We start from the raw sequence: 69,848 nt of genomic DNA, 5'->3' as shown, positions 1-69,848 counted from the left end.
TTTGTCCAATGCATTTAATAAGGGTAAATTTGGGAAACAAAAGATGCATTGTCAAATGTATTAAAGACATTGTTTTAAGTGTAGAGAAAGTGATACATGTAAGAGCAAGTGTAGTGCAAGGCTGTGGCCAGGGCAAAAGGACCCCTGCCAGCCCAAAAGCCCCTCCAGCGCGCATTCCAAAAGCTAAAAGAGAACGTTGCTAGCATTCCCCTTATTTGATAGAGAGTACATAAATGAGTATATTTATGGACTTATCAAAAACTCATTGAAAAGCTAAAAGCGTGACGCTGCATTCTTCTTCTCCTATTACAAAAGTATCAAACTTGCCACTCCATCAGTGTGAGACTTGTTTCCAATAAAGGAGAAAGAAATAGGGCTACTTATCGTCAAAGAAGTCATTAGGTTATTGGCTAAATGAATGTATCAGTATTATTATATGAAATCAAAAGCCAATGAAGTTGAAAGAAAATAATGAATAAGTTCATCCGAAAGGGAAAGGAGAAACAACAGTTGACTTCGGCAATATAATGGAAATTGCCAATCCACTCGTCCTTGGCCTGAGGGGTGACGAGCAGCACCACAGAATCGGGCAGGCGGTCCACCTCGGCTGGTTTTGTCTATTATTCAGTATACATGCCCACCCTAGTTAGGGCCGTGTTAACTTACTAACGGACTAGCATTTGAGTGCTATTGTGTGTGTGCACACGCACCTACAACCCCATATTTAACTTAGAGCGGTGCTATTTCCTCCAACCGTATTCCTATTTTCCTAATCACCTTATTTTCTACCCGGCCTAACTAGGGTGGGCAACGCCTTTACCTAAGAAAATAATTGTAAAAAGATTCATGAATGTTTTTAGACTATTTGAATTGTGAGCGTGTGAGTGGGAATTTCTGTCATCATTGAAATTTCTATTTGCAACCTCTTCTTCATCCTTGACCAATTCATGGTTTTAAAATTCTCTTTTTCAGACCAGGTGTGTTCATTTCATCCAGTTAGCATCATTGAAATTTCTATTTGCAACCTCTTCGTCATCCTTGACCAATTCATGGTTTAAAACACCGTCCAAATGAGTTTTGATAAGAAATTGGAAACTTCCCTCTAATTTCCTCGCAAGTTATCACGAAAACCTGCTGGTTCAAACAAAATTTTGCAAACTGCAGAAGAAAGAATATATATATATATATATATATATATATTTGTAAATCTGTTTGAAAAAGAAACAAAGAAATAAGCAAAGGTCTCACTTATTTCTTAGCTTTCTTTCTGTGTTCACTTCTATCGGCTTCATTTTCTGACATTTCATTCTACGCACCAGAGTTTAGCAGAAAAAAATGAAGTCTCGTAGTTTTTCCTTTGTAAGATCCTCAGCGCCACTGCCACCGGAGATCCTCAATTCCATCATGAACAACATGAACAATGACTTAGGATCCTCAACGCCACAAAAGCACATCTTCAATTCCTTCAATGACTTAGGATCCTCAAAGCCACCGGAGGACATCTTCAATTCCTTCATGAACAACATGAACAAGATGGTGGCTGCTTCTGTTGGTAATAAAGCTTCAATCCAGAGCAATACAACACATAATTGTTGCCTATGTAGCTAGCTAGCTTTTCTTTTCATTTTTACAGTTTCCATTTTCAGAAAACTTGCATGAGATGTTATACTTTATATTTATGCTACAACAATCATGTTTTTTTTTTTTGGGCTTTTATGTTACTGCAAGCAAACATGCTTTCATTAATATGATTTATGACATTGACTGCCAAGCAGACAAAGCATGTTGTTAATTCAGAGGATATAATGAGTTGAACTAGTGCTAGAAAAGCAAAGCACTTAAAATTATAATCAGGATATAATTCAGGGCATGTAATCAAGACTTGAGAGAAGCACTTGATGAGTTAACGAAGGTATGAGGTAGTAAAATACGGGACTGACTGGTATAATACATATAAAATACACACGTGTCATAATGTTTCTCAAAAACACGGTGAGAAATTCGGGCCATTATATTAAAAAAATTATTAATTTTTTGTCATTTCTAGTCTGTTTTCAATAGTAGGTGAAAAAAATACGAATGAAATACGTGAACAATATGTGTATTATTTATTAAAAAAATGTATGCAAAAAACACAATTTTCTATATACCTGAGAAGTGTAAGAAAAATTAAATATTTTTAAAAAATACGTACGTACACATATAATACGCGAATAAGTTTTATACAAATATGTTTATATGTTCTCAATTTTGTTTTTCCTTTTCAGTTTATGGCGTGGTGTATATCGTTGCTGTTGCAGCCATTATATACGCCATTATTAACTGCGTCAAGAAGGCAGGAAGTACAATTCCAATGTATACCCGGTTACTCGACAGTGTTGACAGCACTGGCAAGGACTCCAACCAAATAGCAATAGACGTAAGAGCTGATCAGTTTCCGGTAAAAGTTGATTTTCCAACAACAATCAAAGGGTTTCTTAGCAACATGGCAAGAGAGAAGCCTGTAGCTTTCTCACCTAAGCAAATTGAAGAGTTCACAAATAATTATAACCCCGCCAACTTGTTGGGTTCAGGTGCTTTCGGAGTAGTATATAAAGGGCTTCTCGTCGACGGAGTGGAAGTGGCTGTCAAGGTCCTTACCAACAATAATAGTGCTAAGGTAGTTGAAGAGCAGTTCATGGCAGAAGTTGGCACTTTGGGAACAATTTGTCACATGAATTTGGTTAGACTTTATGGTTTCTGCTTCGACCCCGAATTGAAAGCACTTGTCTATGAGTACATGGAGAATGAATCGCTTGACAAGTTATTGTTCGACGAGAACAAACAAGTAGATTTGGAGAAGCTCCATGATATTGCAGTACAAATAGCACAAGGATTAGCTTATTTGCATGAGGGGTGTGGAAAAAGAATCATTCATTACGATATTAAGCCCGAAAATGTACTTCTTGATGAGAATTTGAATCCAAAGGTTGCAGATTTTGGACTTGCAAAGCTTTGCAACAGGGGAAGTAGTCAAATGGTGTTAACCAACTTTAGAGGGACAGTAGGATATGCAGCTCCAGATTTATGGAAGCCTTATCCTGTGACTCATAAATGTGATGTGTACAGTTTTGGTATTGTTCTCTTTGAGATTGTTGGAAGGAGAAGACATTTTGATGCTAATGCAAACGAGTCAAGTGAATGGCTTCCAAAGTGGACATGGGACATGTATAACAAAAATGAATTGGCAGTGTTGGTGTCTCGTTGCGGGATTGAAGAGAAAGACAGGGAAAAAGCAGAGAGGATGTTTTTGGTAGCTCTGTTGTGCATTCAGTACTCACCAGAAGAAAGGCCTCTCATGAGCAATGTGGTGATGATGTTGGAGGGACATATGGTGATTCCTCCACCACCTTTTCCATTTGAACATGGGCAATCTCCTCCACGAAATTTATCCCAACGTAGTGGAACAGATGAAGACTCGAATACTTCTGCATCAAGCACGAGGACTTCTGAAATAAATGAGATTGAGCTAGCTGCAGTTCAATAGGTAAAGAGATGGTTGTGTATCTATCAGTCAAAACTCAAAAGTTCATATATTCATGTTGGTTTTTCGTACCTTGATGAAATGGTTTCATTTAACAGTGTTGCAGACTAATGTATTTTATATGAAAAATATGCATGCTCTTCGTTCTTTATTGTACAAGAAGATTCACCACAGAAACTACAGAATTCATGGCTGTTGTATCCTCAATTTTCCGTTGTACAAGAAAAGGTTGCCATAGAAGCTAAATAGCTTTGAAGAAATATTATAATCCACGACTACTTTTGAGAATCTTCTTAGCAAAACGAGTAATGTAGCCAATCGCAATCGGTTGGGAGACAAGATTAAGACTACCTAGCATTCAGAATTCTTACTATTTTGTTCGTACTTTTCACATAAACAAACATGAATAATCACCTCAAGAAAGCGAAGCTATCTTGGGTGAGGCAAACTAAAAAAAGTAATCAAAATAGGTAGTTTTGGGGCCTCAATATGCCTAAAGACTTGATATTAAATATCCTCACAAAACTTTTAGCAAGCATGAAATCAAATGGTAAATGACTACAAACAAATGAAGGGGGAACAAATCCTATGTACTCTGTTTTAAACATTAAATGATGAAATTCACTTCATTGCCTACACTTCATTACAATTCTTTTGATCACCGATCATTTCTTTAACCAAATACATTGTATACAATAAGACTAAAAAAAGAAAAGCCGACCCTTCAGATCACAACTAAAGCAACTATCGATTAAAAACAAACTAAATTATCTGTTGGCCCCTTCGATAATAGGCTCTAGCAAAACAGTTAGCAGGATCAACTGGAGGGCAGATGTATGTTAGCCTCCCACAAACGCAAGCCTCTCTGGTTGACAAAGGCAACCCTTACTTGCAAATAAACTTGAGATCACCACTGTAATTGTCGTAAATATCTTACTTTTCCCCGCCTCCGAACATCCCCATCATGTCTTTACCAGAACCCATTTGCTTCATCAAGCTTTGTAAGCCACCCATGCCACCAATCTGCTTCAGCATCTGGGGAGGAAGGACTTTGCTCATATGCTGTGCATTCATATTTCGGGATAGTGCACTCATTTCACCCTTCTTTGGAATCTTAAGTCCTTTCATTTTGCTCCATATCTTGGCAAGGCGCTTGTACTCTTCAAACATCTCCATTACTTCTTTAATTTGACGACCAGAACCTCGTGCTATTCGCATTATACGTGACTCATTGATGAGTTTTGGATTTGAGCTATCCAACTCTGCAAGACAAGTTAAGCTACTCAGTTCAACATGATGAATTCAGTAGAACATGTGAGTTTCTTGTATTTTTTTTCCACCAAAGGAACTAAACATCACAGTTATTGTTCAAACTACGTGGCTTAATACACAGAAACAAAAGGAGTGGGCTTTACTTGCCTTCATTTGTCATCGAGTCCATCATGGTCATGTACCGCTTGATCTTCGCCTGGCTTTCCTTTTCACGACCTTTTGGCATTAATTCAGCACTGAATCCTGGAAGCATTGAGAAGACCTACATAAACAAAATAAATTCTTAGTCTGCAAGGATCCTCTCAAGTCTCAACTATAACATCCATGATTACATACCCTAAAGCTTCTGCATGTGCGTGTGTGTGTGTGTACGAGAGAGAGAGAGAGAGAGAGAGAGAGAGAGAGAGAGAGAGAGAGAGTTCATACATATTCATGAGTATGATTCTTACCTCCCCAATCTTCATGACATCAATAATATGGTTTCTTAAAATCCATTTACGACATTCGGGGGAGGGGAATTCAAAGACCTCTTTTATAGAGGAGAGCTATAGCTACTGAGTCAGAGTAATAAGCAGCATTTGAAAAAATGAAACAGCAAGAGAAAAGTTTGGGCATTTCTCAATTTTGGGGAAGCTGTAGGGAAGGGTCGAAGTTGGGTTTTAAGTGGTTTTTGCTAAAATTTAAATTTGGGGAAGAATTAATGAAGCTACCATAAAAAGTGAACATTATCCCTAAACATGCGAACGTAATCTGTTCTTATCTACAATTAGCTTCAGTAAATCCAATCAAACAAAGGTGCCACCTATTTAGTATTCAAACCTTGCATACCCTGCAAAACAGAAGTACAGAAGAAAGGGCAAGAACATAAAAGAGGCACGTTCTAGATAAAGTTCAATAATAGAGAATGATAACCTGGCTAATTGGACCCATTTTAAGTATGTTCTGAAACTGCTCATACATAATCCTTAATGTAAAGTTCCCTTCTGAAAGCTTTTGCAAGAGTTCTGGCTGTTGGTCCATAGGAACAACTTCATGGATCTTGTCCATAAATCCAGACCAGTCGCCCATGCCTGGTGGTAAAAACCATTGTTATTTAAACAGTTTAAAATATTCATTGCTAAGTACATCAAGAAAATTCAAGACTGAAAAAGATAGTGACCTAAGAGACGGCTGACAAACGGTTTAACATCAAAAACTTCAAACTCGTCCATGTGCTCTCCTGTTCCAATAAATATAACAGGACTCCTTGTTGCTGCAACACTGCACGCATATAGTAAATGAAAATCTAGTTGTCAAACAGTCACTGAGATTAATGATCCAAGAGTTACAATTTTCAACTGCTTTGATTGCAATGAGCAAGAAGTTTCTGTTCTATAAGAGTAAAACCAAATTAGAACATAAATTAATCCATAATAAGTTAAGAATGAACTCTGGACCATGATTTTGCAAACAAGAAAACGGGAGAAGCGACCAATGCTTCTCTGTAAGTGCATACTCTAGAAACTCTAAAACACTATGTTCTGTTTTTCACACCACACCTTAGTAAGGACTAAAACTCTGTGTCTTGTCTTTAGACATTATTTTATAGGTACACTATCAAATTTAGTTTTCTATGTTATTTCCATAGCTGGAAATCCCAGAAACCAAAGAGGTACTTTCCTTCACTGTACCTATTCTTTGGTATTGAACACTAGACTAATGTTTGAAGTTAAAGTTCATGAAAATTTTGGAATAGCATTACAAGACTGAGAAGGCAGATTAGCAGAAAAAATACATATAATACATAAAAGGGAAGATTTCAGATATGTCACCTGAACTCATACACGAGTTTCAATTGTCACCTCAGGAAAACACAATTGTTTAAGAGAAACGCCACCTTGATTTTTCAATATTCCAAATGTGTCACCTAACACTAACTCTGTCCAAAATTCTGCTAAAAAAAATGTTTCCTACTGCCCCAGCATTTTAGCCATCAAAGGAGTGCTTCACTTATCTTCCTAGCTATGACTACTTACAGACCCAGGAGCGATTTCCTACCGTCGTCTAGCGTTTCTTTTCCTTCCCATTAAAATCCAAGTTCTGCAGAAAATTTCCGGCCACCTCAAGAGTACAAATTCAGCAGTCTCACATAGATCAAACCCCAACAAGATAAATATTTCTTATACAATAACATTCCTGAACCATTTTACTTCAAATCCCATCCTTAGAAAAACATTGAGCTGGTTATTAGGGGACTAACCACTGATGGGTACATATGGTAGGTGTTGTGCAACGTAAGTTTGGTACTACCAATAGTGTTTCACAGTGAGAACTTTGGGTTAGCAAAGAATGTACTGCAATTAGAGATTTAGGTATCAGGGTAAATATATAATTTGAATGTTCGGGGTTGGAACATAATATGGATGTCAATGTGGTTTGGCTTACCTACGTGAGGTGGATGTACAACGGGAGGTTTTGAAGATTTGAGCGAGACAAGAGGTTATAGTTTTAATTGTTTTTAATTATTTGTTATATTTCAATTTTGCAAACTATTTCAAAAATTTACAACTATAGCAAACTTTTCCCATGAATTGCACAGGTTGAAAACTAGTCTATGAACAAAAACCAAATACTAAGTTTCCAGAGTAATCTTAATGGACCATCTTCTTATGAGCTATATCAATGCTTAGATCAAACTAAAAATTATTAAATTACACATTGCAATATTTGCAGCAAAACTTACGCACTAAGAGCACCACCTCCCTTTGCATGGCCATCCATTTTTGTAACAATAACAGCTCCAACTGAAACACTTTGCCTAAAGGCTTGAGCTTGATCAAAAGCAGCCTGACCAATACTGCTATCCATAACAAATATAACAAGATCCGGTTTCTGGAATATGAGAGAAAGTATATTAAGAGAATGATATTATCAAACAAATGAAATCATCTGAAAGTTTACATAGTACGAAGTTCCAGAACAAATACCGTTGCTTCAGAAACTTGACGCATTTCTTCAAAAAGGGCAGCTTCTTGTTTGTGACGCCCACTAGTATCAACAATTATAAGATCACAATTCTCCTTTTTGAACGTTTCCACACCTTCAACTGCAATTTTCATAGGGTCCGACTCCATATAGCTGCAGGGGAAAATACCAATAATCACTTGAATGCTTAAGGCATCAAATTCTGAGAAGAAAAACATATTAATAGTATAGAAATAAAGATGGATATGCAGGAGGACACCACGGATGGCTGCCTGTAATGACCACCATCTTTTTCCTAACTCCAAAAACATCAAACCGTGATCCATACCAGTGGATTATGAGACCAAACTATAGCCACTGCGATACTAATCTAAATACTACCTTCCCCTTTCCTTCACTTCCCCTATTTAAAAAATAACTAATATCTAGAACTGAGATGTTTACATAAAGAAAAGAAAAATTCAACATTCTCAAACTTCACAACTCTTTTGGGCTTGTAATTGTCAAAAGAAAAAACCAGTAGAAAGAAAAAATAGTACCTTCCATAAAATGGAATCTTAGCCTTAGTGGCATTCTGCTTCAACTGATCAAATGCACCAGCTCGAAATGTATCTGCACACACTAGGGCAGGTTTCCATCCTTTTTTCTGATAATAATATGCATATTTTGTACATGTTGTGGTTTTTCCAGACCCTGCATGTTTTAAGAAAATTAGATGAATTGATTAAACATGTAATGTAAATGGAATAGATAAATCCAATTGAAGACCAACACAAAATAAGATATAAATACAGCATACTTCAGCTAAAAGTACATTTTAAAGTCCAAGCAACTTCTTTTTCACTAATCATTAAATCTCTTCCAGATAGCTAGTTCAATTGGAACTTAATAACTAAAATTGTTGCACATAAGAAATGTGAAATAATCCAATCAAGAATCAACTTTCTGACCCAAAAAAAAAAATCCAACCAGTGCGAAATTAGTGAGCATACCTTGTAAACCAACAAACATGACAACACTTGGTTTCCCTTTCTTGGGAGTGAAAGACGGTTTCCCTGGATCCAGCATTTTGCAAAGTTCGTTAAATATAGCCTATAAAATAGAAACACTTCATTAGAAAACACAGAAAACGAAGAGAAAAAAAAAGTTAAATAGATCATCGAGCATCAACATATGAAATTTGCTGCATAACTGAATACAAAAGAAAAAAAGGATGGGGGAGGGGGTGGGGGAAGCCAGGGTTCAATGAACAGCAAAGAAAGAATCCCCCGCAGTAAAATGAGTGCTTAACATAAAGGTTTCCATGAAAATATATCCAAAATCCAGCTGTTGGAAGTGTATGTATCTGCATATTCTAGTCTATTTAAAACCGTTTACCATTCTAACGAGTCTAAAATGAAATATTAGTTTTTTTTAAAAAAAATTTAAAATTTAAATTTTTTATAAAGCAAACCTTGATGCACACATTGTAGGCTACACATGATAAACAAGTGAACATCTACTTGATATTTGTCGCTATTTCCTTGAGAAAAGTTAAATTAAGCTAAACCTTAGGGTGAACTTGTTTATGTCTGTATGTCTAAAGTTCTCAATGCATCGAATTGGCAAGTTTTTATTCCATTTTACCAGACAAGCTTGCAAATGCTACTAACCCCAACTTTACTAAAATGCACGATTTTGATAAGCTCAATATAAGATTAAAAAACTAAGCCCCAAATTCAATACCAACTTAATAACATCCAAAAACACCAAATTTATTCTAAACGCTCGTCATCAATCAACCAACTACAACATAAAAAAGAACAAAAGCTTGAGAGCGTATGAAAACATTTACTTGCTGAATAATCTTGCGCTTGTTGTGACCAGCAGCGAGATCATCCAAATTGACAATCTTTTTTATATTGGTCTGCATGTCACGGACAAGCTTGAATTGAACATCGGATTGGAGCAAAGCCCGAGTGATCTCGTTGAGGCACTCGTTCAGGACCTTCTCGTCGATCACGGTCGCATTGCTCATCTGCTGGAGAGCACGTGAAATGCTCCCCCCCAATTGCGCCAACACCATCTTCGCTGATTAAAGGAGAAGAACTTGATGGGTTTGGTTGAGAATTTGGGAATTGATTGCGAATTCTGGGATTGGGTTTAAAGGAAATTTGGGCCTAGGGTTTGGGTGAAAATTAGGGGTAGGGTTTGGGAGAAATCAGAAATAAACTGATGTCTCCTCTTATCGATATGTGATTAACCTGACTTTGAAGAAACTGTAATCGATTCGAAACGGAAGAACTCTCCCGACCAAAATTGAATTGGGTTCTTTTTACACAAAATGGTACCTAATCTTTGTCCAAATTTTATTTTGGTCCCTAGATTTTTTTTTTGGTCTTGCTTCATAGGCCTTATTTGGGGTGTGCAAAAACAACCATCCAAACCAAATCAATCCTACCCCTGGAGGAGTTAGTTGGATTGGCCCAGGGCATTAATGTGTTTCCAAATGGTCTTGAATTAAAGTCCCATGATGCTTGTGAGTTTCCTTTCCCCCTCCTAACTTTTGCTTTAAAATAAATTAAAATTTAAAATTAAGAAAAGAAAAACCAAATCAATCTTAGCATTTGGATTCGGTTAAACTTTAGACCACCTTAGAGGGACAAACTAAAGTATTCTATTGTGGAATCAAGAAGAACGTAATGATGTTGTTTTTAAAAAAAAAAATTAAAAATATATATATAAGTATATAATATTATAATTTTATTAGAATTTATAATTATTTTAATTTTCATGTCGCTGTGTCCTTATTTTTTGAGATTTTCCGTGTCGTCGTGTCGTGTTTTCGTGTCCCCGTACCTGTGTTTGTGCAACATAGTTTATCACAATTGCTATGCGCGACTTACAAAGGTTTTTTATTTTTGTAATTATATTTTTCTAGATGGTCGTTTTCAAAGTTTTCCTCTATTAGGCGTATTTTTTTAGATGTCCGTCTGCCACTATTTATCCCCGTATTTTTCTAGATGTCTGTCTCTACAGTTTACACACAAAAGTGTGGGTATTACGCACAATTAATTGAATAAGAATCCCCTTAGCTCCTAAAGTTTATTAGACTAGTCTCTCTGCACGTGCGAGGGTTTTTTTTTTAATCATGCGTGCTACGCGCGACTTACAAAGTTTCATTTTAATTTTTTCGCAATTGTATTTTGCTAGTTGCCCATATCAACAATTTTAATTTTTTATCACCCTTATTTTTCTAGATGCCCATCTCAATAGTTTACACGCGATAAAAGAAAAAAAAAAGAAGAAACTATTGAGACGGGCATCTAGAAAAATAAGGGCGATAAAAAAAATTAAAATTGTTGATATAGGCATCTAGTAAAATACAATTGCGAAAAAATAAAAATGAAACTTTGTAAGTTGCGCGTAGCATGCATGATTAAAACAAAGCCTCTCGCACGCGTGGAAGCGAGTGCAGAGAGGTTAGTATTTTTTATGAGAAAAATATAGGCATTTTTTTTGGTTTGGAAAAAATTAAGGCCTTTTTAAACTTTGGTTATTTCTTTAAGTAAAATTTGATTAATTTTTAGCAATCGTGTCACCTTGCCATGTAGTATAAATATAATCATTCACTCATGTTATAACTTGGGTATAAGCTTGTTGGCACTAAAACTGAACAGATAGAGATGAGTGCAACTTACAAGTGAGATGGACGATCGAGAGATCGATTGAGTGTTAGATGCAGATTCTTCCTGTCCTCGGATGCTGATCCTGAATGGAAGGAAGCCGAGACTCGTAAGGTCTATGGAACCGGTGTGGAACCAGCCTAAGACCCTCCGATGCCAAAGTAAGTTTGTTTTCTAAGAGCTTTTGCTGTTGACAAGATATTAGTATAAAAGTCAAGCTGAAAAGTCTTACCCTTGTACTGTAGTGAAGGGGCCTATTTATAGAGGGCATTTTGTATGCTCTTAGTACTTAATTTCGATGTGGGACTCGTGGGAGGGCCCTATGAGGTTGACACGAGTCTTCAGATATTTCGAGTGGGTGCTTCGAGGTTGATTCTGCAGAATCGGTAAGGAATACTGATTGTAGACTGTGCTGGGCCTATAGCGACCTTTTTCTACTTTGAGACAATACCATCGGTAGCCGATGCTGATTGTTCGGAGCCTTGGGCACTTGGGGAGTTTAAGTGATCCACGTGTCAATTGATGAGTGGAGGATCAGATATGGTACAAACAGTAGTCCCCCAAGTTACCGATTGAGAAGCTTCTCGGTTGGGGACTTGAATCTGTCTTCGGCATTCTGATCCGGACTCGATGGTCTCATTGTTGCCGATGGTGGCATGTAGTCCCCCAAGTGCCCGAGCGAGTGAGCTTGGAAAAGAGACGGCATGATGTACCGATTGTTCCGAGAGGTGGAAGTCTTGTTTTAGTAACACCTGCCGTTCGGCACGAGAGGTGAGTGAAAACTCATAAATGTGCGCCTACCGTTCGGCATGAGAGGTGAGTGAAACTCATCAATGTGCGCCTGCCGTTCGGCACAAGAGGTGAGTGAGAACTCATCAATGTGCGCCTGCCATTTGCTAATGGAGTTGTGCTGGAAGGTGGTGAGAGCTGCAACGTACGGGAAGTTGAAGCGTCTCTGAGGATTGGAAACGTTTCGAATGACAACGCTTAGGCTCCCCCATGCATGCGTGACAAGTGTCGGCATGGCTGTGAAGAGTCGCGTCGTTTCATATCCCGATGCGTCGCTTCGCTTTCCGATGCTAGGTTCGTCCTATAAATGTAAGGAAGGGACGATAGTTGGAATACTTGAAGATTTTGAGAGCCATCAGAGCCTGTGAGAGGCGATTTCTGGCAACCGTTGTGAAGGCTGAGCAGGCGATTTCCGGCGAGGTTGAACAAGGCGGAGGCGATTTCTGGCGTACTTGAACCACCGTGCAAACAAGGTATGTTGCCGTGTTTTTGATTTTTTATGAATCAAAGTGTTGATATCGTTGAATTTTGTATGAACAAAGTATGAACGAGTATGAACAAGCATGAACAAGCATGAACATAAGTGTTTAGGAGGTAGAATAGGACTGTTGATTCTAGCATGGCCCTTAGTTTCCCTTCGTGTGTTGTTTGTAGATGTCAGATACCGAATCCGAGCGTAGTCGTAGTCCGAGGGCATTCGAGGACGATTCGTCCTCGGGGAGTTCTGCAGAAGAGAGTGGGAGTGCCGAATCTGCTAGCTCTTCGAGCTGTGAAATAATGGAGGGGGCAGGAGTGCGCACTGTAGCTGGTGGCACTTCGCGTGGATTGCCCCAAGGTAGTGAGCCTTCGACTTCGGGTCGTGAGGCCGAGGCGGGTGGCGTGTCCGTTGCTGCGCCAGGGGAGGGGGTGCTGAAGGTACTCAGTGGCAAGCAACGGATCCCGATGGCGAAGCCGAAGGAACTGGTGTTCGGAGTAGATCACTTAGAGCCGAACACACTGACCGAATCTGAGCTTGCTAAGATTCGGGCGGAGTACAATATCCCTGATTCGGTAGGGATGCGAATTCCAGCGCCGTTGGAGTCATTGAGTGATAATGACAAGGGCGTGGTCTTCTTCACCGATGTCTACAAGCATGGGCTTCGGCTGCCGTTGAGGCATTCGGTGCAGAAGATTTTGGCGGCGATTGGGTATGCGCTGGGGCAGTATAATCCAAACTTTTGGATTACGTTGCTTGGGACGATAACGGCGTTCGGCTTGGCTGGCAAGGGGGAGCTGAGCTACGAACAGTGGGCCCAGCTGTACAGTGTGGCGAGGGCGAAGAGTGCCGATCAAGGGGGGTGGGTTCAGTCTAACTGTCTATCGGCAGGGCAGCGTGGGCACTTCGTGGTTGGGGTGCCGAGCTCCAAAAAGACCTGGCGCAAGCGTCGGGTGATTGTCTCCGGTGATTGGGAATTAGCATCGGGAGTTATTGTAGAGAGGAGGATTCCTACGACCTTTCAGACAGTCGGTAGGGTAGAACCTGCCGTTCGGCAGTAGTGTAGTGGTTTTTTTTTTTTTTTTGACCGTTTGTGTTTTTGTTTCAGTGTCCTTGAAACGGCATGCTGCTCCGATCCGTGAAGTGGAAGCGATCGAGCGTGTTCGTGTGAAGGTTGCCGAACAAGATCGCTTTTTCAGGGAGTTGCTGTACTTTCGGAACCTATTCAAGGTGGGCTTGATCGGTAAGGCAGAATACGACCGAAGGTCAAGGGAGGAAGAGGAAGAAGAAAAAGGACAGAGTAAGTGATGCCGTTCGGCATTTGTTTATTTTCCTTCGTCTTTATGTGCTGTTTCCCATGTAACTTGTGTTTGTATGCAGTGGCAGGTGGGAGACCCATGAGTGAGGCGACCAGGAGGCGGTTGGAGGGCCACGGGGCGCCAAAGCAGAGGAAAGGCGAGTCCCCCAGACTGAAGAAGAAGAAGGCTGCAGTGGCGTCCGAAGGGGCTTCGACGGACGAGATGACGGTGGCCGATCGTCGTCGGGAGAAAAGGGTGGCTGAAGCAGAGGTTGTCCGGGAGGTCCATCTCCAAGTGACGGGCAAGAGGCAGATCGAGGGTGCCCTCGATACAACGCCGATGCCGAAGAAACCTAGGGGGCCGAATGAGGGGACCGCTGTGCTGATTCCCGACGACGAAGGGGAGGGAGAAGAGGGTCCGGTCAACATAGCGTGCCCTCGGAAGGCGGTGCCGTTCATCAACTCCATGATCGATGGAGTACAAATGGAGCTTTCCGAGATAGAGCAACTGTCGACGAAGACGTTGCGTGAGCAGACCGGATGAGCGTTCCGGCTTCAGGCTGCAGTAAGTGTGATAGAAATTTTGTTTTGTTTCCAAGTGTTTGTGGGATCGACACTTACTGGATTCTTTATTTTTGTAGGCTGACATGGAGATGTGGCTTTGCGCAAAGCGAGCCGTTAATGCTGTCGAACGGTACCAAAAGAAGTTCGAAGAGGGCCGTTCGAAGATTGCCGATGCTGGGAAGATGCTCCAAGGGGCTGATCGGCGTGCTGAGGAGAACGCTGCTAAGATTGCAGAGCTGGCGTCGAAGCTTGCGGCGACCGAACTGGAGGTGGTGGCTGCCCATGAGGCCAAGGCGGCAGTAGAGGTGGCGATGGATGCGGCCGAGCGGTCGCATGCCAAAGAGGTGGAGGAGGCTAAGGCGAAAGACGTTGCTGACTACCGAAGAACGGAGGAGTTCACGCTGCTAGTGGACAAGGAAGTCATGGAACAATGTGACGACCTTGTCTACCGATTCAAACGGTACAACACCGACAAGAAGCTGAACCTGAACTTCCTCCGGGATCCGCCACCGCTGCCAGGAGGGGTGACCGAAGAGATGGTGGAGGCATATAAAGGAGAGGATGCTGATGCCGAAGAAGCCGATGACATCGATTCGAGCAGCGAGGAGGAAGAGAGCCATCCTGCACCGATCGCAACCAGCGCACCGATTGCCGAAGCTTCGACCGTTGCCGAGCCTGCGACTGCTGATGCCGAGCCCCCCGCTTTATAGACTTGTTGATTTTTAATTTCATATTTTGGAGATGTAAAATTGTTGGAACATGCCGAACGACGATTGTTTAAGACAGATGGCTCCTTGGTGGCCTTTTTATCCCAAGTTTAATTTGATTCGGTTTAATTTGCCAACTTTCGTATTCCTATGTGTGCATGCCGTAGGTAGCTGATTTTGAATAAAAGATTGTTGTTTATGGTAACGCCGTATGTATAGAATAGAAATTGTGAAAATTGATGCTGAATACAAAGGTGATGACCGAAGGTACGTTCACTTGTAGTAATATTTCAAATGTTCTACGTTCGAAGGGTGGCCGAGTGTTTGGCCATCGGTACCTCGCAATCGGTAAGTTCCCGGTCGGCAGACGGTGACGACTCATAAGGGCCTTCCCATGAAGGGCCAAGGGTGCCCTCGTTGGAGTCCTTGGTGGCGAGAGAGACTTTGCGTAAAACCCAGTCCCCCACTTTGAATGATCGGCGTCTGACGCACGAGTCGTAGTAGCGGGAGGTTCTCTGTTTGTAGGCAGCATTCCGAAGCTGAGCCAGGGAACGGTGTTCGTCAATGAGGTCCAGGTTGAGTGCAAGAAGAGTTTCATTTTTCTCTGGCGTGTAAGATGCCGTTCGGCACGTGGGTGTGTTGATTTCGACTGGGACAACAGCTTCGGTACCGAAAGCAAGGGAAAACGGTGTTTCGCCAGTCGATCGTCGGTAGGAGGTGTTGATGGCCCATAACGCTTCTGGGAGCAAATCGGGCCAGGCTTCCTTGACTGCCCCAAGCTTCTTCTTCAGTGTCTTCTTGATGATCTTGTTAATGGCCTCGACCTAGCCGTTTGATTGTGGGTGCGCCGGAGATGTGATCGGTTCATAATTGTATATCATTTTGTACCCTTCTAGCTTATGATTTGGTTATGTTTTTGAGTTAAACTTGTGCTTTTAATCCTTTTTGTGTTTATCTTTCAGTTCATTGAGCTTTAGGTAATAATGATGGCTTTAGAGAGCATAATTCATGCAATTCAAGCATGTTAAGGCCTAATTTGGATGAATGGATGAAGAGCTTAAAGACAAACTCATTTTGGCTACAGCCCCCTGCCAGTCCAGTTCCGTAGGTCATATTGCAAGCTTTGTTTCAACAACCTACATAGCTCGAATGAGGCCACATTCTTCATGAAAGTTGTTCCAATTGGTGTGTACTATAACATATCCAAAATTCAGCCCCATTGGATAAATCTGGAGTCCGTTACCTAGCAAACACAGAACCATGCTCAGGATGGATCTTATCAGCGCGGAAAATGAGTTAGCAATTTGTTTCGGCCTTAACTTCTTCCTCCGACCTTGGATTGGCCCAAATAACATATGGCTGGAAAGAAGACATTCCGAACTTCAATTTCGAGTGCTTAAAGTCCTAATTTGATTAAGAGAAGCCCAAGTTGTAAGCCCTTGAAGTTGCTGGTCATGCTGACCTCAACATGTGCTGGTTGGATGCTTGGTCATGGTGAGCTAGGTATGAGCTATCATTTCTGGTTGGAAGCTTGGTCATGGTGACATGAAGATGAGCTAGGGCTGCTGGTGGGATCTATTGGTGAAGTGCATCAACCAATTCAAGATTTTCTAATACAAGTGCATCACCCAATTTAGATTTTCTAATACAAGTGCATCAACCATTTCAGATTTTATAAAACAAGTGTTGTATGCATTAGCCATATTGAATTCAGATTTTCACTTCCCCTAGGCCTATAAATAGGGAAGTTCTCTAAGCTTGTAAACACACCCCAAGGGGGGGAGCTCTCAAACACTTCTCTAGAGCTCCCTTCCCTTCTCTCCCTCAAATTCTCTTAGTTTCTCTTTCTAGTTTTCAATTGTTATAATGAGATCTTTGTGCTGAAATTCTCCTTAAGTTTTTCCAAGTTCTACTTAATTTTCATTGTTATGTAAATTCTTTTCTTTAGTTTCAAGTTTGATTAGTTTCCAAGTTTCAATTATGATTTTTGTTCTTATTCATTATGCTTATAAGTTAATATGCTAGTTTGAATGATTGATCACCATTTAGGCTTGCATGTTAGCTATCTTGGTTTGAATTAAGAGTAGACACCATGCTTTAATTCGAATTGAACTATGAATAGGAAGAGTATGTATGGACATTCGACAACAGGGATTAGATACATGCTTGGTTGTTTAAATTGTTCTTCTATGCTTAATGGGTTCCTAATGCTTAATTTTAGGTTAGACAACAAATGATCAAATTAGGGAATTAGGAACACAAGGTTATGACCAAACACCATGGCTTAATCATACTTTAGCTAGAATCAATCCGTTAATCTAATTGAACTTGGGAACTTATCTGCTTGAGTTAGTTATTTTCTTTCTTCCTTGTTTTATTTATTTCCCTTCTTTTTCATTTTTGTTTTGTGTAGGGAAAATGAATTGAATCATTCAATCACCAATCCTCGTGGGATCGACCTCGCACTTACATACGCTATACTACCGAACGGCTCGTGCACTTGCGAGTATCACAAGTTGAGGATGCAACTGAATCCATTTTGGTGCAGCTGTATCTACGCAACAAGATGCGAAGAACAAGTTGATGTTGAATCGGTGGCATAGGTGCCGGAACTGAGAGGAGTCGAATTGTTTACCGTTGTCGGTGATGATTGCGTTCGGGAGGCCGAACCGACAAATGATATTCTTCCATACGAAATGCTCAACCCTGGCTGCGGTGATGGTTGCCAAGGCTTCAGCTTCGGTCCACTTCGTGAAGTAGTCAACAGCGACGATGGCGAACTTAAGCTGTCCCTTTCCTTGGGGCATGGGGCCGATGAGATCGAAACCCCATTGAGCAAAGGGGGCTGACAATCGAAGTGAGCGGTTCGGCAGACAGTTTTGGGACGGAGCCGAAACGCTGGCAATGATCACACCTTTGGACAAGTTTGGTGGCATCGGCATAGAGAGTCGGCCAATAATATCCTTGGCGAATGGTTTTGAAGGCCAGAGATCGGGCGCCAGAATGGTCCCCGCAAGCTCCTTCGTGGATTTCTCGTAGAATGTAGTTACCTTGCTGTGGGGTCATGCACCGAAGCAGCGGTAAAGAGTGACCACGCCGATAGAGAATCTGGTTCAAAATTAAGTATCGTGCCGATCGGCGGCTGAGAGTTTTGGCCTCGGTTTTGTCGCTTGGTAGCGTTCCGCTTGTGAGGTAAGTATGGATTGGATCCATCCAGCTTGGATCCTACCGAACAGCGTGTACCTCAGCGTCAGAGGTGCTGCGCCGAGCGAGAATTTCGATCGGCACATGGCGACCAACATTGTCTCAATTGCCGATGCAAGGCATGATAGAGCATCGGCATGGCTGTTCTCGGATCTGGGGATCTGCTGAACTTGATATGCAGCAAAGTGGTGAAGCAATCGGCGAGCGTGTGTCAAGTAGGCAGCCATCGAAGTATCCTTAGCTTCGAATTCAGTCAGTATCTGATTGACGACAAGTTGTGAGTCGCTGCATATCTTTAGTTGTTGAGCTCCCATCTCCCTAGCGAGCCGAAGGCCTGCCAAAAGAGCTTCGTATTCTGCTTCGTTGTTGGAAGCCTGGAATTGGAAACGGATGGCATATTCGATGTTTGTCTAATCAGGGGCTTTTAGTACTAAGCTGGCTCCGCTGCCTTGTCGGTTGGACGAGCCGTCCACATAGAGAGCCCATATGGGAATCGATGGAAGAAAAGTTCCTTCGGTCGGATGGGCGACTGGTGCTGCCGAAGCCGGTTCAAGGGCGGCACCATCCGAATCCTCCTGCTCGGGTGTAGTCAATTCGGAGATGAAATCAGCTACGGCCTGGCCCTTCTCGGCAGGGCGAGGGTGATAGCGGATGTCGAATTCGTTAAGTTCAATGGCCCATTTGACTAGCCGACAGGACGTCTTGGGTCGTTGTAGTATTTGGCGCAGAGGCTGATTGGTGAGAACGGTAATACTGTGAGCCTGAAAATATGGCCGAAGCTTTCGAGCTGAGAGAACGAGAGCATATGCGAGCTTTTCCAGTTCGGGGTACCGAAGCTCGGCGTCTTGCAAAGCATGGCTAGTATAGAAAATTGGAAGCTCTATGCCGTTCAGCTTGCAAATGAGCACAGAACTGAGTGCCGTTGCCGAAACAGAGAGGTATAGAATGAGTTCTTCGCCAGGAAGGGGGGTGGATAATAAGGGCCCTCTGCTCATGTAGGCGTTGAGGTCCTGGAAAGCTCGGTCGCATTCGGCAGTCCAAACAATCTGCTGTTTGCTTCCCTTGAGGGCCTTAAAGAAAGGGGCACACCGATCGGTATCCTTGGATATGAATCAGGCCAGAGCGGCGACACGCCTAGTGAGACTCTGAATATCCTTTTGTGTCTTCAGTATCTGCATGTCGAGCAAAGCCTTGATTTTTTCGGGGTTGGCCTCAATGCCTCTTTGGCTGATCATGAAGCCAAGGAATTTCCCCGAAGAGACGCCGAAAGCACATTTGCTTGGGTTGAGACGCATGTTGTACTTCTTTAAGACGCTGAACATGAGGGAGAGGTTGTGGAGATGAGAATCAGTTGTTTTGCTTTTGACCAGCATGTCGTCCACATAAACCTCCATTGAGGTGCCGATGAGTTCAGAGAAGATTTTGTTGACCAAGCGCTGGTATGTTGCCCCAGCGTTCTTCAGTCCGAACGGCATGACATTGTAACAGTAAAGTCCTTTGTCAGTGATGAATGTCGTATGTTCGCGGTCGGTAGGACTCATGAATATCTGGTTGTAGCCTGAATATGCGTCCATGAAGCTAAGAAGTTCATGGCCTGCTGTGGCGTCCACCATCTGATCGATCCTTGGCAAAGGAAAACTGTCTTTTGGGCAAGCCCTGTTTAAGTCGGTATAGTCCTGACACATTCTCCAGGCGCCGCTCGATTTTTTGACCAGGAACGAATTTGCCAGCCAAATCGGGTAAGTAATCTCTCGGATGAAGCCGATTGTTCATAGTTTCTCCACTTCGATTCTCATTGCTTCGTACCATTCGGCATCGTAAGCCCGCCGTTTTTGTCTGATGGGTTTGAAAGTGGGACAAATGCTAAGCTTGTGACTGATGACGTTTGGGGTGATGCCGAGCATGTCATCGTATGACCAGGCGAAGACTTCTATGTTGGCGTGCAAAAAGGCAATGAAATTGGCCCGTGGTGCTGAGCTCAAGGTGGTGCCGATTCGGACCTGTCGGTCGGGCTTTGCCTCGGAGAGGATGACCGATTCCAAATCTTCAACAGGTTGTGCTTGTGGGGTGACGGCCTCATCCCTGGGATCATCTGGTTTGTCCGTCCCCCTGCCGTTCGGCATGGGTATCTTGGTAGAAACTGAGTATTCTTCGCGAAGCGTAGCTCTTGCCGATTCCTTTGTTGCCGATACGTAACACGTCTGTGCACTCAACTGATCCCCTCGCACTTGGCCTATGCCAGTGTGGGTGGGGAATTTGAGGAGGAGCATGTGTGGTGACAGCATGGCTTTCATTTTGGTGAGCGCCGTCCTGCCGATGATGGTGTTGTATGCCGTTGGGCAATCGACAACAGAAAGTGAGTATAGATGACCGTTCGCCTGGGAATGGTGCCGACTGCGAACGGAAGTAGAACACTGCCGATCGGTTCGACCACGTCGCCCGAGAAGCTTAAGAGAGGGGTGATATCTTTGTTCAGATGCTGGGGATCTATACCGAGGGCATTAAAAGCGTCGGCAAATAGCACATTGACTGAGCTGCCGGTGTCTATGAGGATTCGGCCCACGTCAAAGTCCGAAATATCAGCCCGCATGATCATGGGATCGGAGTGGGGGAAAATGATGCCTCGTTCCTCTTCCTCAGAAAAGGTGATAGGTTCCCAACCGTTTCGTCGGATCTTGTCATTGCGTCCTCCCGTCACGCTAAGGATTTGGGGGTGCCGAACGGCACGAACGTAGTTCTTGATGGATCGGTTGCTGGTTTCGGCGATGGGTGCCCCTCCACTGATCATATTGATCTGCCGATTCGAGGGTTCATCCGAAGCCATTTTGGTGTTTAGGTACTGATCCAGCTTCCCTTCGTTGATGAGGCGTTCGACAATTTTCCGAAGGGCGATGCACGATTCTGTATCGTGGCCATTGTACTGGTGGTATCGGCAGAAAACTCATGTGTCCTTCTCGTTCTGCCGAGGAAGCTTTCGGTTGTTCGGCTTCGGTATTATCTCACCTTCTGTCAGGAGGACATGCTCGTAAGTGGTGTTGAGTAAGGTGAAAATTTCCTCTGGCCGATTCCTTTTCGGATCTCCGAAGTCGCTTCGCCTACCGGAGTCCTTCCCCTTTTTATTGCTGTCCTGTCGATCCCGGAAGTGGTCTTTCCGTTTGTTTCGTGCCTCGTAAGGAGCAGAGGCTGGGGGTGCCGTTCGGTAGGGGGCCTGACCGACGGTCCGATTCGCTGGAAATCGGTCATAGCTCTGCGTCGAAGGCCGATCGGCCGTTGTTGCCTTGATTGGTGGGGCCGAAGCCGAACCTTTGGAATTGAAATGTTCGGCCTTGGCGTGGATAGCTGCTTGCTTCATTAGCTCGGCGTAGGTGGTCCAGTTGCTGCTGTGGACCAGATAGGGGAACTGAGACGACCGAAGGCCACTCTTGAAGGCACCGAAGGCTGCCCTATCGTCAGTCTCTGGACATCGGGAATATTCGTGGCTGAACCTAGCCGCATATTCCCTCAGGGGCTCATCGTCTTGCCGCCGAACGGTATATAGGTCATCGGCAGAATACAGGCGATCGGTCTGAATCATGAAATGGTTGAGGAAGGTTTGCTTCAACTGATCGAAAGAGTCAACCGTACCTGGTTCCAATCGGTAGAACCAAAGGGTTCCCTTGTTTTTTTCTCCGTGCTCCGGCCAGCATGGTGGCCCTGAACATTCTGACCTGACGTTCGGCTTAGGCTTCTCTCATAACTTCCGGTATGCTGATCGTTTTCCCGATTCGTTCGATGGCGCTCCCTTGTATGTCCTGCCGATCGGCGGGAGATTGTGGTCCCTGGTGAAGTTGGAACATAGTCTGATTCATCCGTTTCTTCTAGACCGATCGCGCCGTACTTTCGGCGTATGGGGGATTTTGGTCCAAGTGCTTCCAGACGTCGATCGTTGAGTTTTGCGTGGATCGGGATTGGTGAAGGCTGTCGCTCTTTTCGCCGATCGTTGATCCTATCGTGGCAATCGGAGTAAACTTGATATTCCGGACGACGCTCCTTTGGGGAGGGCATGAACAGCCTTCGGGAGGCAGATGGCCTGCCTGCGGCTTGCTGTTTCCCTCTATCCTAGGCACTGGGCTTCCGCACGCTTTTAAACGATTTCTCCTGCCGAAGCTGCATGGTTCGTTCCAGACCGTCCTGCAACTGGGTGGAGTGCGTTTGCTGATCATGCAGTTGCCTCTGGGTGTCATCCAATTTAGAGGCGAGAAAATTGTTGTGCTCCTGCATTCTCGCCATCTCCTGCTGTAAAGTCTCCATGCGAGCCTCCAGAGTGTTTGGCTGTGCAAGCGTTGCTATTCGTGGCGTCTGAAGCAATGGAGCTAGACTTGGCTTACCACCAATGCCGAGGATGGGGCCATCGGGGCCGATGATAGATTCATTTTTCGGTCTCAGACCTTTTGAGATATGGGTTAATCGATAAGCGATTCCCACAGACGGCGCCAATCTGTTGGCACTAAAACTGAACAGATAGAGATAAGTGCAATTTACAAGTGAGATGGATCATCGAGAGATCGATTGAGTGTTAGATGCAAATTCTTCCTGTCCTCGGATGCTGATCCTGAATGGAAGGAAGCCGAGACTCGTAAGGTCTATGGAACCGGTGTGGAACCAGCCTAAGACCCTCCGATGCCAAAGTAAGTTTGTTTTCTAAGAGCTTTTGCTGTTGACAAGATATTAGTATAAAAGTCAAGCTGAAAAGTCTTACCCTTGTATTGTAGTGAAGGGGCCTATTTATAGAGGGCATTTTGTATGCTCTTAGTACTTAATTTCGATGTGGGACTCGTGGGAGGGCCCTATGAGGTTGACACGAGTCTTCATATATTTCGGGCGGGTGCTTCGAGGTTGATTCTGCAGAATCGGTAAGGAATACCGATTGTAGACTGTGCTGGGCCTGTAGCGACCTTTTGCTGCTTTGAGACAATACCATCGGTAGCCGATGCTGATTGTTCGGAGCCTTGGGCACTTGGGGAGTTTAAGTGATCCACGTGTCAATTGATGAGTGGAGGATCAGATATGGAACAAACAAAGCTCATCACTCACCCATATTATATGAATGTTGTTATTTCCACCCACCTATCCTATTTCCTCATCCACCTTACCTTCAAAATTTTGAAAACAAATTTATCCATTTATAAAACGACTTAGAAAAAAAAAAGGCACATATTCTCTTCCTCATCCTTGTCAAACCCCAACCCCTCCCTTCTCTCTCATCTCGACCAAAACCAAATCAAAACTCCAATAAAGCTTCAAAATTTACAACTGGGTCCAATCGAATTCCATTATATATCTCCTCAGTTTTTGAACCCAAAGGCACAAGCTTTATGTTACATTTGCTTAGTTTGATCTTTGTCTTCTTTCTAATTTTGGCATTTCTCTCCATTATTGTTTTACCATAACCCATTTCATTAAAACTCAAGCAATCCATCACACCCAGATCAAAATCCAACAAAGCTTCAGAATTTCCAACTGGGTCCAATCAACGCCTCGGAACCTCCAAATCCAACATTCACCAAAAAATCATCCTAAATCCAAAAAATTGACAGGAAAAATACTACAAACTCTTTGTAACATGCACTTTCATTCTACAATATGAAATTCACAATCTGACCCCAAAAAATTCCATTTTCAAGTTCCACATAAAACTGATAACTGAAATAAATTACCAAACAACTTTTGTTCAGTTTTCACTTTTCAATTTTTTCGAAAACTGAAATTAGTTACCAAACAAGTTTTCAATTTTTAATTTTTTAAAAATAAAAACTGAAAAACTATAAATTGAAAACTAAAAACTGAAAACTGAAATGGTTATCAAATAGACCCTTAAGGTATGTGGAGGTGAACGATTTTTCATTTCTGGTGAATTAGAGTGTTCAAGTCATAAGATGTTGATATATCCTACCATTATGTAGGGATTAGATTGGATAAGTTTTCTTCGTGAGTAATCCATATTCTACCTTCAACTTGGAGAAAATTTCTTCATGTCTTTCTTCAACATGCCTTAAATTTAGTGGGTTATCCAATTCAATCATAAGCACCAAACAAATATATTGCTTATGGTCTTACATTTATATACAAAATAGTACCTTTAAAAATATATATATTAATTATTAACTTTTTCCATATATATTCACAAAAAATTACATTATAAGCTTGCTGATATGAACTAAGGGTTGGTTCTCTTTTGCTTGCTAGAACCTATATGATGCGGGAAGTCTAATAAAACAGGCTTTTTATGGAAATTAATATGGATAGAACAAAATCAAGAAAAGGTTAATGGAGGAATCTGGCTTTAATAACAATAGTTATTTGCTTAATTTTTCTCAAGGTCCATTTACAAAGAAATAAGATCATATTAACCCATTATGTTATTCAAATTAAAAACAAAACGGAAAGCATAAAACAAAAATGGCTAAACTCGAGCGTACCCATCCAAATAAAAAGGTGACTAAAATTCTTATTGCCAATGGTGGTTTGGGAAGATAAAAAATCTTCTAGTTTTGGTTTTGTTTTGGATTGATAAGTTTGATATATATATATATATATATATATATATATATATATAATCTGAGTCCCACTCACCTAACGACCTAAATGCTTACATGGCCTCATTTTTAGGTCCTTAGGTGAGCGAGACTATATAGGCTCAATTTGGTTCATGGGAAAGGAGGCTTGGGGATGAGAAATCAATTGTTTTCCCATGTTTGGTAAGCCTAGGTATGAGAAGCAAGTTGCAAAGGGTCGTCGCAACTAAAATGGGAAACACCAAGAGAGAAAAGGGGGAAAAAGGGAAACATGCAAAATTAGGGCTTTTCAAAGGGGGATTTTGGAACTCGAAGAGGAAAAGAAGAAAATTAATGTCTGCATTTGGGGGAGAGAAGGTTCAGAGGTTGAAGAATCGAAGTGGTGGGTACAAGGATACCTTGCTTCCGCTTCTCAAACCTCTCCGAGAATCGAGATATAGGCGATGGGGGATAATCATTTGCTCAAGCTATACCAAAAAGGTCAATAATTTGAATCCCGCTATGAAGATTGCCCACTGCTGTTCTCAAGCACGCATGAGAAGAAATCCCAAGACAATTGAGCTGTTTGAGGTTGCTTCATCCAAAGGAAGTAAGCTAATCTCTCTCACAAATATCTATGCGGTTATGTGCATTATTTGGTTTCTGAAGCCTCGATTGAATTGCTTGTTAATTATTGCGTTGTTGTGTTTTGGTTTTTTGAGCTTGATTCTCTCCTCCTCTAAACTGTGCCTTGTGGATCTAGGATGTAAGATCCTACATCGACCAACGGAGAGCTACATTGCACGGACACGGCAATGAGCTGAAGTGTCGGCATGTCCGACACTCGGACACTCGGACACGGTGCGGATACGCCTCCGACACGACTTGGACACGGGTCAATGCCTTGGACACAGTCAAGAGACTCCCGACACGGCAAACTCATGGTCAAGACACGGCAGGTAAATTTTTGAAATTTTGAAAGGTTGCAGAGAAAGCATTGTGTGACTAGCGAAGCGAGGCCATTGCCTGGAAGCTCCAACAATCACCTCGATGATGGGGTCCTCCTACGTAGTGCACCGCTCAATTAGCAGATGAAGAGTTGCAGAGGCAGTGTAAATGGAGGTTGCGGCGTTGCTTCGCGAAGGAAGAAGATATCCTGATACCCTATTTTTATTTTGCCCAAACCGGGTCATTTTTTAAGACTGAATAAAGAAACGAAAAAGAGTGAAAGTCATTGGTTATAAAGCAAACTGCCCCAGTAGGCCCACTACCCAACCATAAACCACACCACAGCCCAGTTAAATCCAAAATATTACCCAATATAATAGACGATTATTCAACAAAACAAAAAATCTTTTGTCCTATACCCACCCAGCCATCAAAACGTATATATATTTAGTTAATATGTTAATTTTATAATAATTCATATCAACTTAATAAAAAAACTACATTTGGAAAGGGTTGGAAAGGTTGGACTAAACCCTATATATATATATATATATATATATATATATATATATATATATGTGGTATTATGAAATTAAGTATAAACATGAATATTTTATTTTTTAATATGTATAATTATTATAAATTTATTATTATTTTAATTGCCGTGTCCCAGCCGTGTCTGTGTCCTAATTTTTTGAGATTTCCCGTGTCGCCGTGTCCCCGTGTCCCCGTGTCGCGTTTCCGTGTCCCCGTACCCGTGTCCGTGCAACATAGACGGAGAGGGGGTTGATGTGCCTTATATGTACATGCCCGCATCCATCTAACACATGGCCTTTTGGGAGCTCACTGGCTTCGGAGTCATGAAAACTCCGAAGTTAAGCGAGTTGGGGGCTAGAGCAATCCCAGGATGGGTGACCCGCTGGGAAGTTGCTCATGAGCTCCCAAAAACAAAACCGTGAGGGCAGAGAGGGGGGCCTAAAGCGGATAATATCGTGCTACGACGGAGCCGATCCGGGGATGTGATAATTTGGTATCAGAGCCACTCTGCCGTGTGGTGTGAGTGTGCCGACGAGGATGTTGGGCCCCTAAGGGGGGTGGATTGTAAGATCCTACATCGACCAACGGAGAGGGGGTTGATGTGCCTTATATGTACATGCCCGCATCCATCTAGCACGAGGCCTTTTGGGAGCTCACTGGCTTCGGAGTCATGAGAACTCCGAAGTTAAGCGAGTTGGGGGCTAGAGCAATCCCAGGATGGGTGACCCACTGGAAAGTTGCTCATGAGCTCCCAAAAACAAAACCGTGAGGGCAGAGAGGGGGGCCCAAAGCGGACAATATCGTGCTACGGCGGAGTCGATCCCGGGATGTGACAATTTAGGTGTTGTAGGCACTCAAAAAGCTTATCCCATGAGTCTTCGGCCCCAAGGCGCTGGGATTTGTTTATCCAATCACTCAAGCCTCTGGTTACTATTTATAGGATGACCTTTGTAGGTTCAGCTCTGTACTTCTCCTCTGTCTGTCTGTTCCTGTGGTTTCAACCTCTGTGCTATTACACCATGAGTGCTCAACTTAGTGCCAATGCCTCTCGCTGCAACAACGGTTCCCCTGTTGTTGTGAACAAAGGCAGATTCACGTTTTGTGTTGATAGGAATGAAACTAGGTTTACCACTTTAGCTCTGGCCTCCAGTGTCCAAAATCAGTTTGAAAACTATTGTCTGGTTGGCAAAATTTTTGAGAAGTCTGTGCTTGGGAGAGTCATTAGGCACCACCTAAAGAATGATAGGAAATGTCTCCAGGGTGATGTTTCTATTGATCACATTGGGAAGGAATGGTATAAAGTTGAATTCTTCTATGAGGAGGATATTAGGTATATGATGGAGAATAAACTGTGGTTTGTCCAAGGACAAATCTTTGCTTTGAAAAGGTGGTCCTCGGAGTTCTCACCCTTTCACGCCACGGTGGACTCCATCGTGAGCTAGGTTAGAATTTTGTTCATGCCTTTACACTATTGAGATGAAGATGTGCTTAGGGACTTAATATCCATTTTGGGTACTCCAATTCAAGTGGATGAAGAGTTGCTGGTTGGGAGGTAGGGAATGTTTGTGTGAACTTGTGTGGATTTAGACCTCACCAAACCTTTAAAAAGATGCCTAGTTTTGGGATATGCGGGGCAAAAAATCAAGTGCTTCATTAGCTATGAGGCTCTGTGGGAAATCTGTTTTTACTGTGGGCAAAAGAGAGAGGAAGTGCATGACTGTCCCTTGAAAATTTCGAATAGGAATTTTATACAGGTTGAAAGGCTTGAAAATGAACCAGCTGTGTTCCCTACTGATATGGTGATTGATGAGGCGTTACAACAGCAGCTCTCTAAGGAGGTGATCCTTGTCTTCCCACAGTCCACCATTGTCAACTCTCACACGGAAGTTGAGTTCACAAGTGAAAGAGATGTTGATAATTATTAGCATGAGGAAGAAAATGATCCGGGGTGGACTGTGGTTGCCAACCGTAAGAGAAAAGCAAAAATGAGTCTTCGGGATGGGAGATCCTTTAAAGAGGCTGCTAAAGGAGTTAAATTTAGAGATGGGGACATCTCTTATGTTGGCCATGGTGGAGGGAAAATGTTAGATGTCGGGGAGCCTAGTGGGAAAGGGAAGAGTCAGATCTCATCCCCCATTCAAAGTTCTATTGGTGGGGAAGATCAGCAAGTGGCCTTCAAAAGCCCCAAGAAAAGAATTAGAGAAGAGTTTGAAGAGAGGGAGGCTAATTCGGAGACTAGCCTGGAGGTCATTGGGGTGTTTGACCCTACGTCCAACACCATAACTCCTTAATCTATGAAGACGTTTGATCGGTTCATAATTGTATATTATTTCTTACCCTTCTAGCTTATGATTTGGTTATGTTTTTGAGTTAAACTTGTGCTTTTAATCCTTTTTGTGTTTATCTTTCAGTTAATTGAGCTTTAGGTAACAATGATGGCTTTGGAGAACATAATTCATGCAATTCAAGCATATTAAGGCCTAATTTGGATGAATTGATGAAGAGCTTAAAGACAAATTCATTATGGCTACAGCCCCCTGCCAGTCCAGTTCCGTAGGTCATATTGCAAGCTTTGTTTCAGCAAACTACATAGCTCGGATGAGGCCACATTCTTCATGAAAGTTGTTCCAATTGGTGTGTACTATAACATATCCAAAATTCAGCCCCATTGGATAAATCTGGAGTCCGTTACCTAGCAAACACAGAACCATGCTCAGGATGGATCTTATCAGCGCGGAAAATGAGTTAGCAATTTGTTTCGGCCTTAACTTCTTCCTCCGACCTTGGATTGGCCCAAATAACATATGGCTGGAAAGAAGACATTCTGAACTTCAATTTCGAGTGCTTAAAGTCCTAATTTGATTAAGCGAAGCCCAAGTTGTAAGCCCTTGAAGTTGCTGGTCATGCTGACCTCAGCATGTGCTGGTTGGATGCTTGGTCATGGTGAGCTAGGTATGAGCTATCATTTCTGGTTGGAAGCTTGGTCATGGTGACATGAAGATGAGCTAGGGCTGCTGGTGGGATTTAGTGGTGAAGTGCATCAACCAATTCAAGATTTTCTAATACAAGTGCATCACCCATTTCAGATTTTCTAATACAAGTGCATCAACCATTTCAGATTTTATAATTCAAGTGTTGTATGCATTAGTCTTATTGAATTCTGATTTTCACTTCCCCTAGGCCTATAAATAGGGAAGTTCTCTAAGCTTGTAATAACACCCCAAGGGGGGGAGCTCTCAAACACTTCTCTAGAGCTCCCTTCCCTTCTCTCCCTCAAATTCTCTTAATTTTGCTTTCTAGTTCTCAATTCTAGCTTTCCTTTTTCTTCTTAGTTGTAATTTATTTTTCTTTGTAATGTAAATTCTATAACATTGTTTGATTCTATTTGGTTTTCATACTTTTTATTTATTTTTATCTTTTTCTTAACTGGACAGTTTCATGTTTTAAAGTTAATGATGTTAATTGATAAGTTGTGTTTGTAGTCCAACGGACAAGGACAATTGCCTGACAAGCAAGAGAACTGGGTTTGAGTCCCAGCTTACACAACACAAAAATAAAAAAGGTTCAAGTAGCATGTTGATTATTGCTAGTTTCTGGTTTCATTCACTTGTTCTTAATTAAATATCTTGTTCAAGTTTACATAAACACCATATGACTCTTGGACTGATTAGTGAATGAATGGGTAGATATTGAAGACAAACACCATGTTTAAATTCTACTTGGTTCTCTATTGTTCTTCTTGTTCTTAATGGGTTCGGAATTTATGTTTAGACTAAACACCATAGCTAAATGTTTTTTTCTGAATACTTGATTAAAACCACACACCATATGGATAATCATATTTGAGAAAGAACGAACTTCATAAGCTAGTTTGTTTACTTTGCTACTTGTTACTTTGAAGCATGAAATTGGACGTGTGTTGATTTTCCTTTCAATTTTAGTTTTTTATTTCCTAATCCTTTAATTCTGTTTCAAGTTTTCTGTGTTTGTTTTAGCAAGTAATGTCAGCTTAATAAAAATGGAGAGAGATGGTAACTTCAATCATAAAGATAGGGAGTGTGGAGTAGTGGGAGAAGTCGCGACCTCCAAGTGCATCCATGCTCGACCTAATCGCTTCAAGGGGGAGTATTCCAATCCTTTCTCTTTAGTTGTTTTGTTATTATTTCAGTAATTTTAATTTTCTATTTCTTTTATTAAAAAAAAATTTTTAAAGATTTTTTATATTAGCTGACTCGTGGTAACTCCAGTGAGCGTCTCCGTCAATACAGTGTCTAGGAGTTCTTTAGGCGACACCTTCGGTGTCTAAGAAGTTTGGGTTTTAAGTGGGACCTTTGTGACCCCTCCAACCTTCCCGGATCCCCTGGCTGTGTTTTCTGAGGCCCTTAACTGGTCATCCATGAGTTGCTTGTATATTTGTGTGTTTTTAAAAATAAAAAAAAAAACTAAAAAAAAACAAAATTATAATTATAAAAAAAAAAAAAAAAAACTTTTTAAAAAAAAAAAAAATTGAAATTTGAGTTTTTTTAAAATTTATTTATCCTTGTAAATTGCAATTTGGAACTTCTTTGTTTTCTTTTATGTTTTTTTTGTTTTGTTAGGTTATTTTATTTATTTACGTGGTGTGGTTAGTTAGTTTATTTCTGAGTGTTAAAAACACATTTTTATTCAAACACTGCATTAACAAAAAAAAAACAAAACAAAAACAAAAACAAATAAAAAAATAAAAAATAAAAACATTCAAGTAAATTAAAAATAAAAACAACTTCTTCATCTTCATCTTCATCTTCATGGCATGCCTCTATTGTCTCTTACTTGCAGAATCTGCAGCAGCTCCACATGGTCCTCATTTTTTCTCTGCAGTGCTTCCACGTGCTGATTGGCACAGTAGAGCCGCTTCTGCAAGTCCGCCACCATAGCCTTCAAGGAAGCTATTTCCTCGCTCATCGCAGCACACTCCCGTGTTCTCGCCAGCAATCGCATACCCAAATTGGTAGCCGAGACCGCATGGAGAACAGTTAAATTATTGGACTCCTCCACCGCTGCTTTGTCAGACCTCTGTGCCACATGCAGATGATCTGTCGGTGTGAGCTTGCTGCCAATCATGCCTCCAAGCAGCGTTGCTCTGTTCGGCATTGCCTCAGAAAAGTTCGGTATTACCTCAGCAAAGTTTGAGGCCGTACCATGATGATATGTGGAATTTGGGAAGACATGGTTTTGAGGAGCCCTTATCTGCGCATTCGGTGGCGCAAGGGACAATTCAAGGCTAAGATCATCAAGGTGAGTGCATGAGGATGCCATTGTTTTGTTTTTGGATTTTTTGATGTTTTCTCTAAATTTGCAGGAAGAAATGCGGGGTGCTCTTCTACTTCACCGAGATGAGTTTAAATAGACTTATGCAGATGAGGGAGCCGAAAGCACTTCGGATCTCGAGGGTGCTATCCTGTGCTCTTTTCTCTCGGATCCTTTTATTTCTGCCGCAAATTGCGAGCACGTTTTTTTTAAAAGGGAGCATGTCTACACTTTCACTTACTTTTGCCTCCCTGTTTTCTGATGTTTGTGTTTTTGCTTTTTCAGTTTTTATTTTATTTTATTTTATTTTATTTTATTTTCAATTATTTTCTTCTTGTTTGACAGGTTTCTTAATAATGTAGTTGGAAGAAGAGACAAAATTAAAGATGCGTCTTAGACACCTGGTGCAAGAATCCCAACTCTTCTTTTAAATTCTTGTTTGAATTGCGTGTTTATTTCAGTTTATTTATTTATTTATTTATTTTGTTTTTTATTTAATTAGGTAGTATAATTTAAAACTCATAGGATATTCTTTGAAGGAGCTAAATTTTTGGTAACTCCAGTGAGCAACCGCAGTCTATACAGTGTCTAGGAGTTCTTTAAGGCGACACCTTCGGTGTCTAAGAAGTTAGGGTTTTAAGCGGGACCATTGTGACCCCTCCAACCTTCCCGGAACCCCTGGCTGTGTTTTCTGAGGCCCTTAACTGGTCATCCTTAAGTTTTTCTCTTAAAAGAAGAAGCAGTTATTTGTGTATTTACTTAACTAAAAATAAAAAAATATAAAAAAAAAAATCTTGTTTGGGTCTTCGTGTTTTTGTTTGATTGTCGTTCTTTAAATTTAGGGTCAATCGTTTCTTTGAGATAGCTAACGTTTTTATTAAAGAAAAAAAAAAAAAAAAAAAAAAAAAAAACACAATACACTTTAAAATTAAATAATTAAAAAAAAAACTGAAATCATTTCTTCTTGGCGCTCGGTGTCTCGACCATAGGAGCTTTGAGTTTGGCCCTCTGGCTGTCCTCTTCCGGGGCTTCACGCACAGCCTCTTGGGGCTCATCACTTGAGCTCCCAAAGATCGCAATCTTAGCTTGAGCGTAACTACTCTCGCGATCCGCTTGCTTGCGTTTACCCGGTCGGTCTAGGTCCTCCAGTTGCTTTCTCATGTCGCGAGAGTACAACTCTACCATCTTTGATAGATTTTTATTCTCGTCTCGCAATACTTCTAGCTGGTGTCGATTCACCTCCACAATCCTTGACCTCTCCATTTTCAAGCTTTTTATAGCACTCTGACAGTCTTCAACCAAACTTCGCTCCGCCGCCAACTGAGCTTTAAGCACCTCTACCTCATGGGACTTCGCAAGTAGGCGATGACCCAAACTTGCGACACATGCTGTACTCTGCACGCTCAGTGCCAGGGCATCACTCGTGACCCGGTTGTCATCCCTTGTCCCGAACACACGTATATCTTTGGGAGTCACTAAATTTCTGCCAACTCCAATGGCAACATCGTTGTCCAGGAGTATTGAGTCATTGACAGTCACAGGCCCCCGTGCGGAGGCAAAGTAGGGCATCCATACTGGTGCTACTGCTTGGCCTCGTGTCTGAGTCGGTGGAGCTAGGTTGAGATCTAACGAAAAGGGGTAGGAAGAAGCCATTTGATTTCTCACTTTTTCCTTTTTCTTTTTCTTGCTTCTTTTCTCTTTTGTGTTTCTGAGTTTGTGTGTTTTTTTGTTTTTTTTTTTCCCTTCTTTTTCCTTCTTATAGATGTAGTCTTTGACAAACCCTAGCCGTTGCAGCGTCTAAGCGTTTTTCTGAATATCCAGCGTTCCTCGAGTCCCACAACCTTCTCACTTTCCAACCGTTTCCAACTCATTTGTCACGACTTGCTTTGTCTGAACGGACGCGTTCAGCAAAGTCGTCGCGCCTTTCCATGGTCCCGTAATTTTCGCTTGTGGATCTGCGGCGCCTCTATGCGTCGACACATGGCTCCTGCTTTCTGCCCGTGACTATCCATGAGACGACATTAGGGACCACGTGCTTTCTTTTCAGAAATCCCGCTTTGCGCTCATAATTCACGTTTTATCTTTTTTAAAAAAAATTTAAAATTCAAATGTGTGGGCTTCAAAATTCATTTTGGTTCGGTTTTTCACCTTGTTTGGGTTTCAAGGTGGGTTAATTTCATTGTGGGCTTTGGACTTCAACATTTTTTATTTATTTATTTATTTATTTTTTTGGGTTTCAGAATTGTGTGATTAGGGTTTACTGTTTCATTTTTTTGTTTATTTGTTTGTCTTGCAATTTTTATTTTATAATTATTTTGTTTTGTATTCTTTTGTGTGTTTTGTAATTTTTATTTGCTTTAATACCTTTCATTTGTTGTTATGACATTGTTTGTGGCTAATTTTTTAAACATTGAGGACAATGTTCATTTCTAGGTTTGGGGGTATTGGAGTTTAGCAAGTAAATTTGGTTTTTCTTAAAATTAAAAAAAATAATAATTGAAAAAAAAAAAAATTATTTATTTTTTTTGCTTGTTTTTATTTTAAGTATTGTTTTGTTTTGTTTTTATTTTGAGTCACTTTCCGAACACTTATGATGAGATAGTGATAAATGTTTGCATGACTTAAATAAAAATTGGATTTCATTTTATTTTAGTGTTTTTTTTTCTTTATTAAAAAAAATAAAAAATAAAAAAAATTGGCATTGTTCTATCATGATATGTTCGAAACCTTTGCACTTGCCATTTGTTTCATAATTTCCCAATTAAAGGATTTGCATGACCCAAAGAATTGTATCAAGCACAAATTAGACTTATATAACCATATAAAGTGAGCTTTTGAGCCTTGTACTTCAATTCATGAGTGTTATATACATACTCTTATTTTCTTGTCATCAAAGTTGTTGTTTGATCTCATTATTTATTGATTTGGTTGAACACTTAAAAGTCATTCATTCTTATGCAATTTGACTTCACGACATTTAAGAAGTGATATTAAGGCCCTCTTTGGATCGTTTGTGCCTTTCAAGCTAACCTTATGCATGCTTAAGCATGATTTTCCATTGTTAACCATTTTGAGCCTACATGTAAACCTTTTCTTTCATTTAACCAATTATATTTCCTCGCCTTAGCTTGAAAAACAAATATTTACCTTTCTAAGGAACTCATGAGCTTTAATTGGGATGTGTTTTTCATACTAAGTTTGGGAATTTCGAAGAAAAAAAAAATCACACAATTGGTGAAAGAAAAGAGAAAAGTTGTGATTAAGTGGTGGTTGAATGAAATTTCATTTTTGGGTTTCATTTTTGGGCCTTCAAAATAAATTGGTGGTTGTTCAGGAAAGGAGTGAATCAATGTAAATGAAGGGTATAAGGAGTTTTGATCAGGTAAAAGAAAAAAATCTAATCGTGATGATTCGAAGTCTTGTAAACAATTATTTTATGCTCTTGCATTGCGAGTTCCTTGGACTTTGTATTATCCATATCCTACATTTCTTACTCACCTTACACCCCCATTACAACCCATGTTAAAAACCTAAATTGATCTTAAATGTCATGTGGTTGAATTGCATTCATTTTTCTACTTTTAAGTGTTTGACATCCTTCTTGAGATCATATTAATGCAAGTTCTTCATATTTCTATTGCGAGTTAAGTCCCTTATGGTTTAACTCTATTCTCATGTTTATAACTGAGTGTGCATTATAACCCTCTTCTGAGTGATTTATTTGTGAGAGGACAACTTTGGTGAGATTTGAAGTTGAACTTATGCTTTGTATGATTTTTGAAATTGTGTGAAAACTAAGATTGGGGAATTTGTTGCATTTGGCTATCACACTACTACACTTTGAGCATATTGTGTTTAGAACTTTGCCGCTTTGTAAATAATGTCTAAAAATTGAGCTTTTATTGTTAAAACGTTTAAGTCATGTGCATGAGTCATTTCTCTTCAGAAAATGTTCGGAAAAATTGTTTTAAGTTCTTTGTGTTTTTGTGCTTGTTTTTGTTTTTGGTTTTGCTTAAGGACTAACAATCTTTAAGTTTTCTAATTACTTTGTTTTACAGAGTCAGTAAAACGTTTGTGGGTATCGTATCTGTTAAACCCTCAGGAGACACAACTCCTCCTACTAGGGATGCCTAGAGGTTTAAAGGCTTGTTGCATATGCTAAATGCAATCGAGTTACCTACGAAAGTGGTTTAGTTAACTTCTAGTTTTGTTTTTAACTTTGTTTTGTGTTGTTTTGCTCGAGGACTAGCAAAATCTAGGTTTGGGGGTATTTGATCGGTTCATAATTGTATATTATTTCTTACCCTTCTAGCTTATGATTTGGTTATGTTTTTGAGTTAAACTTGTGCTTTTAATCCTTTTTGTGTTTATCTTTCAGTTAATTGAGCTTTAGGTAACAATGATGGCTTTGGAGAACATAATTCATGCAATTCAAGCATATTAAGGCCTAATTTGGATGAATTGATGAAGAGCTTAAAGACAAATTCATTATGGCTACAGCCCCCTGCCAGTCCAGTTCCGTAGGTCATATTGCAAGCTTTGTTTCAGCAAACTACATAGCTCGGATGAGGCCACATTCTTCATGAAAGTTGTTCCAATTGGTGTGTACTATAACATATCCAAAATTCAGCCCCATTGGATAAATCTGGAGTCCGTTACCTAGCAAACACAGAACCATGCTCAGGATGGATCTTATCAGCGCGGAAAATGAGTTAGCAATTTGTTTCGGCCTTAACTTCTTCCTCCGACCTTGGATTGGCCCAAATAACATATGGCTGGAAAGAAGACATTCTGAACTTCAATTTCGAGTGCTTAAAGTCCTAATTTGATTAAGCGAAGCCCAAGTTGTAAGCCCTTGAAGTTGCTGGTCATGCTGACCTCAGCATGTGCTGGTTGGATGCTTGGTCATGGTGAGCTAGGTATGAGCTATCATTTCTGGTTGGAAGCTTGGTCATGGTGACATGAAGATGAGCTAGGGCTGCTGGTGGGATTTAGTGGTGAAGTGCATCAACCAATTCAAGATTTTCTAATACAAGTGCATCACCCATTTCAGATTTTCTAATACAAGTGCATCAACCATTTCAGATTTTATAATTCAAGTGTTGTATGCATTAGTCTTATTGAATTCTGATTTTCACTTCCCCTAGGCCTATAAATAGGGAAGTTCTCTAAGCTTGTAATAACACCCCAAGGGGGGGAGCTCTCAAACACTTCTCTAGAGCTCCCTTCCCTTCTCTCCCTCAAATTCTCTTAGTTTCTCTTTCTAGTTTTCAATTGTTATAATGAGATCTTTGTGCTGAAATTCTCCTTAAGTTTTTCCAAGTTCTACTTAATTTTCATTGTTATGTAAATTCTTTTCTTTAGTTTCAAGTTTGATTCGTTTCCAAGTTTCAATTATGATTTTTGTTCTTATTCATTATGCTTATAAGTTAATATGCTAGTTTGAATGATTGATCACCATTTAGGCTTGCATGTTAGCTATCTTGGTTTGAATTAAGAGTAGACACCATGCTTTAATTCGAATTGAACTATGAATAGGAAGAGTATGTATGGACATTCGACAACAGGGATTAGATACATGCTTGGTTGTTTAAATTGTTCTTCTATGCTTAATGGGTTCCTAATGCTTAATTTTAGGTTAGACAACAAATGATCAAATTAGGGAATTAGGAACACAAGGTTATGACCACACACCATGGCTTAATCATACTTTAGCTAGAATCAATCCATTAATCTAAATTGAACTTGGGAACTTATCTGCTTGAGTTAGTTATTTTCTTTCTTTCTTGTTGTATTTATTTCCTTTTGTTTTCATTTATGTTTTGTGTAGGGAAATGAATTGGATCATTCAATCACCAATCCTCGTGGGATCGACCTCGCACTTACATATGCTAAACTACCAACGGCTCGTGCACTTGCGAGTATCACAAGTTGAGGATGCAACTGAATCCATTTTGGTGCAGCTGTATCTACACAACAACGTTCATCTGAAACAGCCGGGGCAGTTCCTGGCAGGGCTTTATTTTGCAGATGTTGTTTTTTATTAAGTCTTTTAATTTAGATGTTGTCTTTATTTTAGGGCCAGTGTGCAAAGGGCTGAGGCCATTGCAAAAAAAACTGCATTTTGATGGTGTTTTTTGTGTCCCAGCCACATGGCAGTGTGGTGGGATTGTTTTGTGTTGGAATCCTATCTATGTTAATTGCACTGTTTTGAATTCCCATGATCGTTTTGTGCATTGTTTGCTTCATGATGTTTTAGCCCATAAGGCTTGGGTGGCAACTTTCATCTATGCTTACCCACAAAAAGAGAAACAAAAAGACTTGTGGAGTCTAATTATGAACCTTAAGTCTCCTTTACAGATGTCGTGAGCTCTGTTAGGGGACTTCAATAATATATGTTCTTCTAGCGAGAAAATAGGAGGTTCTAAATCTAATAGTGCTTTCCATAGAGCCATTTCTAACTTTAATACTTTTGTTAACGACTATGGTACAATATCTCTCCCTGCTGAACATGTGCCTTCCACTTGGTCTAATGGGCACCAGGATGATTCCATTATTTTTGAGAGACTTGACAGAGTTCTAGCCAATCCTGCTGGCTGACCCTATTCCCCAACTATGTGTTATTACATTTACCTATATGTAAATCTGATCATGGTCCCATTATTTTGACTAGTTCTGTTCTTAGAACCGACACTCAAAAAGTTTTTAGGCTGGAAGCCATTTGGCTTTCACATATTGATTTTGTTTGTGCCTGATAAATCACGGCCATAAGCTGGCCGAAGGAGCCCCTTCTCTCGGCCCTGGCACTTGTTCGTAAAAACTGAAACGCAGCGTTTCGCCAGGATACTTCGCCTTCCTAAAGACAAAAGAAGAAATGCTAAGGCATGATCATCTCGGCCTCAAGCGCAGGCCGAGGCCGAGGCCGAACAAAATCACGGCCAAGGCATTAAAGGCAAATCATCACGTGACAGCAGGGTCCCAGGCTTCATTTAATGAAGTAGTGCCTGTTTAATGCAGCAAACCCACTGGCCACAAAGAAGCATTTAATGCATGAGGGAAGGTGGGAAGTGACTGAAGTCAGGATTTGGTGATGAGGATCAGAGTGATTAGACATGGACATTCTCACAAGAATTCTGACAGCCTGAGATATTGGTTCACCAGCTATCCAGGCCATAAATGCGTCTCCACGGCCAGAAGCTCAGAACCCACGATCAAGAGCGGCGGCCGAGATTCACCGGGATTTCTGGGGTCACACCACCGTGCTTCACGATCCCAAATGTCGATTGGACTGCCCACTTGCTCCAATCAGGCTCCACCATGCAGATTTTTAGCCTCGATTACTCCTCCAGAGACTCTTCCTATAAATACAAGACTCGAGCTACATTCAAAGGGTTCAACACCAAAACAAAGCCTCCCACGGAGCAACTTATTTTTTCCTGTAATGCATTTTCAATATCTTTACTTGCTTTCCTAGGAGTAGTGTTAGATTGTAAGGAAAATCCATTCATCAATATATCATACGACCCTTGATTTTCAAGGCGCCGGAGCACCATCCTTGTTGTTCGTTCACTCACCCCATATATCACACGACCGTCGCTCCCTGAGCAGCGCGCCGGAGCACCGCCCAAAACCCACCACCAACACCATCACTCAACGGCCTTGTAGTTCAGGCGGTGAACCTAACAGCCGAGACCAGTTCCTCTCTCGGCTACAATCGTTTGATTAGGAAGACGAGTTCAAACAGGCACACCACTTATCCATCCAACACTCATCAACACATCGACGCACGGTAGACCGTGCTGGCACGCCCGCGCACAACCGCACCGCACCCAAAAGCAGGAAACCGCGTGTTAACGCATATCCCCTCGGCCCGGAACTCCAGGCCGTGAGATTTGCGCGGCAGACAGATTTCCCTCGTGTTATGAACCAGTCTTGGTCCCACACTTATGAAGGAAACCCTGCCCAACAACTCTCTAGTTGTTGTAATGTCTTCAAAACTCGGTTAAGGAAATGGAATTATGAGATCTTTGGGAATCTGTTTCAAAAACTTAAAGAAACCCAAGAACAATTAAATTTAATCCATAACTAACTAGCAAACTCTCCTACTTCCTCATTCCTCATCATTAAGAATAGTGAGTTTAACCTCAACTTAAGAACCCTTCTTGAGAATGAAGAATTATTCTATGCTCAGAAAGCTAGGGCTAACTGGCTCCAGCATGGGGATAAAAACACAAAATTCTTCCAAACTTTTGCTACCATCCGTAGGAAATGAAACCTTGTCAGTAAAATTAAAGATAATAGTGGTGTCTGGATTGATACGCCTCTTATGGGTAACATCTTTTTTAAAGCTTTTAGGAAACGCTTTACACAATCTGAACCCCTTGCTACCTCCAATATCCAAGATTTCATTAGCATTATCGATCCTTGTATCTCTAGTGAGGACAACATTTATCTCATGGCTGATGTGTCCGAAATGGAAGTGTTTAAAGCCGTTAAAAGTATTGGTCCTCTTAAAGCCCCTGGCCCTGATGATTTACATTCAATTTTTTTCCATCGATTCTAGGCGGAGACTAAGCATGTAACATCCCGACCCAAAATAAAAGGATTAGTGAATTAATTAATTTCAAGAATTATGAATTTTCAATTTTACCCTCGGAGTAGGGGTAATTTGGTCATTTTTATATGGGAGGATTTCGGGGCAGTGGTTAGTACCTTTACGTAGGTTGTACTGAGACGAGTCCGTAGACATGCAGTAGGCTTGAATCAGAGTTGTAACGAGAGAGATACGAGATAAAAACCCTCAGTGGCATAATCGTAAATAAATTGAAGTTTGAATTTTATTAAAAAGTCAGAAAAGCCCTCATTTCTCTCTCTCTCTCTCTCTCTCTCTCTCTCTCTCTCTCTCTCTCCCCTGCGCGCAGACCCCCCCTCTCTTGCTGTTACTGTTCATCCGAACGGTTTTTGCTTCGCCACCACCTCCACCGACCACCAAATCGCATGATATTAGTACCAGAATGTCAAGCTCACTTCCCTCTTCCTATCCCGACTAATCTCCGCCGCTGGAACCACTGGAGATGGCCGGAAAACGCAAAAATTCGACCGGTTTCGACCCAGTTTTAATAGATTTTTCGCCGGCGGTTTCTCCCTCCTCCGGCCACCAAACCGGTCGATTAAGGTATGCTTTTCCACCTATTTTTCATGCGCTAGCTGATGGTTGGGTAGGAATTGAGAAATTTCTGCATTCTGGTAGTTAATTAAGCGATTGAAAAATCTGCCGGTTTCGACCTCCGTTTTCAGCCACTTCCGGCCACTTTTTGGAGTATGTCCAAGAACAAAAGTGGTTCCAAATTAGGGGTTTTACCTAGGGTAGGAAGCTTGGCCGGCGGTTTGGAGTTTTTCCGATTGTTGAAAATTTCTTTGGACACCAACGCGCTGCCGGCGCGTGGGCCACGTGTTGGCCTGTCATTGTGTCCTAAAATGATCTCCTGGTTCTCACAAGCGCGTAGGAATTTGCGGATCTCAATTCGGATAACGTTTGAACCCCGAACGGATTTTACATATTGTGTAATTTTCGGGTTTGATATGTTAGAACCGTTGGATCGCTTCCAATTTAATATGTATTGATCTAGGTATTCCTAGGATCATGTAGGAATTTTCGGATCGGGAATCGGAGCCGCGGATGTTCCGATTGAAATAGTTAAAGTTTTCGTTTTTCGACAACCGTCCGATTAGGTAGTCTGCGCGCGTAGGACTGTTTTCAGACGTACAGGTCTTGATTCTTCATCCGTACGGGCTGGTTGAGTTTAGTCCCTCAGTTGGACGGCTCGTCCCTAGCCACATGGCCATTTGAGGGCGGATACTTGTGAGCTAGTCAACAATCCCTTGTTGGATTGTTTTCCCCTGGTACATGATGATGGTGAGAGGTGGGTGTTATTATATATATACTTATATACTCATTTATAGGCATACATGTTACACATGGGTATATGTGGTTTTGATTCGGGATTGAGATTCGTGAGATTGTACTTTGTGAGTACTCTGTATATGTATGAATGTTTAAGCCCTGGATTGGGAAGTATTGTTCAGCAACATACGCCTTGGATAGGGTATGGTTGCATGGAAAGAATTGATAAATGGAAGAAATTGATAATGTGTTCAATGTACATACGCCTTGGATAGGGTATGGTTACGGGGTTGAACTGTTATAAAGAAAGAGATTGGGAATGTGTTTATTTTGTTTCATCGGAATTGGAGTTGTGATAAATTTGAAATGTATCGTTGGTTCTGCTTTAAATAATTGTTTATTATCGGAGTTGTGACCGTTGATATGAGAACTACGTGTGGCTTGATCCCTTGTCCAAGGGTACGTAGGCAGCCTGGGGTCTCACCTAGGTGCAGCCGCAAATTATATTATGTTTAAAAGGTTTGATCGATTTTGAGTATGTGATTGGATGCTGATGTGGTTATTGGATTGGAATCCGGTTTGATGTTTTCGGTGGTATTTGTAAAGTTGTTTGAGATCATTAAATGTTTGGTGTATGTATTGTTCGACTTAGGAGCATTGTTGGTTTTGTTTCGAATTATCTGAAGGCCGGAGGCCTATTTTGTGATTGCATGTTGTTAACTTGTGCATGCTGCTAGTTGGTGTTTTAAAATGTGTTTTTGCAGGTTGAAATTTTGGGAAAAGTTAAATTTACAAGGGAGACTCTGCCGAATTTTCGCCAGAAAGTCTCGGTTCTTAGTGAGTGGGCCCGGCATCGGTGTGATGTCGAAAATTTTCCACAAGATTCGTCTTGGGTTCCAAGGAATTCGGGGCGGGTCCTGTCAAAGCACCTGCTCATTTGCCTGGTTAAGGATTTTTTTTTTAACAATCTTCCTCTCAACCCCATCAACCACACTAAAATTGCTCTTATCCCAAAGACTGATAACCCGGAGGTTGTCGATCACTTTAGACCTATTAGTCTTTGTAATGTAGTGTATAAGATTATCACTAAAATTATCATTGCTCGACTAAGGCCTATCCTTGCTAAGTGTATCTCTCCCAATCAAGGTGTCTTTGCCCCGAGGAGATTTATTTTTGATAACATCTTAATTGCCCATGAATTATTTAGTGACTTTAAAAGGAAGAAAAGCTCTTGTGGTGTGATGGATCTCAAATTAGACCTTGAGAAAGCTTATGACCTTCTAGATTGGAACTATATAAGAGCTTGCTTACTCAGGTTCGGGTTCAATGCCAACTGGTGTGACAAAATTATGAACTGTATTTCCACAACCTCCTTCTCAATTCTCCTTAATGGCAAGCCAGAAGGCTTTTTGTCCCTTCCAGAGATTTAAGGCAAGGGGATCCCTTATCTCTTTATCTTTTCATTCTCTGTATGGAACCTTTTATCAGACATCTCAATAAGTTAGTCGAGTCCAGTAAGACCCAAGTCGGCTTACTGTCTTCCCCTTATGGTTATAGAATTTCTAATTTAGTCTTTGCAGATGACTGCTTAATCTCCAAAGCCACGCCAATGATGGCTAGAAAAGTTCTTTCTATCTTTGTGGCTTTCTCTAAAGCCTCAGGCCAATGTATAAACTTCCATAAATCCACAATTTATTTCTCCCCCAAAGTTCATTCAAGTGTCAAAAACAATATTAGTACTATTTTACAAATTCAACACCAAACCACAATTGGTAAATACTTAGGCATCCATAACATTATCTTTGGGAAGGACCCCAAAATGCGAAAGAGTTAGTTGACAGAATTCGTTCCAAGTTTGCTAGGTGGAAAGCTAACACCCTATCTAGAGCTAGAAAACTGACTCTCATTAAATCTAATGTTTCTGGTATGCCTAATCATGTCTTATCTTGTTTTAAGTGCTATGAACAAGTGTTGTAGATCTTTCTTCTGGGGCAAGGATGGTATTCCTCCTGTTACTTGGAAGGATGTTTATATGCCTAAAGATCTGGGTGGCTTAGGTTGTCACTCAAACATATTTAAGACATGAAATTTTTTTTACTCTGAAGAAAAAATCTAATCATTCTATCGCTTGGAAGTCTATCTTATATGCCAGACAGGTTTTGTGCAAAGGTCTGGGGTGGGTTGTGGGGAATGGTGGTTCTATTCTTTTCTGAACCTCCCATTGGGTTTTGCCTTTCCCCCTCTTGGACCTCATTCCTGAGAACCAAAGAGGCTCTTTAAATCTTGATCAAAAAGTTGCTGACTTTATCACAAACAACACTTGGGACAGGATTAAACTGGCTCAGGTGTTAGATGATGATTTGATTGATAAAATATTATCTATTCCTTTGCCTAGATCTAATCTACAAGATAAAATGATATGGGGTCCCAACCCCAATGGATCCTTCACTATCAAAAGTGCATACAATATCCAGATTCAGGATCGGCCGTTCTATCCTCATGCTGACCTGCTGAAGAAGATGTGGAAACTAGATATTCCTCCGAAAGTGAAGATTTTTGCTTGGATGCTCATTTGGAATAGACTTCAAGTGAGAGCTAGATTGCACAAATTCATGCCTAAGATTAGTCATGAATTCCCCATTTGCCAAAACCAACTTGAGATAATCCATCACCTCTTTATGGAATGATGCTTTGCTAAGGATGTCTAGGCTTGTTCTTCTGATTTTCGGCCCCTTCCTGAGCAGAATGGTAACATGTACAGTTGGCTTTTATTGTTAAGTCAATCTCCTCCCAAATCTGATATGGATCTCCTCTCCAAAGCTCTCCTTATCTGTTGGCAAATTTGGGAGGCTAGGAATAATTTGTTGTTTCAAGACTCTAAGCCCCTCCCGGCTAGTTGCATCCATGCTGCTGCCACTGTGGGCTTGGACTATTAGCAGCTGAATTCGTCGCTAAAAAAGGATAAAGACATTTCCAGGATGATTAAATGGCATTTCCCTCCTATTGGCTAGATTAAAGTTAAATTTGATGGGTCTTTCATGAACTCTCAAGCTTCCACAGGTTTTGTCATCCGGGATTGTGATGGGCATGTCCTGTTAGCCGATTCCAATAACATTTGTGAGAAATCCATAAATGTGGCTGAAAGTGTTGCTCTTCGGGATGGTCTTGTTGCTGCTATTGAGAGATTATGGGATCAAATTGTGATTGAAGATGACTCTAAGCTTATCATTGATAGTATTCTTAAAAAAGCTAGTCCCCCTTGGAGTATCCAGCTGATTATTCAAGATATTTGGTCCCTTTCATCTTCTGTCAACTCTGTCCGTTTCCAACATGTTTTTAGGGAGGCTAACTTCATGGCGGATGCGGTTGCTAAGTTGGAGCATGGGTTATCAAATCAAGTTTGTTGGGAGTTTGGTCTTCCGTTATCTGTTTGGTCTTCCGTTATTTGTTTGTTCTCCCTTTTATTTTGACCTCTTTGGGCATTCTTGTTCAAGGGGCTTTGCCTTGTAATTTATTTTCTCATATAAAAAAAAAAGTCTAAGTATGAGAAATGGTTGCATGACACATGCCAAAGTAGGAGAGAAAGTGAAACCCTGATCCCCCCTTGGGTTTTGTTTTCCCTCCTCATGGGAAAGTTTGAGAAAATGAGGTAACATTAAATACAAATTTTTCATGACCATTTTGTCCTCATTAACAATTTAAAATTACAATATATCATTAAGTGCATTTTTTTTTATTTGATTTAATATGGGTATAATTGGAAAATTATACAAACTTTGTTTTCCATTCCTACTCAAAACAAACATGGGAAAGGAAATAAAGTGATATCTCCGAGTTACTTTCCGGGCATTACCAAACATAGGAAATGAATCTTCGTTTCTCATCCCTTGGAAAATGACATGGGAAGTGATTTCCCCTAAAATTCATTCCATGAAAATTATACAAACTTTGTTTCTCATCCCTTGAAAAGTGGGCCATAATGTAATGAGAAACTATTATCGCTTTGCTTGAGAAACTTATTGCTGATAAACAAAATGTAATTGATAAAACAAACAAAGACTTCAAGGCCAAGTTTCTGATTATTTGTTCCCAAAAATTAAAAAATTACATATTGACTGTAAGGATGACAATTTTCCCCACGAGTAAGGGTCTCCGCGGCAATTCAACCCTAATCGATCGGGTATGAAGGATAAAAAATAGGTATGGGACACCAGTTAGAATATATATAAATTTATAACATTTATTTTATCATATAATTATATTATTAAAATGTATGATGGTAGTGTCACCTCTATAATGATGGTCATTTTTGAACATGCAATTTTGACATGTATTAATTTTTTAAAATAGTCTATAACTTTAGTTAATAAAAATGGAATTGATACATATGTTGTGTGTATAGTGCTTTTTTCTTATTTAACAAAGTAGGTTTTTTTTTTTTTTTTTTGGTAATGGGGCGGGTTGTGGAAACTATTCCCCAATGAAGGCGGGGATGAGGGAAAAATGCTTAACGGGGATGAGGATGAAAACGGCATACCCACCCCGATTCAATGCTGTTAATTTCACCCCATTCATATCTCCCTACCTATCTTATTTCTTCACCCCTCATTTTAAGGTTTATTAATACACTCATCCCATCCCCCATCATTTAAAAAAATGTCCCTACCCCTTCCCCTTCATTTTTCCTTTCCTTTGGTAAAAAGCGGTGTGAGAAAGTAGGATTGGGGACTTGTAACGAGGAAGTCATGAATCAAGAAAATCAGTAATATAGAAACGATGTGAGGAAGTAGGATTGGTGAGCGTTGTAACTAAACATGGATAGCATAAATAAGGAAATCAGTACTATAAACAGAAAATAAATTGGGATTGAATTACCTTCTCTTTCTAATTAATATAATAATTTCAGGTTCTTAAGTGAAACATGCCATAAAAGTTAAAATAACAAAAATGGAGAGTGTATAAATCCAACCTTTTGACCAACCGTAGGTCAATATCAACACATGGTAAAAACACGTGGCGGACTCCAATTGGTCTTCAAATACAACTTTCCTTTCACTAGCCTTTTCTTACTCTCCACGGCAAAACCAAACTCCTAAGTGCCCGTTTGACATTGTTTATTTGGGGCAATAAGTGATTATTTTGAAAATTAAGCCCAACATGTTTGGTAAGAGATAATAAAATCACTTATTTCGAATAATTGTTATGAGAGAAAGCAATTAGGGAAAGCATGTGATGAGTTGCTTTCATTTTTTGATTATGTGGTAATCCGTTTTGAAGAGGTGCTGAGTTTAATGAAACTTTCAAAATTCCAAAAATAACCCTGTCTTTTTTTTTTTTGGTACCAACCGCACTTCTAACAAAAAAGTTTACTAAATGCCAAACTACTTTATTTTATAGTTGATTTCTCTCATAGTAAATCTAACAATGATTATTTTTATAGTACAACAATGCCAAATTGGCCCTAAGTCAGGTGGAATCCATTGAAACGGACGGTCCAGATCAAACAAAGTCAAAGTGGGCTCTATGCACGACCACACGGATTGGTGTAACGGACCGTCACCCATGTTTATATAAATGGACACCAAAGCCGCAAACTAAGTCAAGTTGTTTAGTTCTCGTAATCCCAAAAACGCACAAAAAGGCCTAAAAGCTCATAGCCCGAACCCTGCATTAGAGCATTTCCAGCAGGGAGGGCAAGGGGAGGGCTGGGGGGGGGCAAGCCCAAAAATATGTTTCCAGCAACAAAACCCAGCCCGGGCAAGCAGTGGGACCCAGCGAACTGGGCTGGCCCGAGGGCCAAAACTTGTTTTGGGATGATGTCAGCGCGCTGACGTCACGACGACGTCAGCCCTGGTGTTCAAATTTTTTTTAACGTTGGCGCGTCGCCAACGTTAAAAAAAATTTGACGCGCCCTGCTACAGTCCCCTAACGGCTCTCTTCCTTGGGCTGCTGCTGGGCTCTCCGATTCGATTTTTTCCAGCAATCCAACGGCGACGATTTTTTTTGCAATAAAAAATTGAAAAAAAATTGAATTTTTTTTAAAAAAAATACAAAAAAAATACTGAATTTGTTTTCTATAAATACCAACAAATACTCTTCACTTTTAACACCAAATCCTCATACATTTTCTTCTCCTTCTACTCAATATTAAGTTTTTTCACTTTCAAGTTGTATTTTTCTCTAGGAAATATTATGGGTTCTTCTAATGAAACCGGAGGGGCATGGAGCACGATGGAAGATATTTTGTTGAGTGAGTGTTGGGTCCAAATTAGTCATTGTCTCATAACGGGTAATGAGATGAAATTCTGTCAGATGTGGAAAAAAATTCATCAGGAATTTTGTGAAAGGGCAATGGGTTCGACCCGTACGGAAATGGCATTATCTAGTAGGTGGAAAATTCTTAATAAAGAGTTGGCGAAATGGAGAGATGCCTTGGCAAAAGCGATGAACAACCATAGAAGTGGGGAAAACCTTAGAAATGAGGTAAATTATTTGTAATTTTCGTTTTATTAATTTCTATGTCATTAATTTTTATTTAAATGTTTCTTGCAATTTATATATTTTATTGATATTTCTTGTATTTCCAATATTTATTTAAATGTTTCTTGCAATATTTATATTTTGTTAATATTTATTGCATTTCTAATAAATTGTTAAAATTTCTTGCATTTCCATTTTTTTTTTATACATGTTGCATTGACAATATTTTTTAAAGTTTCTTGCATTTCCATTATTATTTTTTTATAGATTATGCAAGCACAAATGTGGTTTGGTGCTACTGGGCAAGGCAAAAAAAGCTTCACTCATACCCAATGTTGGGAGGCAATGAAGAATTGTAAGAGATTCCAAATTATTCTAACGGGTCCAGAGGTGGTGTTGAACGAAACGCCACTCCATGAGATACCAACATCGGATTCACCTATGGATTCCCCGATGAGTCAAGACTCACCTATCGAAAGGGAGCCTAGGCCTATTGGGAGGAAAGCGGCGAAGGCGAAGAGAGGTAGTAATTCTACCAAGAATGCATCTAAATTTTTGGAGGACATTTCAAAGCACCAAGCCATGAGGATTGAAATGGATATGAAACAACAAGAGCATGATAGGGCAATTCAACTAGAATATGCAAAAGAAAGGGAGTATATACGCAAAGAAAAGGAGTATGTACGCCAAGAAAACATTGAAAAAAAGGATCGGGAAACCATGGCCATGAATACAAAGGGATGTTATGAAGGGATGTTATGAGACGAAAGCTTTTTCGTGACGATGGACCTAGCAACACGGATTGGTTAAATGATCAAAACCATTAAGTTAGTTTGCTTGCCTTTCATTTCATTGTATTTTTTTTTGTTTAATAAATTAGTGGTAATTCATGTATTTTGTTTTCTTAGTTGTATTGATTTTCTTTTAGTGAATAAAGAAAATATTCAACAAAATTCCTTTTTATTCAAAACATTCCATACATAAAAAACAAACAACCAAAACATACAAAATAAAAAAACCACAACCAAAGCATTAAAAAAACAAAGCATAACTAAAAATACAACATCAACATGAATAGTATTGACACGTAGGAACCCAAAAATCTTACCCGAAAATATTATCCAAAATAATTGTTTAAGTAAAAAAAGTTATGAAAAAAACAAAAAAAAGAATAGTAGTTGCCATGGGAAGGGTTTGACTGCTGGAAATGCTCTTAGGGTTTATCGGCCGAAAGCTCAAAACCTTGGAGCTCAAGCCCATCAACTTCGTCCCAATTTTGAATTTTTTTTTACTGACTCGAAATTAACCAATATTCAAATTTGGAGTTGCAGAGGCGGGTTCTTCATCTTCGGGGCTGCAATTTAGGGTAAGAAATTTTTTTCTTCTTATTCCGTCTTCGGTTTTCTGAAATTTTGGATCTTGAACTTGTTGGTTTTCTGTGTTCTTTACTCGCAGATTTCTGGTTTTTTTTTTATAAAAGGTTCACTCTGATTGTTCTGAATGGTTAAGCTCTCTGGGTTCTGTTCAATTTAAAAGAAAAATTAGGGCTTTATGCTGTTCAATTTGTGTGGCTCAAAGCATACATATGTCTCTCTCTTCCTCGGCTCCTCCATCTCTTCTTCCTCCTCTCTCCTTATTTTTTTTTGGGTTCGATTGGCTGGTCGAGTGATTGGGTTTAATTGTGTTCTGTTTGACAGTGATGCTTGTGCTCTGTCTTTGTAGATGTTGAATTCATATAGTGTGAAAATGCTGAGTGATTAGGTGGACGGATGGTGGAGGGAGGCTGTGGTGGGTTTGACTGTGGTGGAGGCTATGGCGTTGGCGTCGGAGTGGGTCTCACAGAAGAAGGCAAAGAGAGAAAGGAAGGGACAATGGAGTGTTCGATTTTTGGGTTAGCATTTGAGAAAGGAAGAGAAAGTATGATTATGTTCCGAGGAATTCAAAACTCCGGAATCGGAAAGTTCCGAATTTTTTGGGAATTTTCCGGAATCGGAATTAGAAGTGTTTATTGAATTCCGAAGGGTTTTGGATGGAAATTGTAATGGCTATTTCCGATCCGATCCGGCAGAATTACAGGCCTAAGACTGAGGTTATTGGAACATGACACTAATGATTTGCTAGACATGAGCTCCCTAAGATGCATTGCAAAGCATCCAACCATTTCACTCGTAGACTCATGCACTACCCTCAAAGAACTCAAGCAAATCCACTCTCAACTGCTTGGCAACGGTCTTCTCAACGACCCTCACCTTTCTGGCCAATTTGTTGCCACCATAGCCATCAGAAACCCCAACAATTTGGGTTATTCCAATAAAGTCCTGGACCAATGTGAGAATCCTACCCTGTTCACCTTCAACTCCATGATCAGAGCCTATTCTAAAAGCTCCACGCCATCTAAAAGCTTTTACTTTTATAGCAGAATTCTCCAATCGAGGGACCATTTTTTACCTGATAACTACACCTTCAACTTCTTGGTTCGCACTTGTGCACAGCTTTTGGCACGTGAGACTGGTGCTTCGGTCCATGGTGCATTGACTAAATGTGGGTTTGAGAATGATCCACATGTTCAAAGCGGGTTAATTTTCATGTATGCTGAATTGGATTGCTTACATTCATGTCATAGAGTGTTTGGAGAAATTGTGGAGCCTGATTTGGTATGCCAGACTGCTATGGTAAGCGCCTGTGCTAGGTGTGGTGATGTTGGTTTTGCAAGGGAGCTGTTCAATGAAATGCCTCAAAGGGACCCTATTGCTTGGAATGCGATGATTGCAGGGTATGCGCAATGTGGGAAGTCTAGGGAAGCCTTGAATTTGTTTCATTTGATGCAAATGGAGGGTGTGAGGGTCAATGAAGTGTCTATGGTTTCGGTTTTATCCGCATGTTCCAATTTGGGGGCATTGGATCAAGGGAGATGGGCTCATGCATATATAGAGCGAAACAAGCTACGGATGACAGTGACGTTGGGGACTGCACTTATTGACATGTATGCGAAATGTGGGAACATGAATAAGGCCATGGAAGTGTTTTGGGGGATGAAAGAAAAGAATGTGTATACTTGGAGTAGTGCACTGGGGGGGCTAGCTATGAATGGATTTGGTGAGAAATGTCTTGAGCTTTTCTCCCTTATGAACAAAGAAGGGGTTCATCCAAACGAAGTTACGTTTGTTTCAGTTCTAAGGGGCTGCACTGTTGTTGGACTAGTTGAGGAAGGTCGTCAACATTTCAACTCAATGATGAAATTGTATGGGATTGAACCTCAGCTAGAGCACTACGGGTGCATTGTTGATTTATATGGCCGAGCTGGGTGTTTAGATGAAGCGCTGAACTTCATAAACAGCATGCCAATGATGCCTCATGCAGGTGCTTGGGGGGCTTTGCTTAACGCTAGTAGAATGTACAAGAATATGGAAATAGGTGAGCTTGCCTCGAGAAAGATAGTCGAACTAGAGGCCAAGAATCATGGTGCTTATGTGCTTTTGTCCAATATATATGCTGATTCCAAGCTATGGGATGGAGTTAGTAATGTGCGGCAGACAATGAAGGCTAAAGGTGTGAGGAAGCTTCCTGGTTGTAGTGTCTTAGAGGTTGATGGTGAAGTTCATGAGTTCTTAGTAGGAGACAAGTCACATCCTAGGTATAATGAAATTGAGACTATGTTGGGAGAAATCTGTAGGCGGCTGAAATTAGCAGGTTATGTGGCTAACACCAATCCTGTGTTGTATGATATAGAAGAAGAAGAGAAAGAGGATGCATTGTGTAAACACAGCGAGAAGGTTGCGATGGCTTTCGATTTGATAGTTTAAAAGGAGTGCCGATTAGGATTGTGAAGAACCTCAGGGTCTGTTGGGATTGCCATGATGTCACCAAAATGATATCTAAACTTTTTAACAGAGAGATTATTGTAAGAGACAGGAACAGGTTTCACCATTTTCAGGATGGGGAGTGCTCTTGCAAAGGGTATTGGTGAAGTAAAATGCTCATCAATTCATGGGTCTGCTCACAGTTCAAGTCCTGATTGTTGTCTCTTAAACTTGGACAGCTAGAAAGAAGAAGAAACAGAAAGCTGCTTATTTATTCTTTGTTCTCTGATATCATTTGCAATTTGTATTTGTTGTATATTTCTTTAAAAATGATCAATAAAGCCCTACTTTCACCGTCTTTTTCTTTCATTCTCTGTCTAGAGAGCTCAATCTCCAGCTCTGATATTGTTATTGGACCTACCCAAAAATATAACCAGTTTTGCCTTTGGTTGGGATTCTTGGGGGATGGGAGATCTTTTTTAGCTGGCTTTTCTCGCATGAGGGCTTCACTGTTGAAGCTTGATCTGGCTTTCCTGCGGCCGTTAATTTCATTTGTGGCTGCTAATTTCTATGGCGCGAATTTGTTCATCCATTTGGTCCTCTTCTGCACTCGATAAGTTTCTTTTCGTTTGTTCTCCTGTTTGTTTTATATCGCCTTCTTCCTCTTTCCTTCTTTTGTGTTTGCGCTGGTATATGTTGGGTTTGCTTCTTCAATTTTTCAGATTTATCTTTCTTTTTCTCCCCTTTTTTAATTGTGTCTTCTTATGACTTTTTGTAGGTAGTGTTTTGCTGCTTTGGATAGCCCTGTTCAGGGTTCCTTTTTCGGTTCTGTTAAGCGAGAGGTCAGTTTCTTGGTTGGGATTAATTGTTTTTGCTTATGTGAATGGAGCATGGGACTGCTTATTGACTGAATTTATTGTTTTGCATCTGTAAATAGACCATGGGATTGCTTCTTCACTGAATTAGGTTATGACCATAGGGTTGGTTGAAACTAATTTCTATGGTTCTGCAGTGAGTTTTGAATTAATAACAGGCTATTTGTAGATAGATGAGTATTATATGTGTTTAGAGAGGAAAGCCTCTATTTGTTTTTTGATTATTATCAGAGAGGAAAGCCTTCAGGTATAGTTTTATGTATGTTCCAATCCCTTTTGTTTGAGTCCTTATAAGACAGTGTCTTACTGCCAGACAAGAAGTCTTATAAAGGATGGAGTAGCACATGCTAGCTCGCAGATTATATATATGTCCCAATATGTCAGAATTGAGTCATTTGTTTGCTTTGCATTATTTCTCTTTATTTTACTTCAGAATATTGGATTGTAAATGTGTTACTGTTGTTATTGCTGCTCCTTTCACTCGTGCAAATTGATATCCGGATATAATTTGACCCTTTCTTTATTTCACAGCTTGGCTACACCAAAAAGCAAGGGGAGAGGCACTTTCGTGGTGTCATCACTTTGGAGGTATGAGAACCCCTCCAATGCCTGACCTCTTCAAATTTAAGATTATTAGTTATCTTACTCAACCAATTTTAATCATTTTGTAGCATTTTGTGCTTGCATAGGATTTATCGGGAAATATTTAGTGTCCCAATGAATAGAGGTAGGATATGTTTCGATGCTGAGTGTTTTTTTTCTTTTGAATTTTTTTTCCTTGAGGTTCTCAAGAAACATTTCACTTGATTTCTTGACTTGGTGGGCTTGATTGATTTTGATTTTTGAGTCAAAGGTGCTAACTGTGCATACCGGTTTAACTAGGCTTGACATTAGTATATGCATACTGTTTGATCGTTATGGAATCAAGTTAATTCCTTGATAGAATAATAGATATTTGTAATTGTGAAGTTGTTTACACAAAACTAAATTCATGTTGGTGTTAAAAATATGAGCAGCATTTCAGATAGTAATGAAAATTTTGTTATCTCTTTAGTCTTCTCATCCTGTGATCGAGAATGATGTGATGACCTATGTGTTTAGTCATCTTGGTGTATGCACAAAAGCGTTATATTGAAGTCATGTGCTTATAGACAATTATCTGATTTATGTATATTATTAGCCCCTTTTTTTCTTCATTTCCTTTTGAAAATCATTATTTATCGTAAGTCATGTGCTTTTAGACCATTATCACAAACAGAATCTGTGTGTTTTTATTTTTCGCTCTCTTGATCGCAATGAACAAGAAGTTTCTGTTCTACAAAGACTAAAACCAAATTAGAACATAAATCAAATCCATTATTTAAGTTAAGAATGAACTCTAGACCATGCTTTCAGAAAACGGGTGAAGCAAAAAATGCTTCCCTGTAAGTGCTTAATCTAGAAACTCTAAAACACTACGTTCTGCTTTTCACACCACACCTTAGGAAGGACTACTATGTCTTGTCTTTAAACATTATTTTATAGGCACGCCATTAATTTAGTTTTCTATGATTTCCATTAGCTGGAAATCCCAGCAACCAAAGAGATAGCTATTCTTTGCTATTGATCACTAGACTAATGTTTGAAGTTAAAGTTTATACAAATTTTGGAATAGCATTACAAAACTGAGAAGGCAGATTAATAGGAAAAAATATATATATATACTTCGACAGATTTCAGATATGTCACCTGAAGTTATACATGAGTTTTAATTGTCACCTCAGAAAAAAAAAAAAAAATAAATAAAAAAAGTTTAAGAGAAATACCGCCTCAAGTTTTCAAAATATTCCAACTGTGTCACCTAACACTAACTCTGTCAAAAATTCTGTTAAAAACCATATTTGCTATCAAAAGAGTGCTTCACTTCTCTTTCTAGCTGTGACTATAAAGAGACCCAGGAGCAATTCCCTAGGGGTCGTCTACCATTTATTTTCCTTCCCATTAAAATCTACGTTCTGCAGAAAATTTCCAGTCACCTAAAGAGTACAAATTGAGCATCCCCACAAAAGGTCAAAACCCCAGCAAAATCAATATTTATTATACTATGACATTCCTGAATCTTTTACTTCAAATCCCATCCTTGGACAAACATTGAGGAACTTAAACATTGAGCTGATTGTTAGGGGACTACCCACTGATTGGTACATATGGCAGGCATTGTGCAAGGCAAGCTTTGTACTATTGATAGTGTTTTGCAGTGAGAACTTGAGGTTAGCAAAGAAATGTACTGCAATTAGTGATTTAGGTACACAGGGTTAATATATAATTTGGAAGTTCCGAGTTGGAACATAACATGGATGTCAATGTGGTTTGGCTTACCCACACGAGACGGATGTACAAATAGAGGTTTCGAAGATTTGTACGAGACGAGTTGTAGTTTAATTTATATTTAATTATATGTAATCTTTCATTTCTGCAAACTATTTCAAAAATTTGTGACTCAAGCAAATTTTTCCCATGAATTGCACAGGTTGAAAACTAGTGTAAGAACAAAAGCAAAATACTAAGGGCCCGTTCGGTAACGTTTTAAGAGGTTGTTTTTATTTTCAGAGAACAAAAACGAGGCGAAAACACGTTCGGTGGCCCAAAAACAGAAAACTCTGAGAATGTTTTCATAAAATAAAAACAAGTTTATGTGTACTTGTAGAAAACATGAAAAAGTTGTTTTCATTCTCATGGAAAACGTTTTCATAAAAATAACTCACATATTATTATTTCAAATTGTACTACCAGACACGTTTTCATTGTTTTTGTTTTCTGAAGATGTTTTCTAATTAATCTACCAGACGCATTTTCATTCCCTGAAAATGCAAATTCATTTTCTTGTTTTCATTCTTTGAAAATATTCTCATAAAACACTCTCCGAAAATGTTACCAGACGGGCCCTAAGTTTCCAGAGTGAAGCTTAATGGACCATCTTCTTATGAGCTATATCAATGCTTAGATCCAACAAAACTTGCAGCCAAAACTTACGGACTAAGAGCACAACCTCCCTTTGCATGACCATCCATTTTTGTAACAATAACATTTTAGTAGAAACATAAACACTTATTCAACAGAAATGCAAACTTATAAAAACAAATGTGAACATAATATGTTGTAACTTGTAACAAAACTTACGCACTAATTAAGAGCACCACCTCCCTTTGCATGAGTTATGATCCAGCATTTTGCAAAGTTCGTAAAATATGACCTACAAAAAATAAGGGGGCGTAAGGTATCCTATTCAAATAGGGAACTCAAAAACTTTGATTTTTCTTAAAAACAAGGAGTTCTTAAATCTATTTTTAAGATTCAAAAACTTGTTTGGTATGCAACTTGAAAACTGTTTTCAAATTTTAAAAATTTGAGAACTTGTGGGTTGTTAGAAAAAAAAACTTAAAAAACAGATATTTTTTGTTTTTAATAATTAGGGTGTATTTTAATTGTTCTTGAGTTTGAGTTTTTAAAAATAGGGTTATCAAACAGGTTTTCTTTGTTTTGGACTCAAATTCTGTATTTGAATTTAAAAAGTTGGATTCAAGTTGAATATTAAACAAACCCATTTCATTAGAAAACATATGAAATTTTCCGAGAAACTAGAAATATAAACAAGAAGAGAATACAGCCCCAAACCACTTCTTTCTAAAACCGTACTGGGCTGGCCCCGTCCGACCCCTTGCTAAATCAAAAACTTAGGAATTTTGACCCAAAAAAAAATAGCCGAATAAAAAACGGTGGGTTGGACTCGATGGCAAAAAAAAAAAAAAAAAAAATAGTGGTTTGGACTCGACTTCCATCATCTGAAGTTCTGAACTATCCCACAACGCTTGGCCATCGTGACAGCAAGCAGTTTGCGTCGACAGTTAAAACAGTCAGCGACATAGAAATGGTGGCGACAACTGCCTCAGCCACAGTAACTGGAGTCTCCAGCCTTCGCTACTCTTCCAGGTCGGACCACCGGCGGATAAGGCCCGCAAAGAAGGTCACGGGTTACACAAAATTCGTCATCCACTACCCAAACTGCTTCTCTTCCACGAGGGTAAAAGGTTCTTTGCCTATCCGAGCTCTTGACCCTCGAAGAGGAGGAGGAGGAGAAGAAGAAGAAGAGAGTTCAGGCATCGCTAACACTACAAGCGCTTCAAACTCTCAGGTACCACCCTTTTTCCTTTTTCTTGTTCTTTTGAAACTTGGGTCTTGGCCTCTGTTTTCTTTGGGTTTATGGGTAGTTTGCTTTCTGTCTATCATCGCTATATGATTGTCTTTGATGGATTTACATATCTATTGGGTTTTTCAAATAAGCCTGTAAGGATTTTATGATATGAAACTATGGTGGGAAATTTTTTTCTGGTTCTGCAGGGAAATTTAGTGTTCATTTTTTAGATAGATAGCAACTTTGTTCATTTTGTACAAGCATATTGAATATGAATGTCTGTATTCAATGCTACAATTATTTTCTTTGGTAATTCACTCATGTAGTTAAAGAAGAAAAAAAAGAGATGTAAGCTTCAATATATGTATGAGAGATTTGTGTCCAGGTAAAGAGCGAGCATGATTGTTTTCTTAGATATGAACTCTTGGTCCCCTTCTAACTGTCTAGTTTTTAGTTTTTCATCTGAAGATTTCAATTTCTGTTTTGCTTGCTTGGCTGAAAAAATGATCAAACTTTGACCAGATGGAGTTGTTTATCAAATATTAATTTTGTTCTCTTTTATCGATGGCTTCAAATTTGCTGATTTCTGATATCTTACCGAGCCAATCTGAAAGAAACATGTTGTTGTTGTTTGGCTCACCGAAAACATATGCAAAGGAAGAGCATTTGTTGCAAACTAGGAAGAGAGTGGCTGGTTGTTGGGTTTGCAGCTGGAGGAAGCTTCTCTCCCTCCTAAGTTGAAAGGCTGAACTACACCATAATTATAAGGGGGAGCAGATGCAAGGGAGCAAAGTAGCTGAGAGCTAGTGAGCGAGGAGAGAGTCCGAGTGTTGGAGTCTTGTAAGTCTAGAAACCAAAGAGAGAAAACAAGTGTGTGAGTGTTCAATTCATCCTTGTGAGTTGTGAGAGTTTGTTACATATGCCATTGAGAACAAGATCAAAGGGAGTTTCCGCACAATACATGTTTCACAAGCCAATCTGACATGCTTGAGGTGTCTAAGTACATACTTGATGGGGCCAATCTTTTGTGAATGGACTTTACAAAACTAATGGTTTGAGTATCCACTGTGTGCTGTCCATATTCGGTGCCACATTATTATTATTATTATTTTTCTGGTATACAGTTATAGAGCATGATGAGGATGATTTTATCGGCACATGAATTTTTCGTCCCCTTCTCACAGTCTTGTTTTCTATTGCCATCTGAGATTTATCTTAGTTTTGTTTGAGTTGGCCAAGTATATATTTCATTGGGTTCTCTAGCCGGGGAAAGTACGTCCAAAGAAAATGGACTAAAGAAAGTGGCTTCTTTTGTGGTTTTGGATTGTTCTGTCTTTTTGAATTATAGGGTGGCTTGATATGTCATGGGGAAAACAGAACAGAACCAAAGCTGCAATATATAGGAGGATTTATTACAATGGTCACCGTTGGCTCCGGTGATTCTCCAGCAAGTAGCGAAGATAGCATTCAACTAAATTTGCAGATTTTGGGTCTACATATGACTAGTCCAACCCTGTAGAAGCAAGCAATTTACTGAAAATTGAAAATGTTCGTGACCAAACCAAGGACTGAATAATGCATCTGATGCATGAGTCCTTTTGCTAAAATGAAGGGAATGGAGCTGATAAGAGGCCCAGCAAAAGAGCCTGATTTATTGGAAGAGAAGATTGTAAAAAATCTGCTCAAAATTCCTTCCTTACAAATAATCAGGAACCGCAAGATTTAAAAGGCACCATATATCTTTTGTTATATCATGCACTGGTTACATTCACATGATCTAAATGCTTTCATTGTTGTAAACAGGACGATCTGGAATATCTGGGGAAGGTTGTAGCTGGTTCCATTGTGGCTTCAGCTGTTATAAAGTATGGAAGCATAGTTTTTCCTGAGATAACCAGACCCAACATCGTACAGGCTCTTATCATGATATTAACTCCTGTTATTGTAGCCGTTTTGCTTTTGATCAAGCAGAGCCGTGCAGAGGGGCGAAGCTAGGAATGCAGGCCTGTAATTTAGCACATATCCTCTTCGTATATAAGACAAATTTAGCTGGTTTTATAAGAACGTATAAGCAATCAGATTTTCCTGGGTAGCAAGATTGAGATATGGTTGATTGTATGATGAGGTGCTGTGCAAATGCATTTTTACAAAAGCAAAATAAAGAAAAGAGAAGCTTGATGATGCAAAACAATTTCTAATCTTAAAGATTTTGTTCTGTTTAAAACTCAATATCTATATTTCTGCGGGTCTTGAATGTTAGAATCATACTACATCATGGAAGCTATTGTTACACACACAATTACTGTTGTAGCTTAACCCTTGTGTCCAGTTTCAGTCACTTCATGAGCCCTGTATTCCGGAACTGTGAACCCCAAAAGAAGGTAATTCATCAATATTTGTGGAGCTGCTACAAGAATTCCAGTGATTTCTTCCACATCCATTTGAAAGCACTGCCTGTAACATCCATTTGGTCTACTTGAAAGTAAATTCAAATACAGTGAAAATCTTCAATTGCTGAGATAAGAAAATCCCATATTACATGGAAATTGTATATAAAACCCAAGAGAAGGCGACAAGCCAGAAAAAAGAATGATGAAGATTGGAAGCTGAACCAGATTACCATTGGGGTTATTTGACAATGGCTTGAGGAAAAAGTATTTCATCGTGTTTCAAAAGTGACTGCATCAGTTTCATTGTGGAGGAAGTTTGAAAGCTTTATATGAAAGGAAGACAACCACCAAAAAATCTTTCTTAACTAGAAAGCTTGTTAATTTAAAAATTCAAGGAAGGCACCTCGGTCAATGAACACTTGAAGAATGAGATGCAAAGTATCATCAATCAGGTCTTCTTAATGAACATGGTGCTAGATGATGAGCTCTCGTTCTAGTATCTACTAGCATGTTGAATAAAGAAACAAGAAGGAATTCCACATATTCATCTTGTTCAGAGGTTTTAGTCATAGAAAAGAGGATGAAGGAATAAAAGTCGAAATTCTCATCCTCATTCTTATGGGAGGTCAACAAGTAAATCAAGGGAAAGGAAGGATGTTACTTGTCATCATTGCAAACTAGAATGCCGGAAGCTCAAGCAGGAGAAAAAGACGAAAAGGACGCCGTTTTTGTATCATTTGATGGTGATGTTACATTTTGTAGAAAATTAGATATAAATGAAAAAGTATATTAGGGTTTATTAGGAATAACCCACGAGATTTCATTTTCCGATGTATCTGCAGATTCACACCAAGAATATCAAGAGTTCATGATTGAATTATTGTCTATTAATGTACATATCTGACATTTCAGATCAGAGTGATATATAACAACAACATCTCAACAGAGATCATAATTACGCTATTGGCTATATATACATACATATCGGATATTATAATTAATTATTTTCCTTACTGTACAAAGGTGAAGCTGCATGACAAGATTATCTTAAAAGTGTGAATTCAAATGAGACTTCCGCGTCGCATGATCCACTCTTCCCTCTTTGGATGCCATAAAAAAGCTTCGGCTGCTGAGATAAGAAAATAAATCCCATGCCATATGCCATGATGGAATATCATCAGATAAGAAAATAAAAACCTTCAGCTTCAGTAAGTCTAGATGATAGAGTACCTGGAATTAAGGAGTGGAGTACGAGTCTTCATGTTCATGTTCGAGTTCGAGGTAGACTGATGTCCCAAGTTTGAAGCACCATCTCCCAAGTTTACTCCTTCAGCCAAATTCATAAGTTTGTTTCATCATCAGTTTGTTGACATGGAATTTCCCAAAGAAAAAAAAAACACATAAAGAAAAGAAGAAAATTTGTGATGATAAATGAATAATAATTACCAGAAGAAGATGCGGAAGCGACACTTAGCTCTCATCATCATCAGTTTGTTGTTGTCCGATCCAAACTCCGTCTTTTTGTACAAATTCACTACTTCGTCCGATCCAAACTTGGATGTTTGGGATGTGAGAAATCTTGGGCCACTCTCTTCCTCCTCTGCCTTTTCGGCAACCTTGTGCAAGAATCCGACAGTCGAAACCGATGACAAGCTCCTTGAGCGGTGTATTTCGTAAGAAGTTGGGCAGTGTTTTAAGCAAACCACAATAACCAATTCGTAAGGAAGAAAGGCAGGGCATTATTGTAATTGTCTTTTGAGAATCCTCTTCTTCGCTCCACCCTGTCATTCCTTCCCACTCTTCCCACTCCGGCAAGTAGTAGAATACAAGTGTTTTCAAATTTGGGAATAAAATAATTCGAGATGAAGAGGATGACGATGACGATGAAGAGTTGAACATTAATCCATCTATTCCCAAAAACTCAACTCCTACTTTTTTCAAGCTCGGCCAATCTTGTATCTCCAGTACTTCAAGGGACTCCAATCTCCCCAAAGGAGGCAAAAACTCAACAGAATTGAAAAATCCGAGGTAAAGGCTTCTCAATTTGTTTAACGACGTCAGCCAATGGCGCTGGAGTGTGGTGCCACTATAGTGATAGATAGAGAATGATTCCAGATTTGGAGGTGGTTGTAAGGCATTCAGTGTTTCTTCCTGGCATGCCTTAAGAGGAATCTCATCTGTTCCACCATAAGAGAAGCGCAATTCTAGACTGACAAGGCAATTTTTGTTCACCAAATGCGCTTCCTCGGCCTGCCTCGCGTCCTTCTGATCCTCCGGAAATTCTATTCGAAAACTCCCACGAAGCTGGTCCAAGTTTCTCAAATCACTTAACTCGAATAATGCTTCCTTCTTGTTATCAACGTCAAGGATGCGAACTTGATCTAGCGTTCGTAGACTTGTTAACCTTGCAATCCCCTTGGGCAACTTTAGACGAAGACAACCCATAAGATAAAGATGCCGCAAGTTAATTAGCTTTTCCATGCCTTCAGGTAATCTTTCAAGTGCTCTGCACCAAATGAGTCTCAAGGTTTGCAAATTCATTAAATTACACATGCTGTCTGGCAATTTCATCAAATCTTCATTGTAAGACAAATCAAAATACCTCAAATGTGCCAATTCCCCAACCTCATTCGGAACTTCTTTTATGGAGTTAAAACTCAGATTCAACGTTCTAAGGCATTTTACTTGTGAAATTAACTCTGGACCAAAACTAGTAATTTTTGAATCAAAAGCTGTTAGAGTCCGTAAATTCTTGCAGTTGCACAAGGAAATCGGAATTAGTGGACCTTCGGGTGCAAACATTAATGTCAAATGACGAACCTTCTTATATCCATTAAACTCCATTATTCTCTTATTATTACCACCCTCAGCCTCCAAAACTAAGCATTCATTCTTAGTTAGAAATTGTAGAAAGTCATGCACAACATCATGCATCTTGCACCCAGTTATATTTCCAAGTTCATCTTTCTCAAATTCTTGAAAGAAAGAGCGCATTACTAAGTTATCAAAGTACATTTCGCCTACCGCTTCTTTTTCTTTGTTTCCAATTGAATTAAGATAATTTTGTGACATCCACAACTCAATCAACTCATCTTTGACAATGTTATAATCTTTTGGGAAAATAACACAATACAAAAGACAACGTTTGATTGCCGGGGCCAAATCATAATAACTTAGTAACAGTGGTTGGAAAACTTGTTCCTCAATTCCGTCTACCTCCCATATCTTACTATTCAAAACGTCTATATCTTACTATTCAAAACGTCTTCCCATTCTTTCCTCGTTTTCTTGCAGCGCATGAGACCACCCAATGCCTTTGCAGCAAGGGGCAGACCCTTACACTTTTTGACAATTTCTTGACCAATAAATTCTAACCCTTTAGACTCATTTTTTTCTCTATCAGCCAGTGCAGTGTGATAGAACAATGCCCAACAATTTTCTTCACTCAACACCTCCAAATTGACAATATCAGTGGATGCTCCCACCACCATCCTCGCAACTTCCTCTTTTCGTGTGGTCACCAATATTCTACTACCCACAGCCCCGTTTTGTAAAGGTAGCATTAATTGTTTCCACTTACTATAGTCTTGGTTCCACACATCATCTAGGACGAGAAGGAACTTCTTGCCCTTAACGGACTCATCTATGATGGACTTTAGAGTGTGCAACTCATTTGGGGCTGGGGTCTCTTTTTTCAGACCCTCAATGATGGCTTTGGCAATTTTGATCTCATCAAAAGGATCTGAGACACAAACCCATATTCTATTGTCGAAATGGGCTTGAACCCTTTCATCATTATATGCAAGTTGGGCAAGAGTTGTCTTACCAATTCCTCCCATCCCTACAATTGGGATGACAAGGAAGTTTGGCCTTGCTTGACCACTCTCACTCAACAACCTTTTTACTAATGTGTCCTTTTCGACTTCACGACCAAATGTCTGATCAACGAAAGAAGAACTTTTTTCTCGTTCAATTTGTTCAATTCCTCTTTTCGTGGGTCGAAACTTATAGATATATCTTTCACTAGCAATCTGATCTAATCTTTCATTTAGTTCTTTTATCTTCATAGCAATGTGAAGACGAAGAACAACTTGATGGCAAAAACAAAACCAAGGGGCAGGAATGCAGAAACATACCTTCTTCGTAGTACTTGTACTACCAGCATTACCAGCTTGTTTTTCTTGTTTCTGAATATGTTGTTTCAGAATTTCAGTACTCCACTCGTCCAACACGTTGTCCATCTCGTAGGATAAATCCTTCAAACTGTCCAGCCAGTATCTCACGTCCACCTCCTTCATTTGCCTCTCCTCTGCATTCTCGAGCACAACGTGAATAGCTTGGAAATTGCGGGTGAGTTTCTCCACTTCTTTCTTAACATCCACAACTAGTCTGAACTCTTGTTCTACTTATTTTTTGATGATTGAGGCCAACTGTTCTAGGAGCACGGAAATGAGTGCTTCAGCCATTTGTTTGCTCTAGAAATGGATTTCTAGTGGAAGAAAAAGGAAAAGAGGAAAAGGAAGAAATATTTTAATGCAAATGATAACAAGGTACGTAGTGTTGGGATTTGTTGTAGGCATTCTCATTTCTCCCCAGCTAGTTTTATAATGTTGAGGCTGAAGAATGCTTGTAAGGCAATTCAGGCATCACCATGACAAGAAACACACACTTGCCAATCAACAAGAATAGAATTTATCCCTTCCATAACTTGTTTGTTTCTTTTCTTTTAATTCAGGCATCACAACCTCTTATTCAAAAAATTAAATAAATACAAGGCTTATTCCCACATTCTTTTCTTGTTTGCTTGGTCAAAGCATCTCCAAACAGCCTCGTATTCAAAAAATTAAATAAATAAAAGGCTTAGGCCATGTTTGGTATCTTACTTAAAAAATAAACTCAAAAACTATAATTCTTTCTAAAAAGATGAGTTTTCGAATAGTAATTTTAAGATTTAAAAACTCATTTGGTATTGAACACCAAACTATTTTTAAGACATAAAAAATTTGAAATTGAAATCAGATACCCCAGATTCACAAATTGAAATTAAAAGATGACAAAAAAATTTGTGAGATTTCAATAGAAACCCAAAACATGAAGAAAAAAATTTGATCAATTTTGGGTTGGGTAGTGGACGAAGGAGACCTTGACGGAGCTGCAAACAACGGCGTTGAGCCAGAACCTAGAAAATTACTTTCTCTAAGAGCAAGTCCAGCAACTCGTTTTGGACTCGGGCTGGGGGGGTTTTGGGAGAAAAACGGACTCCAGCAGCTTAGGCTAGCCCGAGTTGCATGTGGGGGCCATGAAGACGGGCTGGCCCAAGGGCAAGTCCAGCCCCAGATCCAAAACGAGGGCAGGCTGACGTCAGCAACAAAAAAAATTTAAAAAAATCTTAAAAAATTCAGATTTTTTTAAAGATAAATACTTAGTCATATTTTTCACTTCCCACACCAAAAATCTTATCCGAAAATATTGTCCAAATTAATTGTTTAGGTAAACAAATTTGTGAAAAAAAAACAAAAAAATGAATAGTGTTTGCCCTTTGCCATGTCAACTGCTGGAAACACACATTGCTTTTTGCAAGGGCAGCAACTATTCACGTGAATAGTAGCTGCCCTAGGCCCCCCCCTTGCCATGGCAAGGGTTTCACTACTGGAAGTGCTCTAAGCAAAACTTTTGAGGGTTTCCTCGAGAGGACGGGAGAGGGAGGAGAGAGAGAGAGAGAAAAAATAAATAAATAAATCTCACTTCTTTTGTTTTCAATAATGTGGGAGTTTTTGAGTTTGTTTTGGTTTTGGGATTTTTAAAATGGCTCTACCAAACGGGTGTTTTTTTTTAAGTTTTTTACTTCAAATCTGTTTTTGAGTTTATAAAGTTGGATCCAAGTAGGATACCAAACGAGTCCTTATTATCTCCTAACTTGTAATGAAGCTATGAGATCGACAAGTAGCTATAAGTATATGTTCTAGGGCTTTTGGAGACATGAGTTTAGAAAGGCAAAAAGTCACTTTTGGTCCCTGTAGTTTGCCTCTTTTATCACTTTGATCCCTGTTATTTCAATTTGGTCAATTTTGTCCTTGTAGTTTCAATTTAAAGCAATTTAAGGACAATCATTAATTTCTGTCAAATTTTTTTAATTTCTATTAGTTGTGGAGGGGAATTTCGGTCAACAAATTATTAAAAAAATTTATTCATTTTAAAAATAAATATAATAAAATCTTCAAATTAAAAAAATAAAAATAAAAAACAAACCCAGCCAAACCCAATTCCACCCCATTGCAACCTCCCAACGCGCCAAAAATTTAAAACAAAAAAACAAGAACAAGAACAAATATATCTTAAAGAATAAATAACAAAAAAAATGAAAAAAGTGACAACAAGAGCAAGAACAATCAAACCAAACCCCGAAAACGCCACCCCCATATCGTCTTCCCCAACCCCGATCCAACCTTCCCCCCGTACCCACCACCTAGATCCACCAGTGCAAGGCAGTGGGTGGATGTCCCAAACAAAGTACATCAAGGCCGAGTGGTTGTCTCCTCACACCCGAGCCACGTCTTCACCGTCCGATTCGATGACCGAAGAAAAGACTCAGCCTTTGATCGAGACCGGCGAGTTTGAGCTGATTCCGGTCGGGATGAACTCCGCGGGTGAGACTGAGTTGGACGAGTCGGTATTTGAGCTGTTGGAGAGTTCGGGTGAGGAAAAGAATGCGATAGTGGAGAAGGAATGGAAACCGCCGGAGTTGAAGCCCAAGAGATCTCAGACTGGGGTTAAGATGGTGACTGGTTTGGCTTCTGTCATGGAAAATGAGCCATAAAAATTTTGATATAATTTTTTAAAATTTTTTGGAATATATTTCTCTCTGTTTTTTTTCTTTTTCTTTTTTTGACCGTTTAGATGAACTGAAAGATAGTATTATATATGCCTGTATATGCGTATATGGTAGCATAACCGTTTGATCCCTTCTATGTTTTTTTATATAAGGGTCGGATTTACTGATAGCAATAGAAACTCTCAAAGAAAATAGCTTTAAAATAGTTTGTCAATTATCTGGGAAAAGTTGATATTAGTCTCTGTGAAATCAAGGAAAAGAGCTGTTTTATGTTATTTTTTTAGTCGTTTATGATATTATTTTACACTCCATGATGCTGATGTTTAATTGTTTTATTGTTTACAGGAGGAGGAGAAGAAGATGGGCAACATAATTCGATGATGAAGACTGAAGAGAACTCGGAACACACTCGTACTGTCTGGGGAAAACCCAATTTTTTAAAATGCTGAGATTCTCTCCCAGCGTCATGTTTCTGTGATGCCAAAAGAAAAAGGGAATTGGAGTTTTGATTAATCTTTTGGACATGAATTGGTTTTCCTTCGTTTGATTTGATCTCATTTGGTTATCCTTAGTTTATTTGTTTATATCTGGCGTTCAAAAGTGCGTAGTAGCTTGCTTATTTGCTATGGTGGTGGTTCTTGCAAAAAGCATTGTCAATGTGGTTAAGCAACAAACATTTTGTGTTTGAGAAATTCAGCTTCTCAATGTGGGGACTTAAGTTAAGAGAGTCAAGACAAATAGATCTGGTTGGTTTTATACAGTGATTAGTTGTTTGTTTAAGCTTTTGCTGATTAGAGATTGTGGTGTCGGCAAGTCATGTCTACCTCTGTTGTTTGCTGTAAGTTGTATAAAATTAGGCATCTAATTCTACTTGGAGCATTCCCTTAAATTGCTTTTTTCTTCATCTTTGGGCTTTCAGTTTTTGGCTTTTTTTTTCGTTGAAGGGACTCTAACGATCTGCCTTAACTTCCTTTTGCTATCTTGTGCTGAGATTATGATTTATAATGGGAATTTGAATATAGAGATGTCAGTACATGTATTGTTGTGATGAGATTAGCTTTCTAAGCTTTCTTGCTTTTCACTGTGTGATTCTGTTGACAGCTGAGAAATATAACCAAAGGTGATCATTCCCACCAAGAACAGAGTTGTGGAGGCAAAGAGAGGCCAAAAGTAACCCAAAATGGATATGAGTCTAGGGGCTGCATACAAATTTGAGAAAAATATTAGTGAAACCAAGGTTGCTACGCCTAAATGAAATATGTACTGCAGAAGCTGTGGTGAGATATCATCCATGGCTTGCTTTGCTTTCTCAATTACAATCACAACTCTCAGAGAGGGAGGGAGAGGTTATTGACACTACCTTCAGGAGTATGCTGATCTTTTAGATGAGTTTATGAGCGCTGTCAAGCAAAATATGGGGAAAAAGTTCTCACACATGTTGCTTCTTATATAACATCTTATATATTCATAGGGTTTCAGGAGCATTAGGAGTTTGTTCTCGAGATAAATATTTGTTGATCATTTGAATGTACTTAAAAGAATTTTCGTGTTTATTACTAATTTTGTGAATTTTTTTCAGGTGATTTCTTATTTTTATTTTTATTTTTTCAAATTCTTATTTTTAATTTTGTGTACATGTTTTTTTTATATAAAAATTTAATTATTTCTGATACTAAATAATCTAATAAACATTAAAAATTAATTTTAAAATTAAAAAAATTTTGAAGTCCAATGCAGTCCAGCCCATACTTGTGCCAAACAACGGACTGGACTTAAGTCCAGTGCAATCTAGCCCAATTAAAGTCCAACACTCTAAGCTCAGTACTAATTAGTCCAATTCAGCGCACCAAATAGGGCGTAAAGGTATGCATTAGAACAAATGAAACCTCGGCTACCGCACATTCAATGTCTTCATTTGGTGGCAAGTTTGGTAAGGAGTCGGAAATGTTTTGACGGCATGGCTCATCCATTTTTTGGAATAAATAAGAAAATCTAGAGCCAAATTTTGGTCAACGGTGACTGTAAGTTTGGAGTGGACCTCATAAACACACCAGACTAGAGGTTGTCTCTCAGCCATTTTATAGCACCGTTTGCGACAGACCTGCGTATTCCAAAAACTTGTTTGGTCAATTGCATTGCACATGATGGGTGCATTAATTATGAAGAGAAGATAAAAGTAATGCATCTGAAGAACAGAATATATATCATCTCGAGAGCTTGTGATCAATTGCAGACTATACATGTTTGGATATGCCAGTTTAAAACAGAATAGCTCAAGGAAATTTGATAGCAACCAAATTTTCTATATATCTTTTTTGCCTTTTCTGGAAATAGATTGAAAATTTTCACTCAGTAGTTAATGACCACAGTAAGCAGTATTAATACTCGGTGGGTGGACGAAATGAGAGAGAGAGAGAGAGAGAGAGAGAGAGAGAGAGATTATTACCCAGCAAAGTCTTTCAACTTCTTCCTCGCCATTTCCTTCTTCTAGGCCATATTAGTCAAACAATATGGTAGAATATTTTCAGATATATTTCATTCTCCGAAAGGAGGTATTTATATTACAGGTTACAAACCCTAGTAGGGTTTAATTAGGAAATAAGTGGAATCCTAATTACATAATATCTACACAAAATGTAAAATAAATAAAACCCAAATAGAATAGGACTAGGACTCGCCAACACTCCCCCTCAAGTTGGAGCAAAGACGTCACGCATGCCCAACTTGTCAAGCGAGTTGAGAAAGATACTTGTAGAAACAGCTTTCGTAAGAACATCAGCTAACTGATACTCTGAACGGATGAAAGGGAAGGACATAATCTCCGCATCCAACTTTTCCTTAATAAAATTTCGATCAACCTCCACATGCTTTGTACGATCATGTTGTACAGGATTATGAGCAATTGCAATCGCAGCCGTATTGTCACAATATAACTCCATGGGTTTATTAGGCCCAAACCCAAGGTCTTTCAACAATCTTCTCAACCATAGTAACTCAGATACACCATGGGCCATTCCCCGATACTCGGCCTCAGCACTAGATCTAGACACCACCTTTTGTTTCTTACTCCTCCACGTAACAAGATTGCCACCCACAAACATAAAATACCCAGATGTCGAACGCCTATCTGTGGCTGAACCTGCCCAATCAGCATCTGTATACCCTTCTACATTTGTATGGCCATACTTGGAGAAAATTAACCCCTTGCCAGGAGTTACTTTCAGATACCTTAAAATACGAGTCACAGCCCCCATATGATCTACACTAGGAGAGTGCATAAACTGACTCACTATATTTACAGCATACGCAATATCTGGACGAGTATGAGCCAAATAAATCAACTTCCCCACAAGTCGTTGATAACGTTCTTTGTCAGTTGGAACTTGATCGGGATATATCCCCAACTTATGATTCTGCTCACTAGGGGTATCAATCGGTTTACAATCCAACATTCCAGTTTCTGCAAGTAAATCCAAAACATACTTTCTTTGGGATAGAAAAATACCATGTTTAGATCTGGCAACTTCAATCCCAAGAAAATACTTTAAATCACCCAATGATTTCATATCGAACTCAGAAGCCAGATACTTCTGAAGTCTCTGTATCTCTACATGATTAGGCCTGTTCGG

At 39.8% G+C, this 69,848-nt stretch overlaps 7 protein-coding genes and 1 pseudogene across 9 annotated transcripts; 4 read left to right on the top strand and 4 right to left on the bottom strand.

The window, feature by feature from the left end:
* The first annotated feature begins 1,187 nt into the window (after positions 1-1,187).
* Positions 1,188-3,800, top strand: LOC110767431 (cysteine-rich receptor-like protein kinase 44). The gene is made up of 2 exons (XM_021970968.2): positions 1,188-1,552; positions 2,268-3,800. The coding sequence occupies exons 1-2, from the start codon at positions 1,336-1,338 to the stop codon at positions 3,524-3,526; spliced, it is 1,476 nt and encodes a 491-aa protein (XP_021826660.1). The 5' UTR covers positions 1,188-1,335; the 3' UTR covers positions 3,527-3,800.
* A 292-nt stretch (positions 3,801-4,092) lies between these two features.
* Positions 4,093-10,142, bottom strand: LOC110767440 (signal recognition particle subunit SRP54 2). Its single transcript, XM_021970979.2, has 9 exons — positions 9,594-10,142; positions 8,752-8,851; positions 8,299-8,452; positions 7,762-7,912; positions 7,518-7,666; positions 5,955-6,055; positions 5,708-5,865; positions 4,943-5,057; positions 4,093-4,785 (listed from the first exon to the last, which is right to left on the bottom strand). The coding sequence occupies exons 1-9, from the start codon at positions 9,822-9,824 to the stop codon at positions 4,457-4,459; spliced, it is 1,488 nt and encodes a 495-aa protein (XP_021826671.1). The 5' UTR covers positions 9,825-10,142; the 3' UTR covers positions 4,093-4,456.
* A 5,413-nt stretch (positions 10,143-15,555) lies between these two features.
* On the bottom strand, positions 15,556-18,774 carry LOC148295538 (uncharacterized). The gene is made up of 3 exons (XM_088250511.1): positions 18,500-18,774; positions 17,950-18,310; positions 15,556-16,080 (listed from the first exon to the last, which is right to left on the bottom strand). Exons 1-3 carry the CDS (start codon positions 18,772-18,774, stop codon positions 15,556-15,558), a joined length of 1,161 nt encoding a protein of 386 aa, XP_088106637.1.
* Positions 18,775-49,337: 30,563 nt separating this feature from the next.
* Positions 49,338-52,320, top strand: LOC110767463 (putative pentatricopeptide repeat-containing protein At5g40405 pseudogene; annotated as a pseudogene). The gene is made up of 2 exons (XR_015834470.1): positions 49,338-49,517; positions 49,849-52,320. The product of XR_015834470.1 is annotated as a putative pentatricopeptide repeat-containing protein At5g40405 pseudogene (transcript).
* Positions 52,321-56,584: 4,264 nt separating this feature from the next.
* On the top strand, positions 56,585-59,221 carry LOC110767425 (homoserine O-acetyltransferase). Its single transcript, XM_021970962.2, has 2 exons — positions 56,585-56,997; positions 58,801-59,221. Exons 1-2 carry the CDS (start codon positions 56,596-56,598, stop codon positions 58,990-58,992), a joined length of 594 nt encoding a protein of 197 aa, XP_021826654.2. The 5' UTR covers positions 56,585-56,595; the 3' UTR covers positions 58,993-59,221.
* A 433-nt stretch (positions 59,222-59,654) lies between these two features.
* LOC148295537 (putative disease resistance protein At3g14460) lies at positions 59,655-63,941 on the bottom strand. The gene is made up of 3 exons (XM_088250241.1): positions 60,834-63,941; positions 60,618-60,714; positions 59,655-60,516 (listed from the first exon to the last, which is right to left on the bottom strand). Exon 1 carries the CDS (start codon positions 62,457-62,459, stop codon positions 60,858-60,860), a length of 1,602 nt encoding a protein of 533 aa, XP_088106367.1. The 5' UTR covers positions 62,460-63,941; the 3' UTR covers positions 59,655-60,516; positions 60,618-60,714; positions 60,834-60,857.
* On the bottom strand, positions 62,630-63,685 carry LOC110767456 (putative disease resistance protein RGA3). The gene has a single exon (XM_021971001.2). It carries the CDS (start codon positions 63,683-63,685, stop codon positions 62,630-62,632), a length of 1,056 nt encoding a protein of 351 aa, XP_021826693.2.
* A 1,789-nt stretch (positions 63,942-65,730) lies between the features above and the next one.
* Positions 65,731-67,741, top strand: LOC110767451 (uncharacterized). Of its 2 annotated transcripts, none has more exons than XM_021970997.2 (2): positions 65,731-66,165; positions 66,565-67,741. In XM_021970997.2, the coding sequence occupies exons 1-2, from the start codon at positions 65,746-65,748 to the stop codon at positions 66,598-66,600; spliced, it is 456 nt and encodes a 151-aa protein (XP_021826689.2). In that variant the 5' UTR covers positions 65,731-65,745; the 3' UTR covers positions 66,601-67,741. The 2 variants fall into 2 exon arrangements, with proteins under 2 accessions (XP_021826689.2, XP_021826686.2); XM_021970994.2 differs by having other exon boundaries at positions 65,731-66,172.
* The last annotated feature ends 2,107 nt before the right edge of the window (positions 67,742-69,848 follow it).

This window comes from Prunus avium, chromosome 3, assembly GCF_965620075.1.
Source record: "Prunus avium chromosome 3, drPruAviu1.hap1.1, whole genome shotgun sequence".
Classification (NCBI taxonomy): domain Eukaryota; kingdom Viridiplantae; phylum Streptophyta; class Magnoliopsida; order Rosales; family Rosaceae; genus Prunus; species Prunus avium.
Note: the sequence above shows the minus strand (reverse complement) of the source record. Positions and strands in the feature narration are given on the sequence as shown.

Coding starts and splice junctions, on each gene's coding strand:
- LOC110767425 (XM_021970962.2), top strand. CDS start 56,596: ATGGCAAAAAAAAAAAAAAAAAAAATAGTGGTTTGGACTCGACTTCCA. Junction 56,998..58,800: donor CAAGCGCTTCAAACTCTCAG/GTACCACCCTTT, acceptor TGTTGTAAACAG/GACGATCTGGAATATCTGGG.
- LOC148295538 (XM_088250511.1), bottom strand. CDS start 18,774: ATGGGAGCTCAACAACTAAAGATATGCAGCGACTCACAACTTGTCGTC. Junction 18,311..18,499: donor GCAGCACCTCTGACGCTGAG/GTACACGCTGTT, acceptor ATGACCCCACAG/CAAGGTAACTACATTCTACG. Junction 16,081..17,949: donor CAGCCAGGGTTGAGCATTTC/GTATGGAAGAAT, acceptor TCAAACGGCTAG/GTCGAGGCCATTAACAAGAT.
- LOC148295537 (XM_088250241.1), bottom strand. CDS start 62,459: ATGTCACAAAATTATCTTAATTCAATTGGAAACAAAGAAAAAGAAGCG.
- LOC110767431 (XM_021970968.2), top strand. CDS start 1,336: ATGAAGTCTCGTAGTTTTTCCTTTGTAAGATCCTCAGCGCCACTGCCA. Junction 1,553..2,267: donor GATGGTGGCTGCTTCTGTTG/GTAATAAAGCTT, acceptor TTTCCTTTTCAG/TTTATGGCGTGGTGTATATC.
- LOC110767451 (XM_021970994.2), top strand. CDS start 65,746: ATGAAAAAAGTGACAACAAGAGCAAGAACAATCAAACCAAACCCCGAA. Junction 66,173..66,564: donor TGGGGTTAAGATGGTGACTG/GTTTGGCTTCTG, acceptor TATTGTTTACAG/GAGGAGGAGAAGAAGATGGG.
- LOC110767440 (XM_021970979.2), bottom strand. CDS start 9,824: ATGGTGTTGGCGCAATTGGGGGGGAGCATTTCACGTGCTCTCCAGCAG. Junction 7,667..7,761: donor GTCAAGTTTCTGAAGCAACG/GTATTTGTTCTG, acceptor CTCATATTCCAG/AAACCGGATCTTGTTATATT. Junction 5,058..5,707: donor AAATGGGTCCAATTAGCCAG/GTTATCATTCTC, acceptor TTGTTTATGTAG/GTCTTCTCAATGCTTCCAGG.
- LOC110767456 (XM_021971001.2), bottom strand. CDS start 63,685: ATGAAGGAGGTGGACGTGAGATACTGGCTGGACAGTTTGAAGGATTTA.